Source organism: Hyperoodon ampullatus (genome assembly GCF_949752795.1).
Source record: "Hyperoodon ampullatus genome assembly, chromosome: 8".
NCBI classification, from domain to species: Eukaryota; Metazoa; Chordata; class Mammalia; order Artiodactyla; family Ziphiidae; genus Hyperoodon; species Hyperoodon ampullatus.
Genome location: NC_136921.1, coordinates 74,174,979 through 74,247,067, shown reverse-complemented (window position 1 = coordinate 74,247,067; position 72,089 = coordinate 74,174,979). Strand labels below are relative to the sequence as shown.

The 72,089-nt window shown below is 40.1% G+C and overlaps 1 protein-coding gene across 1 annotated transcript; it reads right to left on the bottom strand.

Annotated features, from left to right (window-relative positions):
• Positions 1 to 15,849: 15,849 nt before the first annotated feature.
• Positions 15,850 to 60,294, bottom strand: UPP2 (uridine phosphorylase 2; the record flags this gene model as incomplete). The annotated part of the gene is made up of 7 exons (XM_079709818.1): positions 15,850 to 16,001; positions 28,723 to 28,869; positions 31,419 to 31,628; positions 34,815 to 34,929; positions 42,291 to 42,449; positions 54,601 to 54,718; positions 60,233 to 60,294. 7 exons carry the CDS (start codon positions 60,292 to 60,294, stop codon positions 15,850 to 15,852), a joined length of 963 nt encoding a protein of 320 aa, XP_079565944.1.
• Positions 60,295 to 72,089: the final 11,795 nt, after the last annotated feature.

Sequence of the window (72,089 nt, the reverse complement as noted above, 5' to 3'; positions counted from 1 at the left end):
GCCCTAGTTGTGGGGAAAGACTAACTATGCATCTTCCCACACTGCCATCTTGACTTCCATATATTAGTCAGCAATTATTGAGCACTAACTGCATACCAGGGGTATGTTATAGGTGCTTTGCATGTATGAAATAATTCGATACGCAACAACAGCCCTGTGAGATATGCACTATTTTTAGCTGTGTTGTGTAGTTGGGAAACTAAGGCACAGGAAGGTGACTTACCTTGCCCAATATTACACAGCTCATAAGAACCTAGATTTAAAACCAGGTAACCTGGCTTCTGAGCCCTGAACTCTACTGCCTCCTAGTCTCAGGATTTGCCAGTCTGGCCATCCTGTGATGTCACAAATATCTAGAACTATGCTGAGAATCTATAGGAAATGATGGGACATAGTCACAACTCAGGCATGGGGACTCTTTGGATTTTTACCTGGGTATGAACTCAAATGTATCATAATGGTGTGATTTAAGAAGTGCTGAAAAAGTCCCCTAGGAACCCCCATTATCTGGAATAGATGCTAAGTTCCTTTCAATAGTTGAAGCACTTATGAAAATGTGAATCCTCCAGGAGGACTATTCCCTTAAGCCATCGTTTCCAAGGTCTATTCCATAGAACTTTCTTTCCCAAGATCTATTCATGCACCAAATACTGTAGTCCCAGCTAGTGAGTCTAAAAATAAGGTCTCACTTCTTTTTTATATATAAATGGTTTTGCCATAACCACCATACAGTATTTTTACCTGTTTCTCTTCTGCACGTTTTTGGAAATGCCTGCATGTTACACAAATGCGTCCTGGTTGAAGCTCGTCATTGTAGACAGCCCTGTGGCTCCATCCACAGGTCCACTGCTCAGCAGATCATCTTTTGCCATCTCATATCTGGCTTCACTTAGGCAGTTGCTGTTCTTCCTTCAAGCTTTGCTCCAAGCATGAAAACAGAGAATTTCCTTAATTCCACACACTAATAGCCTGTAGCAATTCACAAGACTTATTGAAGGCTTGGAGGCTAAAAGGGGATTATGATCAGAGAAATAAGGAATGAATATACTAGTTGTGATCAGAGACCAACTCTTCCACAGGTCTCCCACTAGCCACCATTCTCCTTGGCATTGTGTGCCATGATGTGGTAGTGGCCAGCCACCTACATCCAGGAGGGAACCTGTGTGCCTCCTCCACCTAGAGGCCAGCCTCCAACAATCTCAGTCCCCAAGGGATGAAACTATTCCACTCCTTTAGAGTCTTTCCAGGACTACTGATGGGGGTAAGGAAAGAAGGCTGTGGGGAGGTGATGCAGAGAAAAATGAAAAATCCATCCCTTCCCAATGGGGTTGACTTGCCCCAAGTGCTCACAAAGTACCCATCAGAAGCTAGCACTCAGTGCCTTCTTCAATGAACTGTTCATTATTGGACAACACTGTGTTGGGTACACCAAGAATTCACTGCACCAAACCCAACCTGTAACTTTCCAATCTCTTCTCCAGCATGCTGTGAACAACCCCATACCTTCTGGTCATGGTTCAGTCAGGTCATGGTTCAGTCACTGCCCCAAATCTCCTATAAGCAAATACCTAGGCAAGAACACACAGAGCACTCAGGAACAAGGACAATGTTCAGGCATAAGGTAGTCTAAATGTAGATTTAGAAGAAAAAAAATAGTTCTTAGTCTTATCATTCTGCTAAAAAATAAATCCAAACACATTACTAAATGAAAGTTAATATTTCAATTTGAAGCATCTACATTTAGTTGTTTCTACTGTATTCAGGTCTTCCAAAAAGAACAGTGATGTATGTATATTTAAAAAAAAAAAAAACCCTGCATGCTGTAATATTGTGCATTAAAAGTAGCAGAAAGCAAGCAAACAGCTGGGGTTAGGGACAAACCACTCCAAACCCATGCAGCTTTGTAACCAGAACACTAACATCAACATAAATGTTACCTGGGGAATTAACTGGGACCACCCAGGAGACACCATAGTGAATAAAAAAAAACCCCATAAACAGCAGAGAGGAAATGCTGCTAACACCTCATTTAGAGCACAGGTGGTAGGTGCTGAGAAATGCCCTTGGAAGTGGACCTCTGAGCTGGCAGTCTGCTTTTGTGGTGGGCCTGGGAGGCAGTGTGAGTTCAGGCCATGGCCGCCAAACTCAGAGTAACCCCAGCTACAACAGGGCCTCAGGCTGCCAGCTCTCCTCATCCGTGCCCTTTGCAAAGAGTCAGATTTTCTCTCAACCCGTTCTTTTGCAGAGAGTGAAGTGGTTTCAAGTGTCCTATTTGTGGGGAGTCTCCATTTCACCTCCTTCACTGTGCACAGACTAAAGGCCTGGGCTTTGGTTTCTACACCTGACTCCATGCCTCCTCACTCTTGCCCCCTGGAACAGAGGTCAGCAAACTTTTCTTTAAAGGGCTAGATAGTAAGTATTTTCACCGTTGCCAGTCATATGATGTCTATCGAAACTGCTCAGTTCTGTTGTTGTAGTGCAAAAGGAGCCAGAGACAATATGTAAACACTGGGCTTGGCTGGGTTCCAATAAGACTTAACAAAAACAGGAGAGGCGATTTTGGCTCCCAGACTGTAGTTGGCTGACCCCTGACCCAGAGAAGCACCACTTTCTGTATTGTGTGTTCATCTGCTTCTGGGATATGGGATTACTCTTTGTGTTTTCTCTCTCTTAAGGACTTCCCCTTATTTCTTGTGAGCTTAATAAGATGTTTTAAAGTGTCTTTGTGTGATTTATCCAGATCTGGGTGTTTCAGGGTGGTAGAGGGAGTTTTGTAAAACCTAGTTCTCCATCCCGTTGGAAACACAAGTCTGGTATGTCTTTTTCTATCTCTTTAATGTCAATCTTTGGTATTATGTTTTAGAAGTTCTCCCATAAATAGGATATAGCTGGATTTTGTTTTACTTTTCAATCTGATAGTCTCTGCCTTTTAACTGATGAGTTAAATTCGTTTACATTCACTATGATTACTGGTACCTTTAAATTTATTTTAGTCACTCTATATTATATTTTCTATTTATCATGCTATTTCTAATCTTTCTTGTTTTTCCTCTTTCTTCCTTCAACAACATTAATCAAGTTTTCCTGTATTCTATCATTTCCCCTTCAGTTGTTTGGAAATTCAACATTTAACTACCATTCTGTGGACAGTAGCCCTTATATTTTAAATATGCACAAGTAACTTAATAAAGTCTAGTGTCATTACAACCTCTACTCTCCTCCCAGTGATGGTGGGCGTATAGGACCCTCCACTGATCACGCTTCAGTTTTCCATTTTAATTTTATCTAGTTCTGGGTTTTAATCCCCCAAATTGATTTTTCAGTCAGTTTTTACCAATTTCATTGCTCACCATTGCTTCTTGCATTCTACACATTCTTCTGAGCTCCTTTCCCCTCCGAAATACATCTTTTAATTAGTTGTTCTTTCAGCAAGTATCTAAGTGTAGGGAATACTCTCCACCTTTGTTTTTTAAAAGGTTTTTACTTTATTATTCATGCCTGAATAATATTCTACCTGGGTGTAAAATTCTGAGTTGACAATATTTTTCTTCATGACTCTAAAGATATAATCTCCTAGATAATCTAGGATCTTTCAGATTCTATGGCTGCTATTGAGATATGTGTTACCAATCAAATTATTCATTTGTAGAGAACCCCTCTCTTTCCTTTTTTTTTACTTTTAACATTTTCTCTTAGTTTTCTTAGATAACTTTACTACAATACTCCCATGTGTGATTTGCCTTTATTTATATTGTGCTTCTCGAATATTTATGTCTTTTGCCAATTCTGGAAATTTCTTAATCATTATGTTTTTGAATATTTTCTCTTTATTGTTCTGTCTACTCTTTCTTTCTAGAACTTCTTTTAGGAATTTATTAGATCTTCTCATTTTATTCTCTTATTTTATGCTTCTTACTCTTACTTTTATATTTTCCATCTCTATTTCTATGCTGTATTCTCATTTTTTTTCAGTTCTATTTTAAAGTTCACTAATTCTTTCTTCAGCTGTGCCTAATCTGCTATTTAACTCATCCACTGAACTTTAACAATTACAAATTTTTTTCATTTTTGTAATTTTCCAATTTTGAAATGTTTTGAAATTTTACATTTTATTTGGAAGTAAAATTTGGTTCTTGGTTTAGTGTAGTGGTTCAGACCATATACTCTGGTGCTATAGACTGAAAGTTGTGTTCCCCAAATTCATATGTTGAAATCCTAACCCCCAATGTGATGGTATTGGGAGATGGGGCTTCTGGGAGGTGATTAGGTCATGAAGGTATAGCCAAATGAATCAGGTTAATGCCCTTGTAAAAGAGACCCCAGATAGTTCCCTTGCCCTTTTTGCTATGTGAGGTTACAACAAGAAGATGGCCATTTATGAACCAGGAAGTGGCTTCTCACCAGACACTGAATCTGCTGGCACTGAGCTTGGTCTTTCCAGCCTCCAGACTAAGAGAAATAAATTTCTGTTGTTTATAAACCACTCAGTTTATGGTATTTTTGTTATAGCAGCCCAAATAGACTAAGACATTTGGATAGAGAATGTTTTTGTACAAACTTCAGCTCTGTTTCTTATTAGACTTGTGACCTGGAGCATGTTACTTAATCTCTCTGTGCTCCAGTTTTCTCATCTATAAACTGGTAAAATAATAATACCTCATAACACAATATGACAGTGCTGTTTGAGGGTTAAATGAATTAGTATTTGCAAAGCATTTTTAAATTAAAATTGGAATTTATTTTATTTATTTATTTTTAAAATTTGTTTATATTTTTGACCGTGCCCCGCGGCCTGCGGGATTTTAGTTCCCTGACCAGGGATCGAACCTGCATCCTTGGCAGGAGGAAAGCCAGGAGTCCTAACCACTGGCCTCTCAGGAAATTCCCTTGCAGAGCATCTAGAAAAGTGGTGAGTGCTATGCTATAATTATTATCATCATCAACATCATTCAAAGCAGTCTTGACTTTTTCCATTTCTCATTTCTGTGCTTCAATTACTTCTGTTACAGCTTTAATAATTTTAAAGATATTCTCTTTGGTAGTCACTTTCTATATCCCATCTAGTAACTCAAATTCTTGAATATAATCTTCCTGTATTTTATGACCATTTACTGTGCCTCACACAAAAATTGTTACGTACTTATTCTGTGACTTTTTATCATGAGCCTCATATTCGATGAGGCTGAATATTTTGTGAAAATCCCCTGCCATCTGTCTGTGTCTGTTGTACCATGTGGTTTTGCTTTTACTTATGCCAGGAGTGCCAGGGACATCTCTGTTCATAACCTAATTTTCTGTTTTTATTTTGAAATGGGGTTTCCTGGAATGCAGTATAAATTTAAACTCCAACCCTGAGTAAGGATCAAGCATGGATTTTGTATCTCTCAGGGAATTACATGTTTCCCCCCACAGGTTGCCTAGACAGAGGCAGACAAGATTTACTAGGGTCTCCTCTGCAGGTGGACAGATTTTTTTCTCTTGAGTCTTAGTCCCAACACCTCACCCAAAGTGTGTCTACATAAACTTTAATTCCAAGCCTCCAGGCTATCAGGTCACTACTCTGGCCTTAAGTTTCTTCCTTCCTGTTAGCATCTTTTGATTCTCTTCCAGAAATGTTTTATGCAGCATTTGCAGGTGTTTCCAGTGCTTTGGGATATGTTAGCTCTCCATCTTGCAGAACCCTCAGTAGACTTATTTCTTCTCACAACATTATTTCACAACTGTCTTCCTTCCTTACTAGTCCCCTTCCTTCTCAATATTTCATTTTTCATCTTATTATCTTCCCCCACTTCATACCAGTTTCTTTCCTTCCCTGGTAGCATGTTTCCATCCTAGAGAGTCCCATATGTGCTATGACAACCTGAAAAGATAAATAGCCTTATTAAATGGTCTTTTACTGTCATTGAGATGCCAAAGTATTTATACCAAGGGCAATGCATATTGGGTTGTTGCAGGCAATTTTCATTTTAGAATCACAGACTTTGATCCTATAGGAATATTTCCTGATGTTGCTCTTCTTCTCTTCTCTCTACTGAGTATTTTAGATTTCATCACTGTTTCTGATAGCTATTGATGTGTTAGTCATATTCTCTGATAAGCTGTGATAAACTGTGCTTTGAAAAATAACCTTGGTTAATTATACTATCTTGAGGAAGAGTGCCCAGACTGGCTGATACAAAGATTCAGGCCTCCTTGGCAGATATATTCCTATATTGAAGATGAGAATATTAGGCAAAACAGTCTCTCTACTGGTAATCATAACCATACCCAGCTCCTTGCTCTGATTTCTCACTCACCGAGCAAGCTTCTTAGAGCCAATGTGACTCCTTCTGTAGAACACAGAAGCCCATGTAGATTGCCAACCAGCAGGCATGATTCCATCAGTCCATATCGCATGAAATTTCTTTCCAAAAATTAGGAAATTAGAATTTGGTATTATAAAAACCACAATACAGACCTCATTGAGCTTTTACTTTTTATTGTAGTAAAATATACATATCATAACATTTACCATTTTAACCTTCTTTTGAGTGTACAAATCAGTGGCATTAGATACATTCGCATGATTTTGTAACCATCACCACTATCCATCCCAAACTGAAACTCTGTACCCATTAAACAATAACTCTCCCTTCCTCTTTCCCTCAGCCTCTCATAACCACTTCTTTCTGTTTGTATTTTGAAATGGGGTTTCCCATTTTGAATTTGACTATCTAGATACAATAATTGTCCTTTTGTGTCTGCCTTATTTCACTTAGCATAATGTCCACAAGGCTCATTCATGTTGTAGCATGTGACAGGATTTCATTGAGCCTTTACTTTTATTTTTAAATTTTATTTATTTATTTTTGTTTGGTTTACTCTAAAATTTTTTTTAATTTTTATACAATTTTTAAAGGTTACTTTCCATTTACAGTTATTAAAAAACATTGGCTATATTTCCTGTCTTGTACAATACATCCTTGAGCCTATTTTATACTTAACAGTTTGTACCTCCCATTGCCCCACCCTTATATTGCACCTCCCCCCCAACCACCAGTTTATTCTCTACATCTGTGAGTCTAGCCTTTACATATATCCTCTGGGGGATAGAAGATTCTTTATTAGCCACAAAGCCATAAGGAGTTTTATCTAAATAGATACTGAGATCACTGCTGACATCTCTCACTCATCAGCCCTTTAAATGCCACTCTCTCCCACAGCTACTGCTCTGGCTCTGTCATGTTTGAACTTTCCTTAGCCTTTTAGCAAAAGAAAGACTTTGGAAGCACATTATCTTTGCATGAGAAGGGAATTTTTATTCTGAAATATGTAAGCTGTTTAACTTATTAGGTGAAAATTTGAAGGCGCTGACCTTCACAGTAGAGGAGCTGCCTAGTCTAACAAGGAAGCAATGTCTTTGACAGCCCCAGCTTATCTTTACTCCATCTCTGCCCTTCCCCCAATGTTGGAATACTGTGAGAGGGAGCTAGTCATGTCCTGGTCACCTACACCAGGTACAGTTTTTTGTTACCAGTAATTATCTCAGCCTTACTCTTCCTCCTTCCTCTTACCCCTTCAGACTGCCAATCAGTCCTGCCCTATGTGTTTCAGCCACTTCCCTTTGCCTGGGAATAAGGTCCAAACTCCTTACTATGACTTTTAGGGCCTCACATAATAGAACACCAAATCACCTTTCCAGATCCAGCAAAACAGGATTCTTTACTATTCTTATATATGTCCTGTATTGTCCTCCTTTGTCTTATTTCATGCTTTTTCCTTTGATGGCAACACCCGCTTTAGAGTTTCTTTCAAAATTATGGCCCTTAAATAAAGTTCATCTCAAATATCCACCTTGTCCAAGGAACCCTTTCAAATTTTTCCATCTTCATACAATCATTTCCCCTGGTAAGTCCTTAGAACACTTTTATTTCCACCTCTCTTTTCAAGTCTATCAGATTATTCTTGAATTGTAGTTATCCACACATTTGCCTTAGTGCCTCAAACTTAGTAGGCTGTGAATTGTCTAAAGGAGGTGACTGTGTCTTGCTTTCCCACAGCACCTAGCACTGTGACTTGTGCAAAGTAGGTTCTTAATGTTCCATAGGGGATCCAGGTATTGGATACGAGATTAAACTGAATGTCCCTAAAGTAATTTCTGATGTAGATATTCTTTGCTTCTGTGACTGGGAATTCTAGCTGATCCCATAGAGTCACATGGGGCAGATTACCAGATGCTGGGAAGAGAAAACTCTTCCTCAGAGGTGGGAGGAAGATGGACTTTAAGAGAAGTGGTGAGCATCTGCTTTCTGGTCAAGATGGATCAGAGAATCTGGGATAGTCCTCAGAAGACAGCTGGTGGCTTTTTTTGCCATTTGCCCTCAATGATGCTTCCTACATGGTCTATTAAGCTGTCGTTAGACTGTGATAAAGCAAGAATTTGGACTATTTCATTCTCACGTGATAAGTTATAACTGGAATGGAACAGTGGAGGCATTCCTTTAGCCCTTTATTTTGCCTTATGTCATGATGCAAAATTCTTGCATGCTTGCTATGTTGTAAACTCTTTGTTAGAGAGTAGAGGAAATGTTACCTCGTGTGATATTGTGATTTATATTAAATATATATTTGGTCTTCATGCCATTCCTAGCACACAGCTGAAACCCCTGGAATTTCCTGTGAGAAGAGCTATTAAATTGTCTTTGGTTAAAAAAAAAAAAAAAGTAGGTCCTTTATCAATATATTTGTTCTATCATTTACATGTTAACTTAGAGCATGTCCATGGCACTGCAACCTTGAATCAATCATGGAACCAGTTCTAGAATAGGTGTGACCTCTGGAGACCAAGGGGAAGGAAGGAGAAGGTAGGACCAGGCAGTGTAGGAGGCAGATCTGGCTAGTAGATTCGTGTCCACTGCTGATTATTTACCCAGAGTAAGTGGGACATGGATAACATTTTGTTTGCCCCATCATTGGTTTCTGTTGGTTACAATGTCGGGAGGAAGTGCAAATGCAAAGGACCTTAAACTCAGATGAAGAAATAAAGTGATATGGAAGTGAAAAGAAGAATCCAGATTTTTAAGTATTTGTACTTTCTTTTTTAACAGAGGAGAGAGCAAAATCAGATTACTCAGATGATTTCTGTAACTCTGAAATGTCCCCAGTGCTTCACAATGTTAATGATTAAGTTACTATAGAGAATAACAGATTTTCTAAGAAATTTTAGAAATTTAGAAAATAAATAGACACAATCTTAAATTACTACCTTTTGGAGGGTAATTTTTGACTAATCCTGTACAAACTAGATGATACTGGTTTCTAGATTGTTTGCCTGATGATTTTTTAAACTATGTTATACTTATAAAAATAATGTCCAAATCATATTTAAGGTTTCAGGGGAAAAGGTGATTTAATGGTGGGCTTTTATTCTCAAGTTAAAATTGCTATGCTCAGTTTTTAGAAAAATAAATGTTAAGTTGATTCCAGGCTGAGCAACACCTATTTAGGAGGAGTGAAAAAGCAAATAAGAAATGAGGAAAACCCTTGAGGAGTAAATAATGAAGCAGGTTGCAAATTATAAGTATTTTTAGTTCTTCATCTTAGGAGACATTGGATGGTAGACTCCCACTGGCCAATATTTTAGAATTCTTAAGAGATAGAGAAAGTCCTGGAGGACTGAGGAAAGAAATGTTTATAGAGTTTCTTTATTTTTTTAAAAAGGACAAAGAGAGACCCTAATAACTAAGGATTGCATTTACTTAAGCTCTAATCCTGAGATGAAGATTGTAGGTCAAATCCTCAAAAAATCTACTTATGGTATAGACATCTAGAGGCACACAGGATCCTGGAGAGGAATGGTGTGGCTTTATGAAACTCAGTATGTCAGACAATTTTAATTTCCTTCCATGACAGGGTGATGGAACATGTAGCTTGGAGGCAAGCAATAGAGGCCATTTATCTGTCTTTTACTCAAGCTTTCAATTCTATCATACATGGGATGCCCAGCAGCCAGCCAAGAAAATGTAAGTTGAACACCATATTTTTCAAGCTGCAAGTCCTGGAGAGTTCCAGGAGAATTTTAAATACAAGCATACATTCTTGAATAGAGGGTTATATCTTTTTTTAAAGTGCTCTAGCAGTTAAGAAGAAAAATACTAACTTCTGTTTTGCAGTAAAAGAATTATAATTGAAAGATCTGCATATAGAATGACTTTAGCTTCTTACATTTTTCCGAATGGTTTTGGGTCCCCAGATGTATTTTGGAGGCTGTATTAATGGATCCCAGCAGGAACCAGATGACACAATTAAACTGGGGAACTGAGAGAATTTCCTGAAAGGACTATCCACAAAGGTGTGGGCAGGATTTAAGGAACACCAAAGGGTGGTGTAGCTGGAACAGCTGTTATCAGCCCTGATGTGAGGGGGCTGGAAGGGAGCAATAACCAGAACCTAGAGGACAGCAGTATGACTAGGGCCACCCAGAGGGACTGTGGCCTGTGGTAGGGGACACAGGTATCCTGCCATGACTCAGCCCAAGGAAAGTGTGCAAACCCATGAAATTATATGCAAACGTAGGGATATACATGTGAATGTGCATTTTTCTGCTGAGCAGGTCCATAGATTTTTATCAACGGTCTCCAAAATGAATCCCAAATGTTAAGAGCTATGTTTTTAAAAGAAGGATATAAAATTTAAACTCACTTTGCTGTATTTCTGAAGTTGATAGTTTGTAGTCCTTGTTAAGTACCTACAGGGTGCAAAGCACTAAATAACATTCTATAACTGGATAAAAATAAACCAGGAGAAGTTATTGAGTGTATTTGGGACCAAAGATTGTGTTTTACTAAGATTGTGTTGTGTGTCAATTGTCTAGTGTGTTTGGGAGTGAAACATGGAGCAGAGGAACTGGTCTGGCTGTTAATGATATCACGTAGCAAATTACACTGAACAATATACACATGTTACTTGGAAAGGTTGGTCAAGGGATAACATTTGGGCAAAATTAACTTGACAGGTAGTCAGCTATGTATTTGCTTTAATTGGTTGATTGATTGTGGTTTTGTTTGTTTTTTGGGTTTTGTTTATGTATGTACACACACACATGTAATTCATATATATGGTATATGTCTTAGCTGTGGGTACCATAACAAAATACCAATGACTGAGTGGCTTAAACAACAGAAATTTATTTTCTCACAGTTCTGGAAGCTACAAGTCCCAGACCAAGATTCCATCTGATTCCATATCGGTTGAGAGCTCTCTTTCTGGTTTGCAGATGGCTACCTTCTCACTGCATCCTCACATGGACTTTTCTCAGTACATGTGTACAGAGAGAGAAAGAGAGTGAGCTCTCTGGTGTCCCTTCTGATAAGGACACTAATTCTATCAGATCAAGGCCCCATCCTGTGACCTCATTTAACCTAATTCCTTATAGACCCCCATCTCCAAATATAGCCACACTGAGGGTTAGAGCTTCAACATATGAATTTGGTGAGGGGAACACAAAAATTTAATCCATAACAATATATATAAATATATTAATATGTATAATTAATTAACTTTTACTCTGTGTCAGGCACTGTGCACGTTGCTGGGGATATAAAATGGTTAAGATATTGTTCCTCTTTTTGGTGAGAATGCTAAAAATCTACTCTTAGCAAATTTCAAGTGTACAGCACAGAGTTAAACTATAGTCACCGTACTGTACATCAGATCCTCAAAACTTATCATCTTATAACTAGAAATTTGTACCGTTTGACCACTTAGACCAACATCTCCCCATTCTCTGCCCCCAGCCCTTGGTAACCCCCATTCTACTCTCTGTTTCTATGAATCTGACTTTTTTTTTGGATTCCACATGTAAGTAATACCGTACAGTATTTGTCTTTGTCTGGTTTATCTTACTTGGTATAATGCCCTCCAGTTTCATCCATGTTGTCACAAATGGCAGGATTTCCTTTTTTTTAATGGATAAATAATATTCCATTGTGTGTATCTGTCTATAGATAGATACACACGATGCATTGTGTGTATGTATGTATGTGTGTATATATATATATATATATATACACACATACATAAACATATATAATGCACACATATATATAACACATTTTCTTTATCCATTCATCAGTCAACAGACACTTATGTTGTTTCCATAGCTTGGCTATTGCATGAAAGGTAACTATGTGAGGTGATGGATGTGTTAATTAACTTGATTGTGGTAATCATTCCACAATGTGTGTATATTATCAAGTCATCATATTGTACACTTGAAAATATATACATTTTAGCTGTCAACTATACCTCGGTTAGAGAAAAAAGATACTGTTCTTGTTGAGGAGTAAGAGTCAAGTAAAAGAGCTTGACCTTTATATAACTAGTCCAGTGGAGGCACCATTGAAAGACTTCTAGAAGTTCAGCTGGAGGAGTGCCTGCCAGATTCCCATATTCTTCATTCTTTTAAATCAGTGCCTTTTGACCCAGGCTGCACATCACCAGGGGAAATTTTTTAAATAGGGTTTCCCAGTTCCACTTCCAGAGATTCTCATTTAGCTGGCCTGAGGTGGGGCCCCAAATGGTGGTTTTTGAAGGCTTCCCTGCTGACCCTAACGTGCAGCAGTGTTGAGAGCCACCTGGAGTAAAGGCACTGACACACACACCCCTCCCCCACCCCATACCCCACACTCACCACTACACTACACCACACTACACTCTGGCCTCTTGGAATCACGACTAGTTGTTCTTCTCCTGATGATTAGTTCACATTTTGTCTTAGAGATGCTGTAAAATTTTTCTCTTTATGAAGCAGCTGCTAGGCAGCCCAGAGCCAATTCAGCACCTCCTGTCTGCCAGTGCATGGACTGTATGCGACGCATCTTGGTATTAGCTTCAGGCTTTGTGCCAATGATGCCCCTTCCCTTCCCTTTTCCTTTTTCTTTCCCACTTAGGTCTAATTTGTACTATCTTGATGTGCTTTTATTTATCCTTGTAAACTGTCTCTGATTCGTTTGGGGAAGAGGGAGAGAGATGGATTTATAATGAATGAATGAACAAAGAAAAAACATACCAAAAATACTTGCAACACCCATACATAGAAATCACCAGAAGAGTTTTTGCAAGCCTGTCTGTTTCTTGAATAGATTTCTAGGAGGGCGAGACTGAATGAGTGGAGAAGGTGGGGTTAGAGGTGAGGTGAAGAGCTGGTTCCCAGACTTAGCGCAGGAACAGGTGAGTAGTGACTGAATGCCTGCGTCGGACAGCACTCCATGGCAGTCGAAGGGTAGAAGGAGGGCAGTCGAAGGGAGGCATGCGCCTCCCAAATGAAGACAAGCTGGGCAGCCATTATCCAAGTTCATGAGAAAGGACAGGTGTTCTCAGCATAGCCTACAAACGAGGACACATTGATATCTTCCTAGTGCAACCCTAGTTCTAAGGGAACTAGATGTGATGAACTGAGGGGGAATTAAACTTGGAGACCTTCCTGAAGGAGGTGAATCTAGGGTTTGGTTTTGACAGAGGGGAAAGCCATGTGCTATAGCAGAAAGCAAGAAGTTCTAGACATCACCACAACTCTACACTGATGGTACAGAGGACTTTCCACCCCGTAAAGTGAGATGTCATGGGAGGGACAGCCAAGGAGAGCTGAGATGACAAGGGACTGAATAAGGAAAGGATAAGTCTCGCAAAGACTAGAGGCATTTTAGTGAGAGTTTATGAAGGAAACGTATGAAGCGGATTCATTCTTCATTTAACAAACATTTACTGAGCACCTAGAATGAGACAGGCGCTGTTTGGGTGCTTGGGGTACAGCAGTAAATAAAACAAATGCAGTCTTTGTCCTCATGAGCCTTATAGCCTAGGCACATTAATTCTATAGAGACACAAATCATGACATAATTGCAAGCGGTGATGAGTAATTTAAGGAGGCTGCAGAGGGCGTTGTGGGAGGCTGTGGGTGGGGCTGGGAGGAAGCTGGCTTGAGGAACAGGAGGGCTGTCCACTGGTGGAGAGGTTGGAGAGCTATCTAGGAGAATCAACTCATAGGACTTGGCAATTGTTTGGATGTGGGAATGAGGAAGGCAGATTCGTCAAAGAGGTGTCCCAGGTTGCTGGCAGGTGCGTGCACATACACCCTTCCACAGGAGCTGAGGGGAGGACTGCCTGCGATTCTTTCTTTCTTCTCTCTCTCTCTCTCTCTCATAACCTCTCCTCTCAATAAAAAGGAAAATAAGATTTCCCAGGAACAGGTAAATAAAAGTTCATATTGAAGGCTTACGGAGAACAGTCTGAAGTAGTTTCCACTTGGTCTAAAAATATATATGAAACACAGTGAAAACCGCACTAATGACCGCAGTGTTATTCTACCTTACTTTTAGTTCTGATGCTGGTATTTGATGGTGAATTACTGGAATACTTTAAAAATTGCACTCCAAGCATATCTATTGCCAAAAAAGTTCCCCAACGGATGCTCCTCTCGGAAGACCGTTTATTGTCTTTGATTACAAAGAGACAAAAGAGATCTCTCTCATGGTTGGAATTAAATTTGATTTGAGCCACAACAATATAAATATATGTACACAACGTTACATGCTCTTCAAGATTGTAAGCTCTCCTCCACCTTTCCGCCATCCATGCTTCCCAACTCTTAAGTGTATCAGCCTTAGAAGAACCCCCCAGGAGGCATCAACTCATACAGAGCAAGGTGTATCCCCTAAGTGGCACCATGCCTGCCAGAGGGTCAAGCTGAATAGGGGTACAGGTTGGGTGCAGGCAAGACCTACTTCAAAGTCACACAAAAGGATAACTTTAACATCTTGAACTCAGGTCTAAATTCACTTGTTATTAATTCCTCAGCCTATGAGGTTAATATTGAAATGAAATTTTAAAAATACAGCCTTGGGCTTCCCTGGTGGTGCAGTGGTTGAGAGTCTGCCTGCTGATGCAGGGGACACGGGTTCGTGCCCCTGTCCCGGAAGATCCCACATGCTGCGGAGCAGCTAGGCCCGTGAGCCACGGCCACTGAGCCTGCGCGTCCGGAGCCTGTGCTCCGCAACGGGAGAGACCACAACAGTGAGAGGCCCGCGTACCGCCAAAAAAAAAAAAAAAAAAAAAAAAAAATACAGGCTCTTCAAAATGCATTTCCTTAAAAGAAAAAAAAATTGCTAGAAGGTGATTTAATCATTTGTGATTTCTGAAGAAAAATGAAGATCTTTCTTTGCATTTCCAAGGGTTTTCATTTGAAAATCAACGTGTGATCTAGAGTTGTTACTTTTTGTGATAAAATCACAAACATGGGCAAACCTAAGCCTCTAACCCTATTACATGGTGCACTGAAATCCTGCAGGGGAAAAAAAAGAAGTATGGTCACGTTTCCCTAAGTGTAGCTTTTTCATATAGACCTACATTACACTGACACTTTTTTTCTGTAAATATTTTGAATATGCATGATCAATTTCTGTCACTTGTCCAACATCTAGAAGTGCCTGACAACGTTCTAACATGAATTTCTGGATTAGTTTCAGAAACAGAGTGACGGGTAACTGTATCCACAAGTGGTTGATCTATTTTGATGTGAACCTAATTAATGCTGCATATGAAACTCCAAATGTCACAGTACAGGAGTTTTACAGTTTTAATTATTAGACTGACTTAGCTAACTCATTCTAAAATGAAATTTGAATTTAATTTAATGTAAGTTATTAAACTCTTTTACAATAAATTCTTTTTTTAAGAGAAAGGGTTGTATAAAATCATTCAATTATGATTTTAGCATGTGGATGAGAACTATATAAAAATGCCACAAATAATATATGACTTCAACATTACGACTGGAACTACAAACTTGCAGGGAAGGATTGGGCTGCCCAGCTATGATGTCTGGTCACGAAGTCCAAGCCGCCGTTTGATGAATCTGGAGATTAGGAGCTGAGGCCGTTTCTGGTACTCCACCAGAACATCATGGGGAGAGTTGATCTGGTCACATTCAAGTCTGTTGAGAAGTGTCACACAGACCACAGCAGCTAGAAGAGCAAATAAGACCATTACCAAACAAATGGGTTTATCTTTTGTATAGAAACATTAACCAGACATCCCCGTGTCCCTAGCACATGTACTTTGTGTTGTTTTCCCTGTTACGTAAATGCAATCCACTGAACCTTCCAGACTTCCATATGAATTATAATTCATATTTCTGTGGACTCCCACCAAACACTCCACCTAAATAAGTTAATTGAAATAATTTTCAGCACTCTCCCTTCTCCTTTCCCCTATAATTGGCTACATTAAGGCTTAGAAAAGGTTTGTGTTCAAGATAAGAACAAGGAGGGATCTTTGCCATCCAAGATACACAAACCTCCAGCTTTCTGTCCCATTTCCAATTCTTAGAGCAGGATTTTCTTTTTCTTTTTTTTAACATCTTTATTGGAGTATAACTGCTTTACAATGGTGTGTTAGTTTCTGCTTTATAACAAAGTGAATCAGCTAAACATATACATATATCCCCATATCTCTTCCCTCTTGCATCTCCCTCCCACCCTCCCTATCCCACCCCTCTAGGGGGTCACAAAGCACCGAGCTGATCTCCCTGTGCTATGCGGCTGCTTCCCTCTAGCTATCTGTTTTACATTTGGTAGTGTATATATGTCCATGCCACTCTCTCACTTTGTCCCAGCTTACCCTTCCCACTCCCCACATCCTCAAGTCCATTCTCTACGTCAAGCAGGCCTTTCTTACTTCAGGATATAACTAGAGAGCTAGCCATTTTTTTCCTGAGATGACATTTTACTCCTTGGTGCAGTGTTTGAGTTTGCCTACTGGAGAGGGAAATAAATAAAGAAGAGATATGACCACTAACTTTGGGAAATAGCAATAAAGGCGAGTACTGACTCTTTTGATATCTGAGAAAAAAAATGAAATGATATGCTTAAATGAAATGATATGCATAAATGATATGCTTAAGAATCAGCTCCGGGCTTCCCTGGTGGCACAGTGGTTGGGAGTCCGCCTGCCGATGCAGGGGACACGGGTTCGTGCCCCGGTCCGGGAGGATCCCACATGCCGTGGAGCGGCTGGGCCCGTGAGCCATGGCCGCTGGGCCTGCGCGTCTGGAGCCTGTGCTCCGCAGCAGGAGAGGCCACGACAGTGAGAGGCCCGCGAACCAAAAAAAAAAAAAAAAAAAAAGAATCAGCTCCATGAAGGAGCACATTCATTAGCATTTAGTTTCTAAAGAATGAGTACAAAATCTTGTGATAGTTACAGAACTAGGGGGAAAGAGCAAACATCTTTCTTTTAAAAAAAATGAAATTCTCATTTTTGAAAACACACCATAAAAGCAGCGTCTTTGGTTTGTTCCAGCAAGAACAAGAGAAAGACATTGGGTCCCCTGCAAATTCTTTATCATCAGTTTCACATGAAATCTTTGATTTCAAGGAATGTGGTTATACATATTGAAATCAGTAACAACCACTTTGAATTGATAGCAGTGTCACCATCTCTATCTTTATCTGTATCATTTTAAAAAGGATTTCAGCAGATCTGGGATTAGATGTAGCTACAGTCACAAGCTTTGAGGTCATGAAGATAAAGTTGGGTGTGAGTGTGATATTTATTTCTTTGACTTCTGCACTATCTCAGACTTCTGGATTTGAGAAGGATAAATGGACTGTAATTATAATAGTTGCTATCTTTTTTGTTTGGTTTAGCTCTTGCTATATGCTGGGTATTTATGATACCATTTAGACTTCATAACTGTGCCATGACCTAGCTATTATTTTTATCCCTTTGGACAAATGATGAAATGAGGGCTTAGGGAGGTCAAATGGCCCAGTAGGACACAGCTAGTAAATAGCCAATCAATTCCCAGCTTCATAAACTGCTGAGAAGACTCCTCTACCTCCCATCCCTCCTCCTCTGCACATGGCGAACCACAAGGCAGACATGCCCTGACCGATCAGTTAAACTGACCCTCCTGTTCAGTGAACTGAACAGCAATTGAAAATATCCAACTTGAGCTGAGTCAAGTATTTTCATCACCTAGGACCCTGTTTATTCAAAACTCATTCAGTTGTAAAGCAAGTTCGCCCAACAGGTAAACAAGTAAATGGAAGAGCTAGAAACTTCCTCGGCTTTTCAAGTTAATAATCAGCAAGTCTGTGACGGCTGACATGAGCTGGTGGTAGCAGGGAAAAGATGAAAGTCCTTCTCTAATCCTTCACTTGGCAGAAGGATAAAAGGAAACAAATGCTCTGTGCTTGTCAAGGAGCGGGAGCTGACTTGACTTAACGTCTTCTCTGGCTATTTCAAGGGTGAGGCCAAAGAGGGACAAGAACAGGTTGTCGCAATCTCAGTGGTGTTTTCTTGATGCTGGAGGACCCATTAACAAGCAGACTGTAATAATCTTGTCGTCTAAAATTACTATTTCCACAAGCAATTAATTTACCCAAAACAGTTTGTCAAAGTTAAGCCTGACAGCTTTGCTACCATAATCCTCAGGTTGGGCAGGGAGGATGGCTCCTGCAGAGAGGCATTCAGTGACCTAGCTGTCACCAAGGAGGTTGTCAGCTAACTGACCTCAGGCTGCAATGGGATGGGAACACACCAGTGTTAACGTGAAGCTCATTGTACCCTCGGCCACCAGGAACTCCCAGTGATTCTACCTCTTTGATTGTTTTTGTTCCCTTTGCAAATCTGATGAAAGTTGTTAACTGCAACCTCTTTTCACAAAAATACACATATGCACATACACACAAAATATTGTATATAATTTCAAGGGTTTCAGGGCTGCTGAAGCCCACCCTGAATTATTAGAAATCTATGGTCCCCCATGGATCCCTGCTTTAGCCCCACCTCTGTGATTCAGAATGGAGTTCCAGGAAGGTTTTCCCATGAATTGTAGGCAAAGGCAGCAATGTGAGGCAGAAACTCCCTGTGCACAGCAGAACCAAACAGGGCTGGGTCTCAGAAAATGGCAAAGCAGCAAAGGTTGGCTTTGGAGTTTCCAGCCTGGCCCTTAGGACTGCTCCTCTCCCACCTCTCCCCGGCCCTTTACAGGGAGCCCTTCACTTCTCAAGGTTTGAGCTTTTTAGGCAGACCCCATCTTTATTCCCTGGGTGCCTGGTATATAAAACACAGAAACCTCAACAACCCAGAACCTTTGCACATCCTCTGTCTTCTCTGAGACGTCTATCTCAGGCTGTTGACTGCTAATCAAAAACCAAGTGGAGAAAATTTATATTCAAAGGATCTGATCAAAGCTAAGGAGCATAGGAACAAGTTGTTCATCTAGACTGGCATTTCTGAAAATGTGCTCCACTGGTCACTTGCGTCAGAACCAGAGCTTGTTAATAATGCAGATTTTTAGGCTTTATCACAGACATACAGAAAAAGGAGTGAGGAATAAGAAAGGGCAGTTAATCTGTATTTTTTTTAAAAAACTCAGTTAAATTATTTGCACATTGATATTTGACAGCTATTGCTTTAAAGACTTTAAACTCTATCCTGAATTAAATCAAATTAAAGCAAATGTTCATACCTGCACCCTAGTACTTTAGGTTCCCAGAGAACCAAGATTTAGCATTAACTCTATCAAAAATTGTCCCATATCTTTTATAAAAGTGTTAGTAAAGACACTGTTGATGTAATATAGCTGATAATTTCACTTAAGTTTAACATTTGGATAACGTTTTTATGACAAACCTTAAATGCTTTCTTTATAAGATAATGAGAGCTGTGTAACTCAAAGTGTTTCCATTTTCAACTTGGCCTCTAGGAAACTCAGAACTAAATCTAAGTATTTAGATTTAGTGTTGCCCTACCAGGTAGCTCTTTGATATTGAGAACTCCCCATCCACTCCCTTAAATACATGCCTCTTATTCTCTTTACCTTTGCTTAAATTATTTATACATTCATCTTTTATTGAAAGCTGCTGCTAATGCCTTTTAGAAAAAGGAGAAAGTATAAGCAATCTGTCGATGGATAAATATGATACTCTTTTATACCTATGGAATAGTGCCGGGAATGGGGGTGAGGAGGCAGGAGATAACAGGGCTAGTCCATCTTCATTTTGATCTGGCTGTGTTTCCTTAGGTCACTTTTTACTCTCTGGGTCTTATTTCATTCTCTGAGAAAGGAGCAGGTTGGACCTCAAAAGTCTTGCTCAGCTTCTGTGCCTCACATTATCTTGGTATGAGGACCATGCTTTCATCTCCAGGAAGTCCAGCTGCAAACTTGGGGACTTGCGCTTCTGCTGGATGCTGAACCTCCAACCAGAGATGTGTCAGGATGGGCAGAGGATGTGCCTGCTGTGCTAGGGGTGGAGGCTCCAACAGGGAGAACCCAGGGAGCCCCACTGGGGTCACAGGAGGGAAGAGGCGGGTCACAGGTAATGCCAACACACAAAAAGTTGAATCTGTGGCCCCAAATCATTCTCTAACGTGTGAGTGTGTTGGTACAGGAAGGCAGGAGTAGGATAGAGGACAGGAGAGTAGAATTAAAATGAATCAAACAAAACTCTAGACACTGACCTTGATTTAAAATATGTAAAAACCAGCAAAGCAAGAAGAAACAATTTTTTAAAATCCTGTCTTTATAAGCGTAATAAATGAATTACTTAACCATTTATGCCTGATTTCCCAGACACACTGACTTATTTTCTTGGTAAAATAATAACTGTGCATACTACTGAATAAGTATCAATGTAATGCTTTATTTGATTCCAACACTAACCATCTTGGTATGTGGTTAGCCCTTAGGGGGTGTGCTTTCTTTCTAAAGTAGCACAGCTAACTTTTAAGATAGAAAAACCTGCAGTTGTTTTTGTTTGTTTGTTTGTTTGGTTCCTCTGAATAGAGATCTGAACTTTGTGCATCCATGGGAGGCTGCTGGGAAGACACAGCAGGGCATGGTGCACAAGGACCTCAAGTCAGACAGAGCTCCGTTCCAGTTCCAGTCCAGCTACTTCTTATTTACTGTGAGAACTTGGGAAAGTTATTTAACCTCTCTGAGCCACAGTATCTCTCAGGAGATACTGTGAGGGTGAAGAGCTGCAATGGGTTGCCTTTTGCCTTTGTGTAATAATATTTCAAAACCCCAATTTTCCTCATTTTTGAGTTAAGAAACGGTCCAGTTCCAGACTGAGTATAATCTTTAATCCTTGTTGTAATATCTTTTTTACTTTATCAGTGATCATCCTGCAGTTCCCAGAGCCCAATAGCCTTCATTTCTGGGACTAGCAGAAGAATATAAAATGGAACTAAAGCCAGATTCTGCTCCCTTTCACTGAGCTGTAATATTATGAAGACTGAATAAATTCCCAAAGTTCCCAGTATCTGTCAAAAGAAATAACACTGAATTCTTCCATTACCCTTAAAGAAAACCCACTGTGAGTGCTGCCAACAACTAAAGACAAAGATTTAAGTGGAACTAATCTTGGATAAATATTATGTTTCGTATATTGCCATGCAAGCAAGCGTGTGTCAAAAGGCAGCAGGCACTGTCTTTTAAAGATGGATAAAAATTGAACGTACTTATCACAAGTTCACAGTGCAAAAGGATTAACATCTTTAATCAGAATGTTAGGGGTTTAATTAAAGTAGATTTTGCTTTAAGAGAGGGACAGATGTATGCATATTATAAAACCATAGATGAATGCATTCATACAGCATTGTAAAGTGGGTTTACCTTGTTCTGAAGGTTCAGCCTTTTAAGGTAGAATAATTCTGTGATGGCCACTATTTCCCTCACCCAAATCTTTGTTAAAGCAACAATGGATTCCCACTATTATTTTTCAGGATAATGAGATCAGGATAACAGTAGTGACTTAGGGGTGTCCGTGGCCCCATTTCAAGCAGTTTGTCCACCTATCAAATATCAGGAGATCCAAGGGCTACAGCTGTAGCAGAAGTATTGTATGAAACTTACAGCAAAGGGAGGCTTAACTTTAAGGCTTTGCCTCTTCCTAGTTGGACAGTTATGTGGCACTCCAAAGTCCTTTAGAAAATTCCAAGCCATAAATGTAGCTGGGTAATGAAGGAACCAGTTGAATTTGTTATAGCCGTCTTCCACGGTCAGTAGGGGTTGAGTGGTCATTCTGTTCACTCATTTGTTCATTCATTTAGTAAATATTTATTGAATGCCCATATGGCAGATATTATTCTAAGTGCTAGAGATATAGCAAAAAAAAGACAAACAAGGTCCCTGTTCTCATGCTACTTATACTGTAATGGAGAGAGATGCTAAATACATACCCCCATGCATTAATACATGTAAAATACTATGTAAGTTAATATATAAAGAAAACAGAAATGTAGTCTGGTATAGTGATAAATGTGATGCAGAGAAATGAAGTGGAATGAGTGAATGAGTGAGTAAGTAGAATGAATGTGAGTGAGTTTAGTTTAGGTAGTCATGCAAAACTTCTCTGATGAAGTGAGACTTATGGTGAGATCTTATATTAATCATAAAGATAAGAAGTGGTAATCCATGTGGTCCCAGGTGAATGCAGAAAGATCTGTTTTTGCAACGGTCCAAAGTCAATGACTGACTCCTCTGAGTTAGGACAATGAGCCTCTAGAAGACTCTTGTTTAAATAAAAAGTTGTTATTTATTAGCCAGCATTGCCTTAGTATGAAGTCAGATTGGCTATCCAGTCATCTGGTAGTATTAAAGGGACATAAAAAGACCATTAGAGAAGGCTGTCTGGAGAGACTGGGTGGAAAGGGCCATTGCTGTCAGTGGGAGAGGGATTGAGGGGGAGGGGCACTAGGCCTGGGAGCCCTGAGCTTTCGGTGCCAGATGAAACACATTTTCCAGTGTCACTTACCATTGGTATATAACCTCCCTAATAAGTATGTTAAAACAGCTGCTTGTGAAGTCTCTCTCAGCCCTTCCCCAAAGCAAGCTTTTCTACCTCATACAGAGCTTTTCCAAGCTTCACTGCTTTTGCGGAAGGATATAATGAAGTGGGGATGAAAGATAGGAACATGGTAGCATCATATGCATGGGGTTTTTTGTCTGTTTCCTTGGTGGTTGATCTTCCAGGTGTTGATCTTCCTGTACCAGGAGTACACCTTTGGAAATGGTGTCTGAGGTAGATAAAGAGTCCCTGTCACCATGAAGAAATTTGGACAGAAATACTCCCAAGAACTACAGAATTACAGAGTTACAGATACAACCTTTAGTGTGAATGTTGACAGCCCAGAAGGGGTCGTCTGCTCAGTGGAAAGGCTGCAGCAGTGGCCTGGAAGAGAGCTGTTGGCAGGCTGAAATCAGCTACCAACAGCTCCAATAGCAGCAGAAAAAGGAAAAAGCAGCATGGGGCAAGCTAGAGAAGACAGAGTCCAGGAAGGTACCTGCAGCTGGCAGAGAAAGCAAGGTCACAAGGATTCGTGGCAAGGACAAAAAAAATCCCTCATAACAGAATAATGTCGCTGAGGTTTTGGCAACACCCTCAAAGAGAGAAAGACTAGGGTCCGGGGCTCACAAGCCTAGAACTCTCTCTGGCTGCCTCTTAAGAAAGAACTGATGGTCATCACTAAACTTACATCAGGGCAGCAGTTCGTGACGTGGCATTTTATGTTTGACTAAACTGGTTACCAAATTTTCCTCCATCTGCATATCAGGTGGAGCCATGACTCAAGTGACTGCTTGCTGTTTCCATAAGAAAGAAATGTGAGGAAACATTTCCTGGAGCAGAAATATCTGAATCCAGGTGTTCCTGCAGGTCATGTGCTGGTTAGGCTGCTGCTCAGGAAAGGGCAAGCTGCCCGCCGCTGGGGCTCCCACTCCCACTAACTTGTGGAGAGAAAAGCAGATGCTATTGTTTCCCTGAAAGGAGGTCTTAATGATGGTCTTCTAAAGAGGACAAGGATGCACTTGCATCCTTTACTCATATGTTACAAGGATTTGTGTGTACATTCATTCTGAGATGAGAGTAGTGGTTCTACAATTAATCTCTTCTTGTGACCTATAACTCCTTTCTAAAATGTTACCGCATACATTTTGTTTGTAGTTTTGTATATTAAAATTGATTGACAATAAGGACAAGTATTAGAATTAAGGTTCCACTTGTGATCAAATAAGGCATTACTGGGCTGTAATTCTTTACTTCTTTGAAGATTTCTTCTTTGGGGCTGGGACACTAGACTCTCCAGGATTACTGCCAATTGCACTGACGACTCTTCCTTAGTTTCTGCTGGATCTCCCTCACCTCCCCTGACTTTTTCATCCGTTTCTACACTCAGGCACTTTGTCATCTCATTTGTTACATGGCTTTAAATGCCATCTATATGCTGTCAACTTCCAATTTTACTTCCCCAGTCCAAATTTCTCACCTAAACTCCAGATTCATAAATCCACCTGCTTACTTCGCCTCTATTTGATGTCTACTACAGTACTGCCAAATCCTCACCCAATTTTTTCTATCCCAACTGTGATAACTCCATCCTTCCAGCTGTTCAGGCCAAAAACCTGGAAATCGTTTTTCACTTGCGTTTCTCTCCAAATTCACATCAAATTGTCGAGGGCTTCCCTGGTGGCGCAGTGGTTGAGGGTCCGCCTGCCGGTGCAGGGGACGTGGGTTCGTGCCCCGGTCCGGGAGGATCCCACATGCCGCGGAGCGGCTGGGCCCGTGAGCCATGGCCGCTGAGCCTGCGCGTCCGGAGCCTGTGCTCCGCAACGGGAGAGGCCCGCATACTGCTAAAAAAGAAAAAAAAAAAAAAAGAAAAAAAAAGAAAAAAAAAAAAAATTGTCGACAAATCCTGTTGGATTTGCCTTCACGACGTATCTAGCATATGACTGCTTCTCACCTCCTCCACTGTTGTTGTACTGGTCTATCATCTCTCCCTATACTACTGTATCAGCCCTCTTACTTCTCTCCCTGCTTGTGCCCTTAACCCCAGTAGGCTCTTCCCAGATCAGCAGCCAGTGTGCTCCTGTTCCAACGCAAGCCACATCCCGTCACCTCTCTATTCAAAGCAATGACTTCTCATATCTCTCAGAGTGAAAGTCACAGTTCTCATAGGGACCACACAGTCCATACTCCCTCCATCTCCTACCCTCTCCACTGCTGTCACTCCCCTCCAGACACACTGGTCTCCCTGTTTCTCCATCACACTCTGAATGCTCCTGCCTGGTAGCCTTAGATTTGCATTTCCTGGACTCCTTTTGCCCAGACACCCACGTGGCATGTTCCTAAATGGCACCTTCTCTGTGTACCCTTCCCTATTTTAATGTATGGTTTTACTTCCTACCTTGGTTGTCCCTGTGCCCTTTCCCTGCCTTATTTCTCACCATCATGGTCCTCAGCATCTAACATATTACCATATTATTATAGATTGCTCTCTGTTGTTGTTGTTTGCCTCCCCGCTAGACTCCGCAAGGGCAGAGATTCTGTGTGTGTCATCCTCTGCTGTGTCCCTAGTGCTTGGGTGCTCAGGCCACTGGTTGATGCACAGAAGTCCTTCTTTCTTTAGGAAGATAATAATTGAGACAAATCTTATCAGCCAAAGATCTGATTTTAAAACCAAGCTTCTTGTATTGTGCTATGCACTCAGTAGGTACACTATAAAACACGTTTGATAGATGACATATTTTATGGGCTCTTTTCTGAAAAAAAAAAGATAATTGCTGTATGAAAAACAAAACTATGAATTCTAAAAAAGGTTGCTCCAACATTTTCTTAGACATCATTGTTCATAATTGGGGACTGCTTCCCACTCAAAAATAGTATTTTAGATGGTGCTATTTTGCTTTAGGTCTGAGGCTTTCATACCCAATTTAATAAAGAATATTTAATTAACTTTGCAGGTTTACCTCTTCCATCAATAAAACTTGAATTTTTTTAACATCTTTATTGGAGTATAATTGCTTTACAATGGTGTGTTAGTTTCTGCTTTATAACAAAGTGAATCAGTTATACATATACATTTGTTCCCATATCTCTTCCCTCTTGCGTCTCCCTCCCTCCCACCCTCCCTATCCCACCCCTCTAGGTGGTCACAAAGCACCAAGCTGATCTCCCTGTGCTATGCGGCTGCTTCACTAGTTATCTATTTTACGTTTGGTAGTGTATATATGTCCATTGCCACTCTCTCACTTTGTCACAGCTTACCCTTCCCCCTCCCCATATCCTCAAGTCCATTTTCTGGTAGGTCTGTGTCTTTATTCCCATCTTACCCCTAGGTTCTTCATGACATTTTTTTTTTCTTAGATTCCATATATATGTGTTAGCATACGGTATTTGTCTTTCTCTTTCTGACTTACTTCACTCTGTATGACAGACTCTAGGTCCATCCACCTCACTACAAATAACTCAATTTCGTTTCTTTTTATGGCTGAGTAATATTCCATTGTATATATGTGCCACATCTTCTTTATCCATTCATCCGATGATGGACACTTAGGTTGCTTCCATCTCCTGGCTATTGTAAATAGAGCTGCAGTGAACATTTTGGTACATAACTCTTTTTGAATTATGGTTTTCTCAGGGTATATGCCCAGTACTGGGATTGCTGGGTCATATGGTAGTTCTATTTGTAGTTTTTTAAGGAGCCTCCATACTGTTCTCCATAGTGGCTGTATCAATTTACATTCCCACCAACAGTGCAAGAGGGTTCCCTTTTCTCCACACCCTCTCCAGCATTTATTGTTTGTAGCTTTTTTTTTTTTTTTTTTTTTTTTTTTTTTTTTTTTTTTTTTTTGCGTTATGTGGGCCTCTCACTGTTGTGGCCTCTCCCGTTGCGGAGCACAGGCTCCGGACGCACAGGCCCAGCGGCCATGGCTCACGGGCCCAGCCGCTCCGCGGCATGTGGGATCTTCCCAGACCGGGGCACGAACCCGTGTCCCCTGCATCGGCAGGCGGACTCTCAACCACTGCGCCACCAGGGAAGCCCCTATTGTTTGTAGCTTTTTAATCTAGAGGATGACTATGAAAATAATTTAAAATCACAAACAATAGTTATATTGATTAGTCCTTGTGAAAATTATGTTTTACTTCAGTAGGTTTTCTTGGTGTTGGTCAGAGATTAGTGGTTCTATTGGAATAATTTCACCAAAAATAAAAATGCATGCCACACACATATTTGGTTTCTTAATGCCACTCTCCACCCAAAGGAAGCAGAGATTCTTGGAGAAATGGCTGATCCCAGACCTGAGGCAAGGAAAGTGTAAGTGGTACCTAAGAATCCCATTGTGCCTGAAAGCAAGAAAATTCTCAAGAGTTAAGAGAATTATGTCAAAAGGACAAAAGAGTGCACTAGAAGGGGCTCTTCCTGGCCACATTTGGGATAATTTGACTATCAAAAAGAATAATGACAGAAACTGCTTATAACACACTGCTTTGAAGAAAATCCACCAAACAATAACGATTCCCTGCCACCAAAAAGAAAAAAGAGAGAAGAGTGTGAGAAAGAAAGGCTCTTCTTAAAAGAATGGTAGCTAACAAGCGTAGGAGGAATGATGGAATTAGAAAATCATCATTTGTATTCCATGCTAAAATCACTGGGAAAAGACGATTGGGTTACAGGATATTCATTCACACAGTGCCAGATTATCATCCCAGAGGTTACTTGCTACTTAGAGAGAGAAAACATTAATTTTTCAGAGGAGGGAGATGGCAGTTACCCCTTGATCCAAGTGATCCAACTCGAAATTACTAACAGTGGAATATCTTCACATTACCTTTCCCTGATGTGGTGCAATGGAAAGTTTACATTACTATGAAGTGTTCTTACCACATAGCTGAATCTAATCAAGCCACTAGACTTTACTTCTGCTTTACAGGAAATAAAGTGAAATCCCATGATGACAAGTACAGACAAATCTAGAACATGGATGTTCTACAAGATAACTGCCTGAACTTTTCAAAAATTCCTCTGTCCTGGGGAAAAAAGAAAAGTAGGGAAACTATTCTAGATGTAAAAGTATAGAGATACAATAACTAAGCAATACAGTGTATGAAGTTAATTCAATATTAGATTTAAATAATCTTTAAAGATATTTTTAGGAAAATCAGAAAATTTAAATATGGAATGGATGTTAAGTGACATTATGAAATGATTTTTCCTTTTCTTAAATATATATTTTTTTGGTTTGATACTTGTATTGTGGTCATTAGGAGGACATCCTTATTCTTAGGAAATGATGCTAAGTTACAAGAGTTAAGTGGCATAATATTAATAATTTATATACAGTGATTCAGGAGAAAAAAGCAAATAGGTGTGTTTGTGTATATGTGTGTGTATATATATATATATATATATACACACACATATATACATACACACTATTCTTTCAATTTTTCTGTATTATTGATTTTTTTTTCAAAATAAAAAAGTTGGGAAAAGCAAAAATGCATGTAAATTAACTTTAAAAACACACTACTTCACTGATATTTTGTCCTTTGATGGACTATTTTAGGAATATTTTATTTGTGTCATGTCTCAGTAAATTCAATTGTAGTAGAAAACAGCATCCACTACCAGGATGAAGAAAGCAGAACAATCTATCAAGTCTTGGCTGTGTAACCCACTAGCTGGTGACCTTGGGCAACTTACTTTTGACCCTTGAGGCCTGGTTTCCTCATTTGCATAGCAAATAATGTCCTGCCCACTCACAAGATATTATGAGATAACCGTGCATTCAACCCAAAGTAATATATAGCTGGATTCCTTTTTATTCTCCTGAAGAGTGAAAATAACTTCATGAAAGAGGAGAATTTGACCCTTAGGCATTCATGAAAGTCTTACCTTTTAGACCACAAAGTCTACACATGGCCGCAAACACCGTAGATTCCATTTCGATATTCCTGATGCCGGCATTATATGCTCTTTTCAAGTAATCTAACCCCTTTTCTCTGGAAAAGGAGCACAGCGCTCCATCAAGTCGACCCTGGCCTGAAAGAGAATGGAGAATGTTTAGCGACTTGATGTCCCACAGTGGCTGTGGCATCACTAAGAAGCTTGCTGTCAGCCCAAGTGCTCTGTGGCTGACTCTAACTCATGGGCTTGCACCCCAGGTAGGATAAATCTGGCCATCTGAATCATCCTATCAAAGGACCTGGGGCAAGGCTGTGCCCAGCTCAAGAGTCTCACACAGAGAGGAATCTCCATGTCACTGAGCTCCCCCAGCTCTGGGGCAAGTGACCATTGAATGGCCACAGCAGCCAGCACTGTGCCCAGAGACAGCAGGACCTGGAGGGTCTCTGGAAGATCTGCCCTTTGAGGAAAATCTCAGGTTGCACCTGCGACTGGCAGCTGGCCCAGGGACAGGTGCTGGGGAAGAAGAAAAGGCTCCAAGCCCCAGTGATGATCCTAAGCTACTTGAGGATCAGGGTGGTGGCTTGGACATTGCAGCTCCGTCTGTGCATCATGACCATGGTAGCCATACACAAATGGTCGATTTGTCCACCTTTTCCTTGCCACACATCTCAGGCTGCACGCCATTCTTTTGCGATCACATTTCCCCTTCTAGGCTGCTCTGGGTGTTTACTTAGCACTTGAATTCCATCTGTACCAGTGGGGCCAGAAGGAGGTGGAGAAAAGCCTGATGCTGTTACTCCTCCAACACCGTGGCTGCGCTGGGAACAGGCTTCACTGCGCCCCACCCCCAAGGGCGTCCTCTTGAAGTAGGGAGGCCAGTAGACTCTGTCACCATCCATATTGCAAAATCCTCTTTTTTTTTTTTTTTGCAGTACGCAGGCCTCTCACTGCTGTGGCCTCTCCCGTTGCGGAGCACAGGCTCCGGACGCGCAGGCTCAGCGGTCATAGCTCACGGGCCCAGCCGCTCCGCGGCATGTGGGATCTTCCCAGACTGGGGCATGAACCCGTGTCCCTTGCATCGGCAGGCAGACTCTCAACCACTGTGCCACCAGGGAAGCTCCTCTTTTTTCCCTTTTCCCTATCTTTCATGCTATTTCCATCCTTGCTGTCTGCTTCTCCTTGTGCCCTCCTTCTTAAGGCTGCCTGCCAACACCTCTAATGCAGTGCTATTTTAGCTGATTCAAACTCAGATGTCCCACAAGTTAAGCAGGTAATGTCAACGAGGTCTACCTGTTGGAAGGGAGCAGCCTCACCTCACCTTCAGTGAATGTAGTCCCAGATGTGGGCCGAGGCTTGCCAGGGCTGCCATGAATAAATTATTTTATATTTTTAATGTTATGTTATTTCAAGAAGCCAAAAATCTGGATTTTCATATGAAATCTCCAGAAATTATAAATGTTGGCAAAATAATTCATATTCTAAAAAATACTGTGCAGCCCAAAGAAAACATTGACTCCAATGGGTACCATTTGCAAGTTCTGGCTTAAACCCGTCAGTGACCCTCCCCATGAAGGGGCCAGTGGCCTGAGACAAAGTCTCAACCCTATCAGACCCAAAGTGGCCCCTATTTTATAACACATATTGGTGACAACACCTTTACTAACCTGAAGTAATGTTTACAGATAATATATCTCCATATATAACTGTTTAGAATTCAATATAATAGTCTAAGCTTGATCCAAAGGGAAAAGAAAAGAAAAATAATTTAAAATGAGGTAAGGGCTTCCCTGGTGGCGCAGTGGTTGGGAGTCCGCCTGCCGATGCAGGGGACACGGGTTCGTGCCCCAGTCTGGGAGGGTCCCACGTGCCGCGGAGCGGCTGGGCCCGTGAGCCATGGCCGCTGGGCCTGCGAGTCCGGAGCCTGTGCTCCGCAACGGGAGAGGCCACAACAGTGAGGGGCCCGCATACCACAAAAAAAAAAAAAAAAAGGTAATATGTAGTTTGATGAACATACACAAACATAGCTACACTGCAAGATTTCTAGAATGGCCTCCAAGGAATGGTACCAAGCCTGGTTAGATTCTTTCTTATGGAATGAGCAAGGTCTGTCCTGGAGGGTGTTTTCTCCTGGCCCCTCTCCGCTTGTGGCAAGAGCTGCTACTTGGGAGTCACCATCAATTTTGTTCCTAAACTTGATTTGGGGACATTTTACTCATGGCCAAGAGAAAAAAGAACTGCTCTGAGACTACCCCATCCCTTTGGGATTTCCTCCCCCAAATATCTCTTCCCATTTCCTGGTTCCGACTCTTTCCTGGGTACCAGATCCCTTCCAAGGTACAGGTGACTGTACCTCAAAATGGAAGAAACATAGAAGCATATCCCCCTTTTCCGATTTAAATTAAAGGCATCAACAGAGATAAGATTTTGCTAACATCACAAATTGCATTTGAGTATCCAATTTGTTCTAGGAGGATTAAACCCACTCTCAAAATGTGTGTGTCTCCGCCGCTTATTATGTCCTTACGTTCCTATGTTTTAGTAAGTTGAAAAGGCTGTTTCAGTTCCTTTTTTAATCCCCAACTATGAATTTCTAAAGTGGAGTTTTTAATATAAATTGTGGGTTTGAATAACAAAGTATTGCTGGCAATTTTCTGCTGCTTTCACAGTTTATAAATTCTTCTCACCTTCATAAAAATCATAGGTACACATCGTATGTCCAATGAGGGTTGGGAAGTCGGGAATTTCTTTGCTACAGTTGAATAGTTCCTCAGCCAGTTCTTTGTCAAGTTCAGTACTTCTGGTGACAACATTGTCCAAGATTACCTGTTCAAACCGGGGCTTAAAAAAGGAGTCTACGGCTCTATCTGTTATTACAACAGACCCCGGTGCAATCCCTGCAGTGTGGGAATAAATAGGTGGTTACAGAAGAATGTCACTTAGGTTTACTTTTGACACATAGTATGTAATCTCTTCTGCCAACATTAATTAATGCTAGTTGCTAATGATTCTCCCCATTTTCATCTTTTAAATTATTTTCTTTTCCAAATGCAATTAAATAATAACATTCTGAACAGGCATTTACATTTGCTTGCTTTCCAGATTCACATTTACAATGTGATGGGGTTTAAATTTCAAGACAAACATGACTCTTGGACCTGCAAATTAGTACTGGCCTTCAGGTTCAAATTTGAATAAAGTAGGTCAGGAATAAACTAAATGAGCCTGCCAGAAAGTAGTTTTCATAAAGTGATGTGACTACTTGATATTTAATCTTCTCTGCAACTCCTTGATTACTATAATTTCCTTGCATCTCTGTCCTCTCTTCCTTTTGATTCTCATTACATCCATTCCCTCCTCCCCTCTCCCATCCCATGTAAATTAGGCCTCTTGGCTGACCTTCCATTGCTACAAAGTCTGGCTTGCTCCTGGGACTCAGGAACTCAAGTCTCAGGGACTTGAGAAACCATTTTCTGCCAGCTGTTATTCCCCTGGCCTGGTGTGTTCCCTCATCCTCCCCCCCACACTTTCATCAGACCAACTTCAACTCATTCTTCTGGTGTCAGCTTAAGTCACTTCCTTCAAAAGACCTGAATCCACAGAGGGGGAAAAAATTAAAAGGCAACACAGATACATTACATTCAATTTTCCCAGGCCCAGCTTTTGACCTAGTTTTTGACCCATTCTGATTCCTGTTTAGAGCCTGGATGAGGGGATATATATTGATAGGGCCCCAGACTCTCTCTGTCCTAACATTCATCACATTTTTTATAATTACTCATTTGTTTGTCTATTGCCCTGATAAAACATAGGCTCTATGAAGGCAAGAGCAGTGTCTGTCCACTGTTGTCTCCCCAGTAGCATTATGCCTATCACATTATAGGTATTCAATAAAAATTTGTTGAATGAGTGAATGTTTCCATAGAGATGCCATAGACAGAGATCTGCAAACTACAATCCATGGACCAGATCTAGCCCATCTTTGTAAATAGAGCTTTATTGGAACACAGCCACATTCACTCATTTGCATATTTTCTATGATTGCTTCCACACTCTAATGACAGAGTTGAGAAGTTGCAACAGAAACCATATGGCCTGCAAAGCCTAAAATATTTACTGTCTGACCTTGTATAGAAAAAATTTACCAACCCCTACCATAGCGCATAGCCATATCCTTCTGGGTTCTTAATAAATTCCAATGTGGATCAACATGGGGTTAATTTAGAAGATCCAGCTAGAGACCCAAGGTAGGCTCTGATGATAGAGCCTCGGTGAGTCAGATACTTTTTAAAGAAATCAAACAAATATCTTCTTGAATTATTAACAGTGTCCTAAAAACAGGAAAGTGACTGAGAAGGAAGTTGAAAATGTGGAAATCAAAAATGAAGTTATTCACATGACATCCTAATACTTAGATGCATTAGAGCATTTATATCCCAGTTAAAGTCTCTTAAAGGCCAAGACACTATTTATTTGAGTACCTCATCATCATGAAGTTTTGTTGGCTCATCTAAAGAGTGGTAAGATCAGCAAAAAAACAAAAACCAAAAAACCAACAAGCTACACCTCCTTCATCTCCAAATCAATGTTTTTAAGACAAAACAAACACATCTTATTGATAAGCTAAGAGTCCTTAATGAGAACAGAACTTCAAAATGATGGATAATCCACAACAGCACATTGCTTTAATTTCCCACAATTCATAGACCTTCATTGTGCTACATGGGCTGTATGTATCATGTTACCATCAAACAAAAGACCTAGAATCCATGACCATGAGCTGGATGGTCAGCAGGTTGCTTTGCCCACACTGGACACTTGTTAATATCAAGGGGCAACCACAGCAGTCAGGATGGTACATTGCATGGGCATGGGCTATGCAGACAGATCCTTGTATCCCACAACTCAAGAATTATGAGCAATCTTAATAACAGTGTTATCCATTTCATCCCCAAATGCATCATTCGCTACTATTGCTTATTTGGGATAATATTGGATAAACAACAGTCCAGAAGGATGCCTGATCTAATAATGATTGCTAACTAACATTCTCCTTCTCTTTCTGGGTGGACATCCATAGATGTCCTTCTTTAATCCATCTGTGAGGGTCTTGGCTGGACTTTATTCCTGTACCACAGCTGTGGAAAGGGCATGATATTTTTGAACATGTTTGTTTCTAGTGAAACATGACTCAGCCACCTGTGTAATTCTAAGACCAAAATCTCAGCCTTTTTTTTTTTTTTTTTATAATTCTCATTCAGTCCTGTCACTCGGTCAACCAAACCTTTCCAGTTACAATGCCCTGTCTGTATTTGCATTTGGTGACATAGTAGAATCATCCCCTCACAAGATCTGCTCCTGAAGAAGAGGTTGAAAAAGAAGAAGGTCTCCACAGAACTTTACCTCAGCCCAGGGTGGATGTATAAACAAGGCTCCTGACTAGCTGCCTGACCAGCCAAGGAGGAAGGGAGGAGAGGAGGCTCTGAGCAAACCTTAGGAAGCATCACCCAACTCTTCCCTAAAAGCCTGGCCTGACCTCTTCTGCTGTGTTGATGAGGAAAACACCCAGCCAAGAAAAGGGTAGTCACTGACATGAGCTAAAAACAATGTTTTCCTAAGAGCTATTGATGTCTGCTTACTTAGCTGATAAACAAGGCAAGTCTTAGTGATTTATTTTTTTTACTTGAAAGCACTTATTTCTCTCACTTATAAAATTCTTAAGCTTCAAAATCTATTCGAACCCTCAAAACTTCTCTTATCCTCAAAGCATATTTCCTAGCAAGTTTCCACTCCTCCCCTTAAGAACACCTAAGTCCATCTGGGCAGTGGGCAGTGGGATGTCTCACTCCAGGTTTCCATGCAGGGGAAAAGAGAAAGATTATATACACATCTATTTCCTTAAATTCTTTTAATTTTCTTTAAATTTAAATTTCTCAATTGCCTCAAGCCCAGCCTCCTGACACTTTTTAGCCCATCTGGGTTTCTTCTGGGCTCTGAGTACGTTGGTGTGTTACCACACCAACAGCTTACCCTGTATGGAACAACCACTTGGATTTAATAGTATATAAATCAATCCATCTCACCTATTCCCCCTGATGTACCAATTCTGATAATGGTAACATCACAGCACCGGGCATGGTACAGTAATTTAATGAGTTCATGAAGCATAATAGAAATGGAGGGGATGCCCATGCCATGCTGTGGAGAGAAAAGGGAAAGTCATTATACATCTTGCAGAATGATAACACACACAGGACATATTTACTTCCTTCATTACAAGTTAACAGCCCTCAGGTAAATTTACATAATCATTATGACTTTGCCATAGCTGAGGAAAACGTAAGTCAGCTCTAACCGATGCCCATATGACATGCTGATAGATGGGTCCATCTGTGACGATCAAAGAGAGGCATCTCCCTGTCAGTTAAACTGAGTTCAGCCCTCATTGTCAAGAGCAGAAGGTGGGGATGGCGTGGTGTACTGGTGTGTCAGAACAGTGGCATTCCTCAGTTCCCCACTGGGCTCTTCACAGTGAGTTTTGAAAAAGAGCTCTCTGCAAGACTGACTTGATTTTGAGGAAATATAGATTTGGCTACCATGTACTTAGTCCTTTTCCACTATACTAAATGAAAGAGTAAATCCATTTCATTGCTGTCATGTGTCCTTGTTCATTTGTTGATAATTCTGTTGAGCTCTGAAAGGCACAAGGGTAGAGATGTGGGTTACATCTACACCTAATAATTTGGAGTATATAATGGATACACATTCAGTATATAGATCATGACTGCAACTCTGGTCTTCCTCAGCATTTGGAAGAGTAGAATCAATGTCACAGAATAAGGGTCACCACAGGTTTAGGATTTGGCTGCTCCTGGTGGTTACAATATGTTCTAATAATGCTCCAGAAGGATCCTTCATGCTGGAATCTGTAGTAGCTGGAGCTAAGTTTAGAATTGGTGTCTATTTCATTCCTAATATAACATGAGAGAGTCAAATGTGGTCTTCAGTATTCTACTCTTGGGCACAAAGACTTTGTGTGCAGAAAAACACCAAGGGCATCTTGGCAGTTAGGTGATGGCTGACATTAATTCTTCATTAACAAATCTAGAAAACTGTTACAGGCATGACCACAATATTTTCACCTGAGTTTCCTTCTTCTCACCATCAAGAATATTAAACTATGGAAACTTTGAACCTCTGGGTTTCCCACTTTTGGTTGCCATGGAACATGTTCTGACTTCCAAATGCATTGTAAGTCTCCTAGAGGATATCAATCAAACCTCTATTAGTTGTATGTCCAAGATTCAGTAACACAATAATACTGGGGGACTTTAACACCTCACTTACACCAATCGACATATCATCCAGACAGAAAATTAATAAGACAACACAGATTTAAATGACACAATAGACCACATAGATTTAATTGATATTTCTAGGACATTCCATCTGAAAACAGCAGATTACACTTCTCAAGTGCACAGGTAACATTCTCCAGGATAGATCACATCTTGGGTCACAAATCAAGCCTCGGGAAATTTAAGAAAACTGAAATCATATCAAGCATCTTTTCCGACCACAACACTATGAGATTAGAAATAAATTACAAGGGGCCTCCCTGGTGGCGCAGTGGTTGAGAGTCCGCCTGCCGATGCAGGGGATACGGGTTCGTGCCCCGGTCTGGGAGGATCCCATATGCCGCGGAGCGGCTGGGCCCGTGAGCCATGGCTGCTGAGCCTGCGCATCCGGAGCCTGTGCTCCGCAACGGGAGAGGCCACAACAGTGAGAGGCCCGCGTACCACAAAAAAAAAAAAAAAAAAAGAAATAAATTACAGGGAAAGAAATGTAAAAAACACAAGCACATGGAAGCTAAACAATACGTTACTAAATAACCAAGAGATCACTGAAGAAATCAGAGAGAAAACCAAAAAATACCTAGAGACAAGTGACAGTGAAAACACGACAGGCGAAAACCTATGGGGTGCAGCAAAAGCAGTCCTAAGAGGGAAGTTTATAGCAATGCAATCCTACCTCAAGAACCAAGAAAAATCACAAATAAATAATCTAACCTTACACCTAAAGGAACTAGAGAAAGAAGAACAAACAAAATCCAAAGTTAGCAGAGGGAAAGAAATCATAAAGGCCAGAGCAGAAATAAATGAAATAGAAACAAAGAAAAAAACAGCAAAGATCAATAAAACTAAAAGCTGGTTCTTTGAGAAGATAAACAAAATTGATGAACCTTTAGCTAGACTCATCAAGAAAAATAGGGAGATGACGTAAATCGATAAAGTTACCAATGAAAAGGAGAAGTTATAACGGACACCGCAGAAATACAAAGCATCATAAGAGACTACTACAAGCAACTCTATGCCAATAAAATGGACAACCTGGAAGAAATGGACAAATACTTAGAAAGATGTAACCTTCCAAGACTGAACCAAGAAGAAACAGAAAATATGAACAAACCAATCACAAGTAATCAAATTGAAACTGTGATGAAAAATCTTCCAACAAACAAAAGTCCAGGACCAGATGACTTCACAGGTGAATTCTATCAAACATTTAGAGAAGAGCTAACACCCATCCTTCTCAAACTCTTCCAAAAAATTGCAGAAGAAGGAACACTCCCAAACTCATTCTACGAGGCCACCATCACCCTGATTCCAAAACCAGACAAAGATACTACAAAAAAAGAAAGTTACAGACCAGTATCACTGATGAATATAGATGCAAAAATCCTCAAAAAATGCTAGCAAACAGAATCCAACAACACATTAAAAGGATCATACACCATGATCAAGTGGGATTTATCCCAGGGATGCAAGGATTCTTCAATATACAAAAAAATCAATCAATGTGATACACCATTTTAACAAATTGAAGAATAAAAACCATATGATCATATCAGTAGATGCAGAAAAAGCTTTTGACAACATTCAACACCAATTTATTGATGAAAACTCTCCAGAAAGTGAGCCTAGAGGGAACCTACCTCAACATAATAAAGGCCATATACAACAAACACACAGCAAACATCATTCTCAATGGTGAAAAACGGAAACCATTTCCTCTAAGATCAGGAACAAGACAAGGATGTCCACTCTTGACACTATTATTCAACATAGTTTTGGTAGTTCTAGCCATGGCAATCAGAGAAGAAAAAGAAATAAAAGGAATACAAATTGGAAAAGAAGAAGTAAAACTGTCACTGTTTGCAGATGACATGATACTGTACATAGATAATCCTCAATATGCCACCAGAAAACTACTAGAGCTAATCAATGAATTTGGTAAAGTTGCAGGATACAAAATTAATGCAAGAAATCTCTTGCATTCCTATACAATAACAATGAAAGATCAGACAGAGAAATTAAGGAAACAATCCCATTCACCACTGCAACAAAAAGAATAAAATACCTAGGAATAAACCTACCTAAAGAGGTAAAAGACCTGTACTCAGAAAACTGTAAGACACTGATGAAATAAATCAAAGATGACACAAACAGATGGAGAGATATACCATGTTCCTGGATTGGAAGAATCAATATTGTGAAAATGACTCTACTACCCAAAGCAATCTACAGATTCAGTGCAATCCCTATCAAATTACCAATGGCACTTTTTACAGAACTAGAACAAAAAATCTTAAAATTTATATGGAGACATAAAAGACCCCGAATAGCCAAAGTAATCTTCAGGGAAAAAAAATGGAGCTGGAGGAATCAGACTCCCTGACTTCAGACTATACTACAAAGCTTCAGTAATCAAGACAGTATGGTACTGGCACAAAAACAGAAATATAGATCAATGGAATAGGATAGAAAGCCCAGAGATAAGCCCACACACATATGGTCAACTAATCTATGACAAAGGAGGCAAGGATATACAATGGAGAAAAGACAGTCTCTTCAATAAGTGGTGCTGCGAAAACTGGACAGCTACATGTAAAAGAATGAAATTAGAACACTCCCTAACACCATACACAAAAATAAACTCCAAATGGATTAAAGACCTAAATGTAAGACCAGACACCATAAACCTCTTAGTGGAAAACATAGGAAGAACACTCTTTGACATAAACCACAGCAAGATCTTTTTTGACCCACCTCCTTTTATTTATGGAAATAAAAGCAAAAATAAACAAATGGGACCTAATGAAACTTAAAAGCTTTTGCAAAGCAAAGGAAACTATAAACAAGATGAAAAGGCCACCCTCAGAATGGGGGAAAATATTTGCAAACGAATGAATGGACAAAGGATTAATCTCCAAAATATATAAACAGCTCATGCAGCTCAATATTAAAAAAAAAAACCCAATCCAAAAATGGGCAGAAGATCTAAAGAGACATTTCTCCAAAGAAGATATGCAGATGGCCAAGAGGAACATGAAAAGCTGCTCAACATCACTAATTATTAGAGAAATGCAAATCAAAACTGCAATGAGGTATCACTTCATACCGGTCAGAATGGCCATCATCAGAAAATCTACAAACAACAAATTCTGGAGAGGGTGGAGAAAAGGGAACCCTCCTGCACTGTTAGGGAATGTAAATTGATGCAGCCACTATGGAGAACAGTATGGAGGTTCCTTAAAAAACTAAAAATAGAATTACCATATGACCCAGCAATCCCACTACTGGGCATATACCCAGAGAAAGCCATAATTCAAACAGACACATGCACCCCAATGTTCATTGCAGCACTATTCACAATAGCCAGGTCATAGAAGCAACCTAAATGCCCACTGACAGATGAATGGATAAAGAAGATGTAGTACATATCTACAATGGGATATTACTCAGCCATTGAAAGGAATGAAATTGGGTCATTTGTAGAGACGTGGATGGATCTAGAGACTGTCATACAGAGTGAACTAAGTCAGAAAGAGAAAAACAACTATTGTATATTAATGCATTTATGTGGAATCTAGAAAAATGGTACAGATGAACTGGTTTGCAAGGCAGAAATAGAGACACAGATGTAGAGCACAAACGTATGGACACCAAGGGGGGAAAGCAGCCGGGGGTGGAGGTGGTGGTGTGATGAATTGGGAGATTGGGATTGACATATATACACTAATATGCATAAAATAGGTAACTAATAAGAACCTGCTGTTTAAAAAAATAAAATTCAAAAAAAAAATGAACAGGGGCTTCCCAGGTGGCGCAGTGGTTGAGAGTCCGCCTGCTGATGCAGGGGACACGGGTTCATGCCCCGGTCCGGGAAGATCCCACATGCTGCGGAGCAGCTGGGCCCGTGAGCCATGGCCGCTGAGCCTGCGGGTCCGGAGCCTGTGCTCCGCAGCGGGAGAGGCCACAACAGTGAGAGGCCCGCGTACCACAAAAAAAAAAAAAAAAAAAATGAACAATGCTAAAGGAAAAAAAATAAGTAAAAATGATAAACGCCCCTAATAAAGTCAGCAATTAATCAGTTAAATAAAAGCAACTACGATATCAACAAAGAGAAACAAATAAAATTTATATTCCATCACCCATTGACACAATAATACCAAAACATTAGAAAAAACGATCTGAATTGATACGTGAAATACACACAAAACAGCTGTTATAGCAGACTATTTGAAGAATAGAGAAAATTTGAAGGAAACTTAAGAGAGATATATACATACATACATACCACATACATACATACAAGTATAGATGATTGATGGAAGGAAAAAGAAGGAAAAAAAGCGAGAGAGAGAGAAAGAAAAAGAAAAAGAAAGAAAGAGAAAGAAAGGAAGAAAGGAAGGAAGGAAAGAAAAAAGGAAGAGAAAGAAAGAAATCAGATAGATGGGTAGATACATACACAAAAGATAGAAACATGTATATCACTAATTCTGAATATGGCTACAGTTCCTTATTTGCATTTTTCTGTATTTTTAAAATTAATCAAAATTAAAAACATTGCTTAATCAAAAAAAATGTATGTCCAAGATTAACAAGACTGGACTCTACCACTAATGAGTAAACTCTCTAAATCTCATTTCCTCAATTGTATATTAAGAAAATGAACCATTATTTAATCTATTAGGTTCCTCCTAAATCAGATATTTGATAGGTTTATGACTATCACTTAATATGCGGCACAGTGACAAAATGACAAATGGGCTTGTATGTTTCTGCTAGACTCTCTCTCTTTTTCTCTCTCTCTCTCTCTCTCTCTCTCTCACACACACACACACACACACACACACACACACACCCCTCAGCAGCTGCTGGAGAGGAAGAATTTTCAAAGAAGTGGTCTCAACTGGAAATCCTCTTTCTGCCTAGTGAGGCTCATTTCTAGTTGTCTGGCCCCTCTGGACATGATGCATATTTCAGTTCTTTTTCCCTGATGGACAGCAGGATCAGTCTACTGCTGTTTTTATATCTTACTCTGAAGTTTTACTACTTGTTTATGATAGTTTCACATTTTTATAAATTTTACTTTTCTGTCCTTACCCATTTATTGTGCAAAAAAAAGGACAAAGAGTTGTAGTCTAAAAGTCAAGCAAAAGTTAGCAAGACAAAATGTGCCAAGATCTGGGGATACTCAGTTTCTTTCTAATGTAGCTTTTCTGTAATTGTTGAATGAACAAATGAACGAATGGATTCTCCCATGTGAGCCCAAAGCAGGTTTCATGTATTTTGTCCCAGAGGGGAGACCAACTTGGCTGTCCCACTGGTATTGCATAATTTTCCCTTCTTCAGTGTAGGCTTCCAACCATGATCATCCATCCTTCCATCTCCACGTACTATAGAGCAATTGATAGATAGTTATTCCCTGGTGCGGGAGTCACATATAATCCAGCTCCTTAGAATTATCACATCTCTGCAGTGGATTCTTCCCTTGTCACCTGGCATGCTTAGCTGTGCCCCTTATGAGGGCTGCAGTGTCCAGATATGTACAGACTCAGAGCTATTGTTTCAGAATACAGCCCTGTGGCATAGAGACCCACTTGGAAGGCAAGCTGGGTGCACACGCATGTACATTCTGCTAAGTGTATGCTATCCTGAGTCCAAGAGGGAAATGGTCTCTGTGTTCCCTAAAATTGCAAGTCATTCCACTTTCATATTGTCTCAGGACACTGTGTGTCCAGAGCTGTTAACATGTTCTAAATACAGGAGAGCAGTTTGCAAGAGCTCCATGGAAATGCATTAGCAGCTTTTCAGTGAGCTTATTACAGTGTTAAATGGCACCACTTGGGTAATCCTGAAAATTGGCCCCTGTGTACTAAAAGCCCAACATTCCCAAAGCTGGATAAAGGGTAGAGGAGAAAAAATTGCTGGTGGCTTATTAATCAGTTACAAACTAAAGAGAGGAAGTGTGCTTTGAGGGTTTTTTTCCCCTAACATGCATAGCTAAGTGGTAACTAATAAAGCAAACCAAAGTATCACTGAATGTTATTTTCTGCCCCTAGGACTTTTTCCAACTATGAATGTCACACCTGGACACTTAATTTATTGTGTGAAAATGCAAAGCAGGAGGGGAAAAAGAACTGTATTTGGAAGTTCCCACTTTCTTTTGCTAGCTTGTGATGACTACGTGACGTGCAGCCATTGAGTACTTACACTGATAGAGAGCACGGGACCAATTTTGTACATACAATATCTGTCAGTCCCGGCGCAGATGTTCTTGACGTCCTCTTCACTGTCTTCCAATCTGAGCTCCTTGTGCATAAACACTGCAAATGCTTTCATTCTGTTAGGGCTTCCACCAACACAGACAAACTGTTAATAAAAATAAACAATGACCTGCCTTAGTAACTGAGATAAAAAGCAAGGGTCAGCTTTCAACTTTAATGTTTTTATTTTATTTTTCAATTATATTCTTAACGGTATATGTAGATGTTATGGATTATGTTCATGAATTAACTAATTGGCATCATTAACCGGTAAATAAGGCAACCAGAAACATAGTATATGCACATAATTAGTAATGAAAAAGATAATCACAAAATCAAAGTAAGTGTTGATTTTGTTCAGGTGGGTGTTTCCTGGTGTTTTTGTCATGGTGAACATCAAAAAGCATCTTAAGTGGATATAGGCAGCTTATTGTTGGGCATTAGCGGGCTATAGGCTTAATGTGTCAATTCCGAGGACATGGAAATACGTAACATGAGAACTACAAGTTTAGATGTGTCTTCTGATTCCACATTCCCAATCATACATTTTTATTGTAAAATATACTATGTTAATTTAAAGCTTTAAAGAAAGCACATCAAGACTTTCCAACTTCTCATTCAGAAGACATTTTCATGGAACAAGCCTTATCATTGTAGACTAGAAATCTCACTACGGTATTTCTTCATTTTCAACAATTTGGTTTCATTTTTGTCTTATTCACATTTTAACATCTCTGAAATTACAATATGGATTGCGGTCAAGGGTGTCAAATCTAATAAAATATTGTAGTAAAATTGTCTGGTGGTTGTTTGTGCAATAGCCTCTTAGGGGTACATCAATCCCAGGGATGGGAGAGGTGGATGTCAGAGAGAGGATGGGCATGGCCTAAGAGCAGCATGGATGAGCAGCCAGACTGGTGGGGACCAGGGCTCAGCAGTGGGGAGGAGGAGTGGCAGCAGATGTCAGAGACCTGAGGAAGCACAGCCCACAGAAAGGTTCCAGGTACAAAGTCATTCTGAAATCTGAGCTGAGCAGTGAGGTGCACAGAGTCTGAAGAGGCTCCAAGTCAGAGAGATAAGACAACACAGTGGTTAAAGGACTAACCTTTGAGGTTAGAGAAACCTGGCTTTGCACCCCAACCCTGTCTCTGATTAGTTTGTTCAGTGTTATACATGTAATCTCTACATGCCTCAGATTATCATCTCCAAAATAGAAACAAACAAAAAACCGTAGTATCCTTCAGAGGGTTTTTGTGAGGATAAGATGGGATTGAACATGATGGGGGACAAAGCCAGGCACTTTCTGAGTGGTCAACAAATGGCAACTTCCATTTTTCATATCATAGAGCAATTTCCTGGCCCTGCTTTTGAGCTTGCTTATTTGTTTCTGTATTTGTGGAATTTAGTGCAAATGAAACTAGTTCAAATCCAGTAAGGAAAAGGCAGCTGGTAGTGCCTGACTGATGTGGGCAGCGTTAGGCAGAGCTTCAGAAGGATTGCCAGTGAGGCCAGTGAGGCCCCTCACAAGGATAAAGAGTATCTGCCTACGGAAATAACTAACTGAGGTTGTAGAATTAGATGCCCGATTCACAATTTACTGTGAGTATTGGGTGGTCTCATGACATGATGCATTTTGTTTAGCAATAATTCCTGTGCCACCCTTATTCTCGGTTGTGGGATGTAATTATCCTTTTATCCAGGCCCTCTGCCTCTCTTCTACCCTCATTATTATCTTTTCTGTGTCTTCTGATGAGTTTCTCTGTTGGGGCCTAAAGTTGGTAATGAACTGCAATGAAAGTTAGCCATCAAGGCTGAGTAGCAAAGAGGATAAGACCATGGTCTAAGGTAAGTTTTTTAATTAGTATTGATTATTCATGAAATTTTCCCCTCTGTTCGTATGGATAGTTACTTGGCTCAAGATCCAAGTACAAGGAGGTCATTTTTGTTGTTGTTGTTTCCTTTTTACAAAATACAGTAGTTTGAAAATAACCTCAGTGTGTGGTGCCAGTAAATGTAAATTATAACTATTCAGATTGACCATAAAACCAAAACAGATGTTGGAATAGCTTGTGGTTTGAATTCTTCTTTGAACTGTAGATATTGCTGTAATCAACAGGAATTTCTGAATGTTTCTGGAGACATAAAGATGATAAGTGTAGACAAAAGCGTTTTTGTTCTTGAAGACTTACTTCTAAATCAGACTTACTAAATATCACCTTGGGACACAATTTTCAGTCTGGCTGCTTTGACGAGGAGTAAAATATGGCTGAAGACCACCAACCAACAATGACTTTAAGTGACACTTTCTGTGATTTATGTCCCCCCCAAAAAATTATCATTTGTCCTGGCTTTATCAAAGAAGATAGAAATGTCTTGAGAAGGAGTCTGAAGCATTACAAAACTATGTTAAGGACTTTGCCTAAAGACTGCCAGAATGAACTCACTTTCAAATATGCCTAGTGTCTTGAAAGACTTAGCTTTGCCATGTTGTATTTATCTGGTCCTACTGCAGTATATGTATCTTGTCTGTTAATAAAGGAGTATAGAGACTTAAAATACATATTACATAGTGTTATAAGATAATGCTTTTCCATGTTACTTGAAATTTCTAGGGAGAGATTGGAGGGTACCAGTTAGTGATTTTATAAAAGATATATTTGGAGGTTGAATTTGAGTAGATAACTTCTAAAGATACTCCACTATATTTTTCAACTGATTGATTGATTCAAGTCTATATGACAAAAGACATTAGCTGTTTACAAAACTGTTCCCCCTTCTTTCTGGGCACACTACTAAACTCAACTTCCCAGCCTCCTCTTCAGGTAGATGAGGCCATATGCCTGAGTTCCAGCTACTAGAATGTGAACAGAAATGATGAGTGTCACTTCCAGTTCTAGCCCATAGAAATCTCCCATTGGTGATCCTATAGATTGTCTTCTGTTTGTCTGCTGAATGGGTGCTGACACCCAGTGAAACTTTGCAAGGCACTCCTTGAAGGTGACAGAGCAACAAGATAGAAGGAGCCTGGGTCCCTAATCACCAGTTGGAGGAAAGCCACTGATTGACCAGGAACACCCACTTGGTACTCAGTGTGAGTGAGAAACAAACGTACATTGTGTTAAGCCACTGATATTTTGAAGTAGCAACTAACAAAACCTTTTAAGTACAGTAAGTAAGAAAATGAAGAAAATAGGAATGGTTGTCAGAATCTTTAAGATTTAAAATTTTACACACCCAGAGTTCTTTTCTTTGAAGATAGTGCTATTAATAATGATTATCATCTCTGTGAAGACAAGGCTGAGTTTTCAGGTACTGATGGATTATGTCCTCTCTTGTTAGCTAGAATTGCTACCCTGGGATTTAAGGGAGTCGAGAAATTGAACCTAGCATGTTCTTATTCAAAGATAAGAACATAACTGGAAGGAGGCAAGTTTCTGAGAAGGGCATCTATAAATATAAGTCAGGCTTTACCTGTTGCCTCTAAAGAATAGGTTAAATGCCAATTCTGATCATTTGGAACTACGTTACCTGCTCCCCAATCTACACCCCCCACACACACACACACACACTTTTGCCTCCTATCCATCAAAATGGCCCAATCAATAGAGTTGTTCTCTGGTAGAAAAAAATGGGTTCTAAACCAGAGCATATCTTTTTTTCCAAAAGAGAATCTATTGAAATGGTCCACAGACAGGTGGATTATGAGCTTATAAGGTTGGATAGTGGTTATGACAAAGTATGAGAATAAGTGCTGATAAAAATCTAGTCAGGTAGAGGAGAGACAGATACCTAAATATGTAAATAATAGATCACTTTCTATCTCAAAAACATCAGTCTTTTTAGTTATTAATTAGATGTTCATGTTAGTTTATTAATTATGATAGATCATTTAATTAATCAGAATTATCCTTATGTAAGTGTCCTGGAAAAGTCTTTGTGAAGCATGAACCTCAAACCTAACATTTGAATTCAGGTAAAGTCCAATTAATGAGTATCAAAGACAGCTTTGATCAATTTACTCTTGGAGCATAAACATCAGAAACAGCAGTAGGAAAAGAGGTTCCACTGAAAAGATGAAGCAAAAGATTGAGGGAGGCCATGAAAGAGCAAAGAGCCACTGACTGCAGAGGAGTAGGAAAATGGGCAGGTCACATCAGATCAGCCCGCACCATCACACCTGGGCCCTAGGAGAGATGGGAGGGGGAGGGAGCAATGTAGCGCCTACTGTTAATGAATATCATAGATTTATTTCTTCTCCTCCCCACCCCACCACCCTTCCTTCCTTCTCCTCCTCCTCCTTCTTGGTCTAGCTAACTGCCTCCTCCTCTTCCTCCCCTTTCTTCAATGCCCCCTGTCAATTAATGGACTATTCTCAGTTACGATGACTCAAAAAGCCCAGCTAGTGCAGTGGGCAAGAACCCTGGAAATTGGACTTAGAAGAATTTGGTCCAAGTCCTAGCTCTGCCACTATATGGTGTAATTTGTTAACCACTTTTGACCACTCTGAATTCAATTTCCTTGTTTTATGGAGGAAATGAATATCTGCTACACCCACCTAAAAGAGGGAATGTGAAGATTTGAGATAGTGGATCTGAGAGCTTTTATTTTTGTTCTTGTAATTGCTAAAGGGGTGAATAAAAGTCAGATGAAAACTGCACAATTCTCTAGTGGTGGGACTGTGATTAGGTGTAGGCCTTTTAGAAAACAAAAAGTTTTTTTAAAGTTCATTCCCTTTGACCATTTCTGTAAATCATCTTAATAGACTTAAATGTTAAAAAATTATAGGTACAAAAATATCCATTTGAGTGCTGTTTATGATAGAAAATACTTCAACATTAAAGTCAGTAGTAGACTATGTAATGTATGGCACAGGCACTTGGCATCCATAAACCATGTGTTTCAAAGAGAACATTATAATATGGGGAAATGTTAATGACATAAAGTTAAGGGAAAAACACAGACTGTAAAGTTATGTAATTCCAACTATTTAAAAATCTATTTGTTAAAAAGAACTGAAAGAAAAGAAAATAGGTTGATGGAATCTTTGTTTAGCTGGTAGGGGTTTTTTCTAGATGTGTTTTTAAAAATCATTGTTCTAAATTGGTTCAAGGTGGCAGAGTAGAAGGACATGCGCTCACTCCCTCTTGCAAGAACACTGGAATCACAACTAACTGCTGAACAATCATTGACAGGAAGGCACTGGAACTCACCAAAAGAGATACCCCACACCCAGAGACAAAGGAGAAGCCTCAGTGAGATGGAAGTAGGGGTGCAATCACAATAAAATCAAATCCCATAACCACTAGGTGGGTGACTCACAAACTAGAGAACAATTATACCACAGAAGGCCACCCACTGGAGTGAAGGTTCTGAGCCCCATGTCAGGCTTCCCAACCTGGGGGTCCAGCAACGGGAGGAGGAATTCCCAGAGAATCAGACTTTGAAGGCTAGTGGGATTTGACTGTAGGACTTTGACAGGACTGGGGGAAACAGAGACTCCACTCTTGGAGGACACACACAAAGTAGGGTGCACATCAAGACCTAGAGGGAAGGAACAGTGACCCCACAGGAGACTGAACCAGACCTACCTGCTAGTGTTAGAGGGTCTCCTGCAGAGGTGGAGGGTGGCTGTGGCTCACTGTGGGGACAAGGACACTGGCAGCAGAAGTTCTGGGAAGTACTCCTTGGTATGAGCCCTCCCGGAGTCCACCATTAGCCCCACAAAACAGCCTATAGCCACCAGTGCTCAGCTGCTCAGGCCAAACAACCAACAGGGAGGGAACTCAGCCCCACCCATCAGCAGACAAGTGGATTAAAGTTGTACTGAACACTGCCCACCAGAGCAACACCCAGCTCTGCCCATCACCAGTGCCTCCCATCAGGAAGCTTACACAGGCCTCTTAGATAGCCTCATCCACCAGAGGACAGACAGCAGAAGCAAGAAGAACTACAATCCTGCAGCCTGTGGAAAGAAAACCACATTCACAGAATGATAGACAAAATGAAAAGGCAGAGGATTATGTATCAGATGAAGGAAAATTATAAAACCCCAGAAAAACAACTAAATGAAGTGGAGATAAGCAACCTTCCAGAAAAAGAATTCAGAAAAATGATAGTGAAGACGATACAGGACCTTGAAAAAAGAATGGAGGCAAAGATCAAGAAGATGCAAGAAATGTTTAACAAAGACCTAGAAGAATTAAAGAACAAACAAACAGAGAAGAACAATACAATAACTTAAATGAAAAACACACTAGAAAGAATCAATAGCAGAATAACTGAGAAGTGACCTGGAAGACAGAGTGGTGGAATTCACTGCTGCAGAATAGAATAAAGAAAAAAGAATGAAAAGAAATGAAGACAGCCTAAGAGACCTCTGGGACAACATTAAACACACCAACGTTCACATTATAGGGGTCCCAGAAGGAGAAGAGAGAGAGAAAGGACCCAAGAAAATGTTTGAAGAGATTATAGTTGAAAATTCCCTACCATGGGAAAGGAAATAGCCACCCAAGTCCAGGAAGTGCAGAGGGTCCCAGGCAGGATAAACCCAAGGAGAAACATGCCAAGACACATAGTAATCAAACTGACAAAAATTAAAGACAAAGGAACATTGTTAAAAGCAACAAGGGAAACATGACAACATATAAAGGAACTCCCATAAGATTAACAGCTGATTTCTCAGCAGAAATTCTACAAGCCAGAAGGAAGTGGCACGATATATTTAAAGTGATGAAAGGAGAGAACCTACAACCAAGATTACTCTACCCAGCAAGGATCTCATTCAGATTTGACGGAGAAATCAAAGGCTTTACAGACAAGCAAAAGCTAAGAGAATTCAGCACCACTGAACCAGCTCTACAACAAATGCTAAAGGAACTTCTCTAAGTGGGAAACACAAGAGAAGAAAGGACCTTCAAAAACAAACACAAAACAATTGAGAAAATGGTAATAGGAACATACATATTGATAATTAACTTAAATGTGAATGGATTAAATGCTCCAACCAAAAGACATAGGCTCGCTGAATGGGTACAAAAACAAGACCCATATATATGCTGTCTACAGACAACCACTTCAGACCTAAGGACACATACAGACTGAAAGTGAGGGGATGGAAAAAGATATTCCATGCAAATGGAAATCAAAAGAAAGCTGGAGTAGCAGTACTCATATCAGATAAAGTAGACTTTAAAATAAAGAATGTTACAAGAGACAAGGAAGGACACTACATAATGATCAAGGGACCAATCCAAGAAGAAGATATAACAATTATAAACATATATGCACCCAACATAGGAGCACCTCAATACATAAGGCAAATGCTAACAGCTGTAAAAGAGGAAATCAACAGTAACACAATAATAGTGGGGCACTTTAACACCTCACTTACACCAATGGACATATCATGCAGACAGAAAATTAATAAGCATGGACTTGAGGACACGGGGAGGAGGAAGGGTAAGCTGGGACGAAGTGAGAGAGGGACATTGACATATATACACTACCAAATGTAAAACAGATAGCTAGCTCTAAGCAGCCACATAGCACAGGGAGATCAGCTCAGTGCTTTGTGACCACCTAGAGGGGTGGGATAGGGAGGGTGGGAAGGAGATGCAAGAGGGAGGGGATATGGGGATATATGTGTACGTATAGCTGATTCACTTTGTTATACAGCAGAAACTAACACAACATTGTGAAGCAATTATACTTCAATAAAGATGTTAAAAAAAAGAAAATTAATAAGGAAACAGAAGCTTTAAAAGACACAAAAGACCAGATTGATTTAATTGATAATTATCGGACATTCCATCCAAAAACAGCATATTACACTTTCTTCTTAAGTGCACACGGAACATTCTCGAGGATAGATCACATCTTGGCTCACAAATCAAGCCTCGGGAAATTTAAGAAAACTGAAATCATATCAAGTGTCTTTTCTGACCACAACACTATGAATTAGAAATAAATTACACAGAAAGAAACATAAAAAACACAAGCACATGGAAGCTAAACAATACGTTACTAAATAACCAAGAGATCATTGAAGAAATCAAAGAGGAAATCAAAAAATACCTAGAGACAAGTGACAGTGAAAACACGGTGACCCAAAACCTATGGGGTGCAGCAAAAGCAGTCCTAAGAGAGAAATTTTTGGCAATACAATCCTACCTCAAGAAACAAGAAAAATCACAAATAAATAATCTAACCTTACACCTAAAGGAACTAGAGAAAGAAGAACAAACAAAATCCAAAGTTAGCAGAGGGAAAGAAATCATAAAGGTCAGAGCAGAAATAAATGAAATAGAAACAAAGAAAAAAACAGCAAAGATCAATAAAATTAAAAGCTGGTTCTTTGAGAAGATAAACAAAATTGATGAACCTTTAGCTAGACTCATCAAGAAAAATAGGGAGATGACTTAAATCGATAAAGTTACCAATGAAAAAGAAGTTATAACGGACACCGCAGAAATACAAAGCATCATAAGAGACTACTACAAGCAACTCTATGCCAATAAAATGGACAACCTGGAAGAAATGGACAAATACTTAGAAAGGTGTAACCTTCCAAGACTGAACCAGGAAGAAACAGAAAATATGAACAAACCAATCACAAGTAATCAAATTGAAACTGTGATGAAAAATCTTCCAACAAACAAAAGTCCAGGACCAGATGACTTCACAGGTGAATTCTATCAAACATTTAGAGAAGAGCTAACACCCATCCTTCTCAAACTCTTCCAAAAAATTGCAGAAGAAGGAACACTCCCAAACTCATTCTACGAGGCCACCATCACCCTGATTCCAGAACCAGACAAAGATACTACAAAAAAAGAAAGTTACAGACCAATATCACTGATGAATATAGATGCAACAATCCTCAACAAAATACTGGCAAACAGAATCCAACAACATATTAAATGGATCATACACCATGATCAAGTGAGATTTATCCCAGGGATGCAAGGATTCTTCAATATACAAAATGTCAATCAATGTGATACACCATTTTAACAAATTGAAGAATAAAAACCATATGATCATATCAGTAGATGCAGAAAAAGCTTTTGACAACATTTAACACCCATTTATGATAAAAACTCTCCAGAAAGAGGGCATAGAGGGAACCTACCTCAACACAATAAAGGCCATATACGACAAACCCACAGTAAACATCATTCTCAGTGGTGAAAAAGGGAAACCATTTCCTCTAAGATCAGGAACAAGAGAATGATGTCCACTCTCGCCACTGTTATTCAGCATAGGTTTGGAAGTCCTAGCCGTGGCAATAAGAGAAGAAAAAGAAATAAAAGGAATGCAAATTGGAAAAAGAAGTAAAACTGTCACTGTTTGCAGATGACATGATACTGTACGTAGATAATCCTAAGGATTCCACCAGAAAACTACTAGAGCTAATCAATGAATTTGGTAAAGTTGCAGGATACAAAATTAATGCACAGAGGGACTTCCCTGGTTGTGCAGTGGTTAAGAATCTGCCTGCCAGTGCAGGGGACACAGGTTCAAGCCCTAGTCCAGGAAGATCCCACATGCCGTGGAGCAGTTAAGCCCGTGTGCCACAAATACTGAGCATGCGCTCTAGAGCCTGCAAACCACAACTACTGAGCCTGCATGCCACAACTAGTGAAGCCCGCGTACCTCGAGCCTGTGCTCTGCAACAAGAGAAGCCACCACAATGAGAAGCCTACGCCCCGCAGCAAAGAGTAGCCTCCACTCACCGCAGCTAGAGAAACCCCATGCAAAGCAATGAAGACCCCATCGCAGCCAAATAAATAAATAAATAAATAAATAAAAATTAATGCACAGAAATCTCTTGCATTCCTATACACTAACAACAAAAGATCAGACAGAGAAATTAAGGAAACAATCCCATTCACCATTGCAACAAAAAGAATAAAATACCTAGGGAAACAAAAGACCTGTCTGCAGGAAACTATAAGACACTGATGAAAGAAATTAAAGCTGATACAAACAGATAGAGAGATATACCATGTTCTTGGATTGGAAGAATCAATATTGTGAAAATGACTATACTACCCAAAGCAATCTACAGATTCAGTGCAATCCCTATCGAATTACCAATGGCATTTTTTACAGAACTAGAACCAAAAATCTTAAAATCTGTGTGAATACACAAAAACCCCAAATAGCCAAAGTAATCTTGAGGTAAAAAAACGGAACTGGAGGAATCAGACTCCCTGACTTCAGACTATACTACAAAGCTTCAGTATCAAGACAATATGGTACTGGCACAAAAACAGAAATATAGATCTATGGAACAGAATAGAAAGCCCAGAGATAAACCCACGCACCTATGGTCAACTAATCTATGACAAAGGAGGCAAGGATATACAATGGAGAAAAGACAGTCTCTTCAATAAGTGGTGCTGGGAAAACTGGACAGCTACATGTAAAAGAATGAAATTAGAACACTCCCTAACACCATACACAAAAATAAACTCAAAATGGATTAGAGACCTAAATGTAAGACTGGACACTATAAAACTCTTAGAGGAAAACATAGGAAGAACACTCTTTGACATAAATCACAGCAGGATCTGTTTTGATCCACCTCCTAGAGTAATGGAAATAAAAACAAAAATAAACGAATGGGACGTAATGAAACTTCAAAGCTTTTGCACAGCAAAGAAAACCATTAACAAGATGAAAAGACAATCCTCAGAATGGTAGAAAATATTTGCCGACAAATCAATGGACAAAGGATGAATCTCCAAAATATATAAACAGCTCATGCAGCTCAATATTAAAAAAAACAAACAACCCAATCCACAAATGGGCAGAAGACCTAAAGAGACATTTCTCCAAAGAAGACATACAGGTGGTCAAGAGGCACATGAAAATCTGCTCAACATCACTAATTATTAGAGAAATGCAAATCAAAACTGCAATGAGGTATCACATTACACCAGTTAGAATGGGCATCATTAGAAAATCTACAAACAGCAAATGCTGGAGAAGGTGTGGAGAAAAGGGAACCCTCTTGCCCTGTTGGTGGGAATGTAAATTGATACAGCCACTATGGAGAACAGTGTGGAGGTTCCTTAAAAAACTAAAAACTAGAATTACCATATGACCCAGCAATCCCACTACTGGGCATATACCCAGAGAAAGCCATAATTCAAACAGACACATGCACCCCAATGTTCATTGCAGCACTATTTACAATAGTCAGGTCATGGAAACAACCTAAATGCCCACTGACAGACGAATGGATAAAGAAGATGTGGTACATATGTACAATGGAATATTACTCAGCCATAAAAAAGAACTAAATTGGGTCATTTGTAGAAACGTGGATGGATCTAGAGACTGTCATACAGAGTGAAGTAAGTCAGAAAGAGAAAAACAAATATCGTATATTAACACATATATGTGGAATCTAGAAAAATGGTACAGATGAACCAGTTTGCAAGGCAGAAATAGAGGCACAGATGTAGAGAACAAACGTATGGACACCAAGGTGGGACAGCTGCGGTTGGTGGGGGAGTGGTGGTGGTGGGATGAATTGGGAGATTGAGATTGACATATATACACTAATATATATAAAATAGGTAACTAATAAGAACCTGCTGTATTAAAATAAATTTAATTTAAAAAATAAATATCTTTGTTATTATTTATATTTTTCCAATTTTAAATAATGAACATGAGCCATTTTTATAATTAACATATATATTAAGATAAATAATACTGACATAAAATTTTCCTAGTAGCATTCCAGAAACAATTATTTCATAATATTTTATTATGAAATAACAAAAATCTTAATAATATGAAATATTGAATAATGGTTCTTTTCAAGAAGTGATATAAGATAGTATTGTTAGTTTTGTTGAGTTATTTCATGATTTGATAAAATGAGAATTAGTGAGATTCATCTATAAATGAAGATGTTGAAGAGTGAACTGAATCATAATGAATTCTGAACACCCAGCAGTATTGTCAGTAAAATTGTATTTATCTCTAGGGACCAGAAGAGTCAAATAACCATGTTTGCATTAGATTTAGTTTGGGAACCTTTATATCTTGTTAAGGTGGAAATGACTGTTCATGATGTACACATTCTAAATTGTTTCAGAGAACAAGCACAGCTTTTGTTCCTATTGGGACCTCTGACATTTCTCTAGCCAAAGGTGTAAAGTTTGTATTAGGAAAATAAGGAGAAATATCACCAGAGGAAACTCAATTGTTTTTCCTAAAGTTAGAAATACTTTTACCTTTACATCCCCAAACATTTCTGGTAGGTTGTGTGTTTTTGTTCCTAAATCCAAGTGATAGAGAACATCTTCATCCATAGAGTCCAGGTAAGGATTTTTAACATGAACAAAACCTTTTCTGAAAAAAATAATACAAAGAAGGTGTAAAGGAATTTGGAGGGGTACCACACAAAAGGGAAATATCAGTCTACACCTATGATAACCACTAGCCCAAATATTGGACAAAAACCTTCATTTAGGATTAATTGATTTGTAAGGAAGCAATGTGGTATAATAATGAATAAAAATGGCTAATATTTGTTGTGCACTTACTATGTACCAGGCATAGCATTAAGCATGAAAATTCTACAATGTCATAAAAACTGCATATAATAAACACATTACCTCATTTAATCCCATGACCATTCTATTAGGTAAGTAATACTAATAATTCATAAGAAGCCAAGGCTTACAGAAGTTGAGAAACTTGTGCAAGATTATACAACCAGTAGATTACAGAACAGTCATTTCTACCCAATTCTGTCCAGCCCTGGTGGCTATTTTCTTTCTTCGAAAGAGAGGCTGTGTAACATAAGCTACTGGGCTCTGGAATCAGACTGCCTGGATTCCCCTGCCAGTTCAACCACATATGTACTAATTGTGCAACCTTGGGTATATTATTTTATCTTTGATGTTTGGCTTCCTCATCTGTAAGATTGGTATAGTGAAAATAATAACTGCTTTGCAAGATTGCCTAAGGCCTGAATGAGATAATGTAACACAGCTGATGTACAGTGAACATAGAATAACTAACTCTCATTCTTATACTTCCCAACATGGAGGACCTGACAGGCACTCGCTTTAGAGAGACTGACATGAAAAAGTAGGGTGTGGCAAAGAATGCAATGTGTTCATCAAACCCCAATTCTTTTTCCTCCTGGGCACATTGCTAGACCACATTCCCAGCTTCTCTTGCAGTAAAGTGAGGTCATATGACTGAGTTCTGGCCATTGGAATGTGGGTGGGACTGATGTGTCTACTTCTAGGCCTGGCTCCTAAAAAACCAGTATCTCCCTCAAATTTGTTTCTCTTCCTCTCTCTCTCAATGGATGTGCAGAGTAGACACCAGTCCTTTACTCCATCAGCCTGTTTTGGATTGAGCAAGAAGCCACTGACATTTTAAACAGCATTAGCCTGCTGACCAATAAGAGGTTCTTTGTTAACATACTATGAAATGATCTTTTTTCATTAGAAGATCTAAATGAGAAGTAAGTGAAGCAGGATGATGGGGTCAAAACAGAAAGCTGAGTAGGATCCTGGAGAGACTGAATATAGCTATAATAGGGGAAAAGGAAGAATAAACAGGCACAGAGTTCTAGAGAAACAGGATTTAGAGCTTATAAAAAAGAAATGCTCAAGAAAAAGCGTGAAGGAAAAGAAGTGAGACTAAAGAGCTTGGAGAAAGGGGAAGTGATAAAGTGAAAGACCTAATTTTAGTAATCATGTGAAACCATAAGAGTACAAAATTATTGTAATAAGGAAAGTAAGACTTAAAAACAGAAGGTAAGGTAAGAAAGAGGACACTTCAATGTAGAAACTCTATTTTCCAGCAGCCTCCTTCTACCAGATGCCCAGAAGAGAATGTGGAGATATTACTAAGAAGCCAATGGAAAGACAAGCTTACCAGAAAGAAAGGACTACAACTAGAATGCCTTAAAGCCATTCTTTTTTAAAAAATTTCATTTTGTTGTAGTATAGTTGATTCACAATGTTGTGTTAATTTCTGCTGTACAGCAAGGTAATTCATTTATACATATACATACATTCTTTTTCATATTCTTTTCCATTATGGTTTATCCCAGGATCCTGAATATAGTTCCCTGTGCTGTACAGTAGGACCTTGTTTATCCATTCTATATATACTAGTTTGCATCTGCTAATCCCAAACTCATAATCCATCCCTCCCCCGTCCCCTCTCCCCATTGGCGACCACAAATCTGTTCTTTATGTCTGTGAGTCTGTTTCTGTTTCGTAGATAAGTTCATTTGTGTCATATTTTAGATTCCACATATAAGTGGTATCATATGGTATTTGTCTTAAAGCCATTCTTTTTTTTTTTAAGTCGTAGGACTCCGGAGATGGACAGGGGCCTGGGGGTCTCTAGGTCCACCTGCTCACCTTTTATTTATTTATTTTTTTAAGATGTTGGGGGTAGGAGTTTATTAATTTATTTATTTATTTTTGCTGTGTTGGGTCTTCGTTCCTGTGCGAGCACTTTCTCTAGTTGTGGCAAGCGGGGGCCACTCTTCATCGCGGTGCGCGGGCCTCTCACTATCGCGGCCTCTCTTGTTGCGGAGCACAGGCTCCAGACGCGCAGGCTCAGTAGTTGTGGCTCACGGGCCTAGTTGCTCCGCGGCATGTGGGATCTTCCCAGACCAGGGCTCGAACCTGTGTCCCCTGCATTAGCAGGCAGATTCTCAACCAGTGCGCCACCAGGGAAGCCCCTTAAAGCCATTCTTGATGTCAGCCCATCACTCCATTACCCAGTGCAGTTCAGTGGTTACCCGTTCGCTCCCACTCATCTTGGGTGTGACATCCCAGCACACCCTGGCCATATCAGCCATTCTGGTGATGCCGTGGCTGCCAGCCCTCCTGCCCTTTCCCCTACTGCATGAACACTGCCTCACACCACAGTGGATCCAGCTATCTTTACCAAGAACCATCTGGAACTTCTCTGCTCAACGGTCCTCCCATTTCCCTCCAAATACCTTAAAACATCTTAACAAAAACCTTGTATGTTTCTGTATCTCCAATGGTCCTCAACCTGATTGTGCATTAAGATCACCAGGGGGTTTTGAAGAAAACACTGTTGCTCAGGCCCCAATTAATTTAGACTCTGAAATTATTTTTTAAATCTTCCTGGATGATCTGATGTGCAGCCAAAGTTAAGAACCCCTGCTTTAGGCCTTTGTTCCTGAAACATCCTTCTCCTTGCCCTCAGTTTTTCACCTATTAGCATCCTACTCATTCTTCAAGGTCAAATTCAAATATCACCTCCTCTGTGAAGGCTTTTCCAAGTATCTTTCCTCTCTGGTCAGTATGAATTCCCCCTCACTGTGCTCCTAAAGCATTTATTTGGCATTTCATAGGTTAATTTTCTGCCTTCCCAGAAAGATTTTGAATTCCCTCCTGCAAGCTGTCTCATGTATCTTTTTTAATTCCTAAATCTTTAAAATTTTTATTTGTTGAATTAACTGTTCAGAAAGTAGAACAGGAATACTATTAATTTCAAAAACATTTAGGACAACAGATTCTTAATTAGTTAGTGGATCTTAGCTGGTTTCAAAAACAAAGCATTTCATGATACACTTTCCTACATCAGAAAAAGCCTCAAAGCCTCAAAGCAGAAGGACACCTTCTTTCTTCTCTTGCTGAGGGGCAAGAAGATATTTACCCACTGTCCCTTGCTAGACAAAGTGTGGTCAGTGAACCAGGAGCATCAGCAGCATCGCCTGGACAGCTTGTTAGAAATGCAAAATCTCAGTCCCTACCCTAGACATACTGAATTACAATCTGAATTTTGACTAACTCTTACGTGATTCCCATGCACATTAAAGTTTGAGAAACACTGCCATACACTTTATCTTCCAGTTTCTATTATGCTTTCGGTTTTACTCTGCCAAAACTGCTTTCACTATCTGGAGGTTTTTCCTTTGGATTCCCAGCTGAATCTGTGAATCATCACTCTATGAAAGAGTGTCATTCATCTACTCCAGTGAGTCAAACTCTAACTACATATCAGAGTCACCCGTGGTGCTTAGTACTGATACCTGGGCCCAACTCCTAGAAATTCTGATTCAGTTGGTCAAGGAGATCTGGGATTTTTTATTATTATTTTTTTTTTGCGGTATGCAGGCCTCTCACTGTTGTGGCCTCTCCCATTGCGGAGCACAGGCTCCGGATGCGCAGGCTCACGGGCCCAGCCGCTCCGCGGCACGTGGGATCTTCCCGGACCGGGGCACAAACCCGTGTCTCCTGCATCGGCAGGCGGACTCTCAACCACTGCGCCACCAGGGAAGCCCAACTTTGTATTTTTTAAATCACTGATCTACTCCACCTCTCCTATCTTCAAGAAGAAATTCTCAGACTGGGATAACCATTCATTATATTCTCTTGTGTTAATTATAATACTTCTCTTAATTCATTCTTTAGTTTTCTTTGATGTCTGTCCCAATGTCTAATGATCTCTTGGTCCAAAAATTGGGGCAGGGAGACGTCTATAGAAGATTTTTATTCCATTAGGCTCATCAAGAAGCACTTATAAGATGATCACTCTATCAGTGACCAAAGGAAGGACCAATTTGGGGTATCATGCCAAATTTAACCCAGTATGAATCAGACAATTGCAATACTTCAATCTTTCCAAGATACATAATTTTTATTAAATAGACTTGCATTTACTGTTTTCTCCTCTATCTTTTTTTTCAGTTTTTCCCAAAAACATAAGCCAAAGATGCAGTTGGAAATAAAGTCTTTTAGCAAACTATGACATGCTACATAGCATGGTCAGTATTAAATATTGGTAACCAAAGTAAAGTGATGGGTGAGCAGTCTTTCCATTTTACCATTACCTTCATCTTCATAATGTTTCCTTTTCCCTCTCCTTGGCTTCCCTGAAGAAATGAACACAGTGGGAGGCTACCTCTGTTTGGAATGGGTAAGTGGAGCATTTTCTGAAATGCTGTCCTGATGGAGCCTTTAAGCCAGACATTTAGAAGGAACTTGAAAAAATTCCTTAAGCCTCATGAAGATTAATGCTCTATTATGTTCTGTGAACCTGGGGCAGGAATTGGAGCTAAATTTGCAGACAGCTTTGGCAGATTTATGTCTACCCCTGAGATGAATAACCTACACGGTATTTTAGAAGTGCATTCTATGTAAAGTCCACCACAAAGCACGTGAAATCACTTCATAATAAGCTGCAACACAGTTACATCTCCCTTAGACACTGGGAGGCCCCTTTAATTATTTCTCAGATACCACCCACGGTCCTGGGATTAAAGACTGAACTCCAGGCTGAATTCCAGGCTGAACTGTGAATTCGTTCATTCATGCATGTTGGTTCAACTTTTGCATGTTTTTTGTGACTTGTTTTGCCCCACTTTCTTTTTTCTTTAATTGAGATGTGATTGACGTATTGCCCCACCTTTTTTTTTTTTTTTTTGGCGGTACGCGGACTTCTCACTGTTGTGGCCTCTCCAGTTGTGGAGCACAGGCTCCGGACGCACAGGCTCAGCAGCCATGGCTCATGGGCCCAGCCGCTCTGTGGCATGTGGGACCTTCCCGGACCGGGGCATGAACCCGTGTCCCCTGCATCGGCAGGCAGACTGTCAACCACTGTGCCACCAGGGAAGCCCTGCCCCACTTTCTTAGATGAGCTAACCCCTTCCAAGAACTGAGAAATGAAAACGCCATTGAGAAGAAAATTGGCATTGTTTTTATTTCGTTTTGTATTCTGAGCTGTGTTCCAACTATATGATCTCTAAACTTAAGAAACTTACATAACTGTAGAAATCCATCTTCTGAATATTTAATATAAAATCCAAAGAACCTCCCATCTCATCAAAACCAATAAAAGATCAAAATTACTCACCCAACATATGTATTCCTCTCAGATCTCATGGATGTATTGGAAGCAGGAAAACTCGAAGTCATACTTTGTATTATGAGGATAGTCACTCTTAAGTTGATATCAGGAAAGAAAAATATTGTGATTTACTATTAAATTATAGATCAAGTTATGGTAGAATGACAATTTAAAATGCCACTCTCCCTTAAAACTTGTTTTCTTCCGAAATTGCTAATGGAACTTTTCCCTTAGCATTCTAAACTCCCTCATTAATTTAAAAATGTTCTCCCTGACATGGCCTTTTAAACTACAGCCCAGCTCTCAGAGCAACACTTCCCCAAGAAGATAGGTTCCCTTTGAAGGTGTGGCATCCTACCTCTTTAATAGGATAGGTTGGTTAGCTTGTTAACTGTTGACCAGCACACCTTTCGCTTACATCTGGCCTTGGTCCAGCATGGGTCTGGGGTAACACACAGACTTATTTACTTTTAGACTACTGTATATGGTTGCAAGTCCTCCATTGATTTCCATAACAAATCCACCAGGTTGTCTCAGAATGTGTCCAGTACACGTGAGAACTTTCAGTTCCCAAACATTTCATTTTCTCACCTCATCCTACCTCTTATCAACTTGTTTTCATTCTTTGTGATCACAAGTGAGAAAAACACACAAAGTCAGGACCTCAGAACACCCCTTCATCTGAACTTTGCCCATTCAAATTCACACAGAAGTTCTGATAATTAAACAAAGCCTGTTTCCCAGGACCTCTTTATTTAGCTAAACCCGAGGCTGCCTGTAAAATCCAATGAAGCAGCTGTCCAAAGTCAACCCAGGTAGAATAACAAAATACAGACTAGTATTTTCAGAAAACAGGGTACCTCTCTTAAGAAATCCATGAATTTACTATGTTTGCTGCTACTTCTCACTTTATACTTCTGGGGACAGAAAATCTAAAAGACTTTAGAGGAACTTTATCCTGTTTCCCTTTTGGCTCAGCTCCGATGGCAATCAGCTGAAGTTCTATGATGGTGAGAGCATTAGGAATATTAGTCTCATGACTTTCAAGCACATCAGAGCTTAAAATGTCCATAAATGCCCAAACAGCAGCAGACACAAGGCATTTCATAATGTGCATGGATTTCTCTGTAAGAATGTGTGTAACAGTGAAGAATCAAATGCCCACATCTTACTAGGGAGCTCCATCTTAAGAAATACTCCTCTTCCTGGTGATAGTCGTTGTAGACAAACCCCTCGGATTCCATGCTGGCCTCCTTTGGTCCATCTTGGTCAGCTAGCAAAGTTTACAGATTGAGAAGGAAAGAGAATAAGTAGGGAACCAGTATAGCAGCCTAAATCTTGCCACTGCCACCACCAAATGGACATTTGTCACTTTGCCCTAGGCATCCAAAAATCGCCAAGGAAACTGATCTTGGTGAAGGTGATGACAACTTTGAGGCAAAAGAAGCCTGCACATGTGTGTTGCTTGTAACTTGGGATAGTAGTTTCTGTTTGTAGTTTATAATAATACATATTTTCTCTGACCTCATGACCCACCTCAGAGTGGTGTACCTGCTGCTCTTTCCCAGTGCCCACTGAGAGTCTTCAGGCTCAGCATGCCCACTTACCACTGCTGGGGCCTTCCCACTTGTATTTGGTATTCCATGCTCTATCTCTCAATTTATTGTTGGGTATAATGAGGACGACCCCCACCCAATTCCAGTCTAGCATTTACCTCTGGCTCTGACAGGTGAAAATATTAGCTAATTAGATAAGTGCTAGATGATTAATTACTCCAGCAAATTAATTAGACTAATTAACGTGTTGGTTTCCAATACAAATTCTGTCAGCCAATGGTCTTTTTTTTTTAATTGAAGTATAGTTGATTTACAATGTTTTGTTAGCTTCTGGTGTACAGTAAAGCGATTCAGTTACACATATATATGTATATATATTCTTTCTCATATTCTCTTGGGTTATGGTTTATTACAAGGTTCCTTGTGCTATACAGTAGGACTTTGTTGTCTATCTATTTCATATACAGTAGTTTGTATCCGTTAATCCCAAACTCCTAATTTATCCTTTCCCACCCCCTTTCTGCTGGGATAACCATAAGTTTGTTTTGTGTGTCTGTCAGCCAATGATCTTCATCACTGACAGTGCCAGGTAATGCGAGCAAAGATTTATGGACCCCATATACCAGCTTCCCGGGACATTATGTAAGTGGTCATCATCTGGGTGAAATGCAGAATAGTCTTGTACAATCTATGGAAGCAGAGTATTAATTCATGTTTTCTGAGTAGTCTTCTTTTCCCTAGTTTTCAGTCTTTTTAAGACTCAATCCTACTCTTACAATAGATTGTTCCTCGATAATTGTTTTTAATTATCCATATTGCAAAAGGCTAGTCACCTGAACAGAATGGGAAAAGTTTTCATTTTTAGAAAGCATGCACAAGGCAAACTCACGCCATCACTGGGCGTTTTGTGAACAAAGGCCACGTGCCAGGAAGAGCCCATGACTCAGCAGCACAGCTTTGAGATTAGCAGAGGCTGCATCAGTTCCACCAAATCCATGCCCCACAGTGTCTGGCCTGGGACAAAACATTTCACTTCCCACTGTCGTCCTCCACAGTGCCAACAATTTCTTATTCTCGCTTTCATGAAAATTTTCTCTCTGCTTTAATTTTGCCCCTGAACCTCTAATGTTGGAGAAAAGAAATCAGAGTCCTGGCGTGCAACTGGGTAGCATTTAGATCTCTCCCCAGTTGACACATTTTCTGCTGAATCTGTGCTATTTACTCATGTAGACTTAGGACCATACCCTCCCCCTAAAACAGTGCTCCTATCACGCTGGGGAGGGACATAACTAGGAATTTGGGGCTCTTAGAACCTTGCTGTAAAGCCTGGGTAACTACCGAGTATCAGACACTGAGCCAAATTCTTTTTTTAAAAAATAAATTTATTTATTTATTTATTCATTCATTCATTCATTTATTTTTGGCTGTGTCAGGTCTTTGTTGCTGCGAGCGGGGGCTACTCTTTGTTTGCAGTGTGTGGGCTTCTCATTGCGGTGGCTTCTTGTTGCAGAGCACGGGCTCTAGGCACACGGGCTTCAGTAGTTGTGGCTTGCAGGCTCTAGAGCTCAGGCTCAGTAGTTGTGGTGCAGGGACTTAGTTGCTCCACGGCATGTGGGATCTTCCCAGACCAGGGTTCTAACCCATGTCCCCTGCATTGGCAGGTGGATTCTTAACCACTGTGCCACCAGGGAAGTCCCCACTGAGCCAAATTCTGAGAACACAAAGAGGATGAAATGGATGGTGTCTTCCCTAAAGGAATTTACACTCTAGTGGGGAAGAGAGATGGGTGGTAAATATGACGGGTGCTTTGAGAACTCAAAGGAGAGGCCCTGAATCCAGGCTGGAGGAAGGGGGGTGGGGCGTTTCTAGGAGGATGTGATGCCTAGGCTGAGTCCTGAAGAAAGATGAGGTCCCCAAAAATATTGCTGAAGGTGGAGGTGGGGTGAATATGAGAAGCCTGTGCTCCCTGCCCATGGAACAGTGTGCAAAATGCGCAGAAGTGACAGAAAAAGCATCACACTGAGAGAGCTATTAGTAACACTGTGTGGCTTTACTTCTGTGTATTTGCACCAGAACATCTCAGACAGGGCCTTTGGTGGCTTTCAGTTTTTGAGATTCTGGTATTTTGAAAAATAGAGAAAGGCCAAAACAGACTTACAGTAATTGTAATATATTTTAAATGTTGACATTGAATGAACTGGCATCTTAACTCTTTTAATAAATGATAGTCAAGTTGTGCTATTCACAAGATATTGCAGGGCTATTAAAACATTTCTTAATTCATCACACACTATAAGTTTAATGGAACACAGTTTAAAAGTACCTTATGTTCTTCCCTTCCTTTCAGTGTAATCAGTGAATTATGGGTATATGCATATAAAGTCTAATTTTAGACCGAAGGCCCCCCTGGACCCACCGGGCTGGGCCTGCCTCCCAGAGGCCATGCTGTGGTGCCCTGTTCCATCCTCCCAGACAATCCCTTCTGCTGTGGCCCAGAATCTCTGCTCTTAGGGAGCCTCTCCATGAGGTACCCACTGAAGATCACATCCAGCCACCTAAGGCTGCAGCAAGCACCCTTGCCCAAGAAACAATCACACACACAAACACACACACACACACACACACACACACACACCCCAGCACCAACCTCACAGCCTGGTCGAGGTAGGGGTGAGAATGCACAGCAAAGTCCCCACATCCACTCCCTTCTTTTTTCCCTCTTTCTGTGCAGGTCTCTCAGGGTGGGGATGGGGTAACAAAGAGTCCCTACCTCTGCCACAGCAGACCCCCAACTCCACCATTTGGCCCATATAGCACCATCGATGGCTTGAAAGAACTCAAAAATGACTTGTTATCCATTCAGATGCTAAGCAGTTTTTTTTCTTTTCATTCAGCAAATATTTACTGAGTATACACTATGCTCCAAGAAGTCTAGGAAGTGCTGGAGATACCGGTGTGAGTAGGATAGTTCTGGCTTCTGTGATTTCTTCCACAAACAGATTGACATTCCATGAATAGAGAAGATGCAAGTTATCACCCGTCTCATACTACCTTCCTAAACGTTGTAACACATGTATTAAGTGTATCTGCATCATTCTATTCTTTATGCCTAATAACTAAAACTTACTGAATCTTTGGCTCTTTCCTTAAGTGTTTACTTTCTTTTTTTTTTTTGTGGTACGTGGGCCTCTCACTGTTGTGGCCTCTCCCGTTGCGGAGCACAGGCTCCGGACGCGCAGGCTCAGCGTCCATGGCTCACGGGCCCAGCCGCTCCGCGGCATGTGGGATCTTCCAGGACCGGTGCACGAACCCGCATCCTCTGCATTGGTAGGCAGATTCTTAACCACTGCGCCACCAGGGAAGCCCATGTGTTTACTTTCTAATACGTAGATTGTAATTGCCTCAAATCTTTTTTGGAAGAAAGGAGGTATTAAAAAATACACAACTGTTTCCTTTATAGTGTAGATGTGTTGCCGCTTGATATTTTCACACATATATGCAAAGAAAATGTACCTTATTTTCTATGAGCCATGCAGTCTTTCTCACGGTGCCCACTGTCCTAGAAGTTGGGGCAGAAGGTAGTGATTTTAAACTTGCCAGTCAACAGCGTCTTCACATCTTTGGTTAAATCATCTCATTTATATGACCTGTTCTGTTTGAGAGGCATGCTGTCTTTTCGATTTCCTGCCCCTGTCCACTGCTCCTATGTGAAATGACGCCTACTGAATGGAGTGGGTGGGAGGGACTTACTTGATTTCTCGGCAGTGAGGAAGAGGAGAGCTCCCGGAGCCATGAGCTCAGTTCCTTGTCCTTTGGCAGGTGGCAGGTCAGGCAGTCTCCACTGTGTCCTTGTGAGGAATCTGTGGCTACTTGGGTTGGTCTATGAGTCCCTGAATGAGGCCACTGAGATGCAGCCAATCCCATCTCGTGCTAATGGAACATCATGCAGTCATCTCTGATGTCTGTGGCCTACTATTTGTCTCCAACCCCAAAGCCCCCTTCCCTTGTGGCCTCTCTGTTCAGGCCTCTGGCCTCTGATGGCCCACTAGCATCCAAGAATCTCTACATCCCTCAAGAGAGCACTCAAGAACTTTCAGGCCCCTGCCTGCCAGACCTAGGCTTAGGGAGCCACTGGTGTCTCTGGCTTTCTCTCCTGATTCTTCTCTCTCCACCATGGCTGCACTAATTCCCTCACCCCATGGTGGATGTAGGCCCAGGCTGAATGTGGAACTTCTCCTAGAGACTTGCAACCTCCCCTAGGCAACATCAAAGGATGCAGGCCTCTGGCTCCAATGTTCTCAGGCTGACCTGTGCTTAGTTGGATATTTATATCCAACCTTGAATTTCATCCTCAAGGGTGGATGGTGACCAAGGACCCTTGTCTGACCTTCTTGCCCCACTTCTCCTACCCGCTCATTCTCATAACTAAAAGGTAATGTCCTCTTCGGACCTTTTCTCCCTGTCTGATATGAAATACCCTTGTATACTGAATTGCCCCTGACTTCCAGCAATCTCCGTGTACAATATTAGCAGACCTAGTTTTCAGTATGTTAATAGAAACATAAACATTTTTCAAATCCTTGTTTTTTTTCACATTGCCTGACTAGGGACTCAAAATTCCTATTCAAAACATCAGAATTCCCTACTCCATAGATAAACAAGGTCCTACTGTATAGCACAGGGAACTATATTCAATATTTGTAATAAACTATAATGGAAAAGAATCTGAAAAAGAATATATATTCATATATATGTGTATATAACTGAATCACTTTGCTGTATGCCAGAAACTAACACATTGTAAATCTACTATACTTCAATTTAAAAAATGAAAAAAAACAAAACAAAACAGAATTCCCTACTCCAACTCCCATCCCCTGGCAGATAAGTAGGAAAATGGACTATGAAAATGGCCATGTACACAAAAGGAAAAAAGAGCTTAGTAATATGTTTCAAAAGTACTATATCTCCATTACGATTTTAAGCAGTAAGAATTGACTTCCTAGCGCAAATGCCAGGAACACCAGTGTTTGTGTTGTTCTTTTTTGGAGTGCTTGTCCCTCCACAATTCTGTTAAAATGCTGTACTTGGTCTGAGACTCTTCCGGGCAGGGCCATATAGAGGGGCAGCAGATGAAGCCTCTGCCATGAGCAGGGCTGCTGGAAGGCTACTTGGTGGAGGCTGAACCATGCAGAGACCGTTCCCCCAGCCCCCACACAGTACTGCAGCTTCCTGTTTTCAGTCCCAGGGGATGCTAGAGTTACTGTGGTTATGTTTTCAAAGTTCAATAATTGTGCATGAGACTACAAATACAAAACAGTGATGTATTTTCCAGGACCCACAGAACACTGACATCTGGAATCTTTATAAAGTTGAAATTCTCTCTAGGAAAATAACATCTCTTGATTTACAAAATTTTATTGATCTATTTTTCCTTCCAGAATTATATTTTCTAATATTTAAAGTATATATAGCCAGGAATTTTTCTTCAGGCAATGATTGAAAATAATAAATAGAAGAACATAGTTCATGTTGCATGGACATTTATTTTTAGGGCTTTCTGGGGGATGGGGAGGACTTGACTGTTGTTAACCATCCTAGATAGTGTCTGTTTTTTAGTCTCTTTGAGGTGCTACAACAAAATGCCACAGACTGGCTGGCTAATAAAAACTAACATTTATTTCTCACAGTTCTAGATGCTGGGAAGTCCAAGGTCAAGGCACCTGCAGACTGCTTCCTGGTTCATAGGCCACAGTCTTCTCTCTGTGTCTTTGCATGGTGGAAAAGGGGCAGGGAGCTCTCTGGGGTCTCTTTTATAAGGGCACTAAGCCCATTCATGAGGGCTCCACCCTTGTGACCTAGTTACCTCCTAATATCATCACCTTGGAGTTTAGTATTTCAACATATGAATTTGGGGAGATACAATTAGTCTATGACAGTCTGTCTTGAGGTGACTCCCCATGGTGGCATTATACTTATCACTCAGCAAGTGACTATCAAGTACCTGCTATGTTTGTTCATGCCTGAAATTGCATAAAAGACATAAAAGAATGGTCCTTGTTCTCAGGCTCATTCTTCTGGCAAGTCCTTCAAATGGAAAGGACTTAACTTACAACTGCCCTGCCTGCTTTGGTGGCCTTTCTTACTGGGAATACAACTCCCACAGTGTGATGAAAGCTTACATTTCCTGTTCCCCAATGGCTGATCTTAAAACCAACACCAGTGCCTCAGTGATTTAATAGCCACTCTGAGAAGCCAGCAAAGGTCAGCAGTACCCCAAGTGGCTTGATCAACAGAGGTCCTTAAGCCTGAAACCACTTGACTTCTGAATATACTTGACTTCAATTTTTAGAATGTTTCTGTTCTTAATGATGTTAGAGAAAAGGAAACATGAGACAGAATACCAAACAAAATTCAAGAAAAGCTCTTTTATTGGAAATGAAGCATGATATTTTGAATCAATAGCAGACAGGAATAAAATTAAAATGCTTTCTCTAAGTTCAAAATAATCACTCTTGACTCAGAATGGAAATCTGAAGGACAAGGAAAAATAATGCAAAGAATAAGAAGCAGAATGTCTGTAACAATAGTGATTAATTCAGCATTATGTCAGGCCAGACTCTGGACTATCTCTTTCAGTCCTCACAACAAGCCTCTGAAATGGGTCTTATTATTTTCCCAATTTTCAGATGAGACAGTTGAAGCCCAAAGAGGTTAAATGAGGTGCCTAAGATCCTACAATAAGTAACCTGAGACTGGAATTCACACCTAGGTCTGCCCAACTACAGAGTTGTGAGAACTCTTTCTATTTCACCACTGTTTTTATTTTTATTATTTTTTTATTTTTTATTTTTTATTTTATTTTATTTTGCGGTATGTGGGCCTCTCATTGTTGTGGCCTCTCCCGTAAGCACAGGCTCCGGATGCGCAGGCTCAGCAGCCATGGCTCACGGGCCCAGCCGCTCCGCGGCATGTGGGATCTTCCCAGACCGGGGCACGAACCCGTGTCCCCTGCATCGGCAGGCGGACTCTCAACCACTGTGCCACCAGGGAAGCCCTTCACCACTGTTTTTAAATTTTGGTGTCCTTTAAAGAAGACAAGAGTCCAAGGAGAATGGCATCAACAAGAGAAGGGAATTTGATATGCATCTTAAAGGTGGTGTAGGACTGGGAAGTGAAGAGCATCTCTGCAATACCTTACCCTGCTGGTCAGAAGGGTTGTTGATTTCATGCATTTTCGGGAAAGGAAGACATAGCTAAGCCATAGCCGGTGTGAGCTCTGTGGAAAGCGCTGAAGTGAAATAGCCCCAGTAAAATGGTAGCCCAGTCCTAATGCAGATTTTAAAAATCATCTCACTGCCAAAATTTAAGTTGACCTTTAAAATGTGCCTCAAACACACTTTAATTTACAGTTTAGCTCATCTCAGGCTTACTACTTCCCATGGTTTTACCTCCAAAGCTGAGTCCAGTTCAACACCTTGCCTGCATCAAGTCCTGTCTGCTCCTGAGCTGTCCCTGAAAAGGGAATTAAAAGGCACAGAGCTGAGAGACTCCTAATCATTCCGATGACTTTGGACCTTGGAGATTAAAGCCCGTGTTTGTTTCTCAGCACCAGATGAAAGTGCCCCAAGTGGAACGTGAAGAATATTTTAAATCAGACTCACACTTGGAAGGAAGCTCTGTGAGTTTGACAAACCTCAACATGAGAGGGGGGCTATTTTCCTTGGAACACAAGGAAGGTTCAGTTCTAACCTCTCACAAAAAACCAAGGTTATTACTGCTGCAGCCCAAAAGGGCTCAGATGGGAAAATAATGCTAATACTTCATGGAGGTGGTGAATTCTAGGCCCAGAAAGTCATGAAATGTCAAAGCTGCCTGATTCTAATTTGGATTTAGCTGAGGCACAGAGAACGGCGTGTTTTATGGTGCTCTGCTAACACTACTAGGTGCAATACATTGAGTTAAACATTAATTCTTTTGCTAAAAAAGTAGGAAGTCTTGAGTACATAATCATGATTACAGTTACATTTCTGTTAATGCCTCACCTTAGGAATGTCATGACTTTCCAAAAGTGTGATTCCTTTGAACACTTCACCTTAGCTTTGCATTTCATTCTCTGCTGTGTAGATTGTTGGTGCTTCTCTGAATATTTTATGTTAGTATTCTTTACATTTTAAATTATGAAATATTTCAAACATATAGAAATGTGCAGTTGTAACAGATGACTGTGAAGTTGCCACACACATTTTACAATTGCTAACGTTTTGCCATATTTAATACAAAATTTTTTTCTTTTTAATGAATCCATTAAAACCCTCTCCACCTTCTTTCTCCTTGGATTACTTTTGCTTTCTCCCCAGAGGTAACCACTACCCTGAGGTTGATGGATATCTTCCTAGGGCACATTTCGTAACTTCTACTTGTAAATGTATATATGTATATATGTGTGTGTATATATATATATATATATATATATATGCTATACACAGCATGGGCAGATTTAAGTTATATACATATAACCTGCTCATGTAGTTATAATGTACTTATAAATACATACTTTAAGGTATATATATGTGTGTGTATATATATATACATATATATATATATATATATATATATATATGGAGAGAGAGAGAGAGACAGGAGAATACCATATATATTCTTTGCAGTTTCCTTTTTATAGGTTGCCTTATACCTTACATTTTTAGGTTGCTTCCAGTTTTTCCCAGTGAGCATCCTTATATATATATCTCCTTGTGTATGCAGTGAGAGTTTCTCTAACGTCTGGACATATATTTGCACATATTCAATTTTACTAGGTATTATTACACTGCCTTACAAGGTACCAAGTTATATGTGTGCCAACAGTGTATACCATGCCTTATTTTCCCATATCCTTGGCAATAAATCTGGTGTTATTAGCTGTTTAATTCTTTTGACAATGTGATGGTCATAAAATGGTATCTCTTTGCTTCATTTTACATTTCCCTGATTATTAGGAAGGTCAAGCATTTTTTGAGTTAAATACATTTACAAATATTTTGATCACTGATGTATTTTTATTCATTTCTTCTATCTTATTTTGTGTTTCTAATTATATAGCGAGGTAGAGATAGAGAGCACTTCTTTTCACTTCTTTCCTGCCTTCTATAGAATGGTTAGGTTCTCTGTAAACTCCATTTCCCTCTGTTGGTTTTGAAGTTATATATACTACTTCTGTTCTTCTAATAGTTACCCTTACATTTTAGCAAGCATACTTGACTTAACAAAATTTATGGTTAATTAATGCCTCGACTCTTCTCCCGAATAACACAAGAAACTTGGAATTCTTTAACTCTAGCTATTACTTCACGTTTTCCATGTGAAGCAGCTTAATCTACCCTGTTTTCAGGTCCCCCCACCCCCATTAGTCATTATTATGGCTATTGTGGTATTTTCAGTTAATAATAATTTCCATTATCCACATCTGCCAATGTCTTTGATCATTGTTGCTTCTCAGATCTTACTCCTTCCTTCTGTGTTTAATTTCTTTCTTTCTAAAGCACATTATGTAATAGTTCTTCAGCATGGGCTTTTGTCTGAAAAATGCCTTTATTTTGCCCTCATTTTGCAGTGATTTTTTAGTATGGTATAGAATTCCAGATTTAGGGTTATTTTCCCTCAGTCCCCACAGGATATTAGTTCATTGTCTTATGGTACCTGTTGTTGCTGATGAAGAGTTGCTTTCATTTACTGATTTATTAGAGTAAGTAATCTGCCTGTTCTTCCTTGTGGCTTTGAAATTTTCTCTTCATATTCTCAAGTTTGCATTTAGGTGTGAGTTTAAAAAAAAATAAAGTTCTTCTCAGGGCTCATCATGCTTCCAAATTATGAGAAAATAGGTCTGTTATAAACTCAGGAAAATTCCCACTATTTCTTCCTTGGTTATATTGTCTTCTCTGGCACTCCTTTTATATATATGCCAGGCCATGTCAGTCTGTCCTCCTAATGTCTTAACTTTTTCATATTACCCTACTTCTTTGCTTCTCTGCTACAAACTGAGAAATTTTCTCAAGCTTTTCTTCTTCACTCATTCTCTTTTTAGGTGTGTTTAACCTGCTCTTTCATTCATCTGCAATCTATTGCAGTAACAGCTTAAATTCTTCACGTCTCCCTGTATCCATACCCTATTCCACATACCTATGCAATGCAATGTCCTCTCACCATGAATGGGAGTGCCTGTCCCCACTCTTCACTCTGGGCTTAATCATTTCACTGTTTTGATCAAGAAAACGAAGCAGCAGTGACAGCGTGTCGGTTGTTTGTGC